General features: G+C 43.4%; 1 protein-coding gene and 1 long non-coding RNA gene across 2 annotated transcripts; both read right to left on the bottom strand.

Moving 5' to 3' along the window:
• Positions 1-7869: 7869 nt before the first annotated feature.
• Positions 7870-16894, bottom strand: LOC129342853 (uncharacterized). The gene is made up of 7 exons (XR_008598261.1): positions 16804-16894; positions 16032-16064; positions 14014-14046; positions 11950-11967; positions 9982-10012; positions 9811-9840; positions 7870-7988 (listed from the first exon to the last, which is right to left on the bottom strand). It is a non-coding gene; the product is annotated as an uncharacterized LOC129342853 (long non-coding RNA).
• A 16576-nt stretch (positions 16895-33470) lies between these two features.
• Positions 33471-49116, bottom strand: LOC129342852 (protein TsetseEP-like). Its single transcript, XM_054998798.1, has 22 exons — positions 49019-49116; positions 48668-48789; positions 44706-44790; positions 44281-44313; positions 43191-43244; positions 42362-42391; positions 41483-41503; positions 38751-38780; positions 36298-36327; positions 36119-36148; positions 35934-35963; positions 35753-35782; positions 35568-35597; positions 35384-35413; positions 35200-35229; positions 35015-35044; positions 34830-34859; positions 34645-34674; positions 34469-34492; positions 34284-34313; positions 34107-34136; positions 33471-33713 (listed from the first exon to the last, which is right to left on the bottom strand). Exons 2-22 carry the CDS (start codon positions 48673-48675, stop codon positions 33705-33707), a joined length of 654 nt encoding a protein of 217 aa, XP_054854773.1. The 5' UTR covers positions 48676-48789; positions 49019-49116; the 3' UTR covers positions 33471-33704.
• Between the last annotated feature and the right edge of the window lie 21992 nt (positions 49117-71108).

Raw genomic sequence — 71108 nt, forward strand, 5'->3', positions numbered from 1 at the left:
ATCCAAAGACGCTGATGGGCAGTAAATTCAGGACAGACAAAAGGAAATACTTATTAACACGACTAGTAGTTAATATGTGCCATTTGTTGGAATATAGGCTGCAAGGTCTGACATCCAGTCGTTATGGGGTTAATGTGTTTACTCAGTGTGCTATTGTTGAATTGATCTGGAAGAGAAACCTGGCAGAGAGCCAATAGCCTTATCTCTCTCAAAGCTGGGAAAACAGAGATGTGTTTGTAAATGACTGTTAGCCAGTTGGTCAGGTGATTTCCTATTTAGGGTCAAGAAGAAGGAGAAGATCTCCATTACCATGTGGTCTAAGTTTGTACTTTGTAGTGTACAGATGTACAGGATAGATTTCTTTGTTTTGTAGCAACCCCGTGCACCTTTTTCCTCTAGAAGTAAACTTTTCTTAAAAGCAAACAAAGTGTCTGGCTCTCTATTAATTCAAGATCCATTGCAACTCGGGATTTAAACTATTTTTAACCCTGTCCCCAACAAAATTGGTAGCAGATCAGTTCTAGGTAAAGTTCATTAACCCTTTACTCAACACAATTCACTGCCAGAGGATGCAGTAGTGGCCTCCAACATAGACAGCTTTAAAAGGTGATAAGACAGAATGATGAAAGATAGGCCTATCAGTGGCTACTAGCCCATGGCTTTGGTAGACTGGCAGGGAACACCTGACCTCTGCAATGCAACAGCAAAAGAGAAAGGAGGCAACCTTGGTGGATTGTGCTATAAAAGTGATGCATGTGCCATAAAGATAACCTGTCCATACCGAAAGCCTAGTCTTGGTCTCTGCCCAGTATGTGTTGCTATATTACATAGAATCTCCTTTGCCTTTATGTTCAAGTATGTGTGTTTCATGATCACTGTATCTGCGAATTGGGCCTCTCTGTTGCTATTGGCCAGTTATTTGGTCTTTCTCTCAATACCTGGCATTATGACATTTAGGGATGTTGCTAGAAAAAGGATATTTATTTTCCCGAATGAAAACTGTGTTTTTTGGATTAGGAAGATGTCCCCAGGTTACGTCCCATCAAGTTTGTGGATTATTGTAATGAGAGGATTATTGTAGCGAGAGACAGCAGTTAATTGTGTTTGCCTCATGGATGGAAAAGTAGGAGAGGGAGAGAGACATCATGAAATAGGTTGTCAAGACATTTGGATGGATAGCAATATTTGGACAATGGCCACAATTGTGCACAACCTTCTTGATGTCTTGTAGAATGGGGCAGTTAGTTCATCCCAATTTGATGGGTTTGCACAAGGCCTTGGGTAGGACTTAAAATAGAAGGTTACATTAGAGTAAGTGTATTTAAGGAAGTTTCTTGCCAGAGCAACTAACTGTCAGTTATCAATTACCTGACAGTTAACTAACTGTCAGTTATCAATTCTAGTTCCTATTGTTTGCCATCTCTAGACCTACTTAAGATTGTTAAGCCTTGACCTGGGTTGCCCAGGACAGCCTGATCTCATCAGATCTCAAAAACTATGCAGGGTTGGCCTTGGTTTGTAATTGGATGGGTGACCTCCAATGAAGACCAAGGTTGCTAAAGCAGGCAATGGCAAACCATCCCTTTTCATCTCTTGCCATGAAAACACCAGCGGAAGGGGGGGGGTCACCGTAAGTCAACTATGACTTGAGGGTGGAATTTCATTTTCAAGTTTGGTATAGATTAATAATTACTTGGTCTTGACCAAGGTTTTGATCCAAAATGAATATGAATGGCCCTCCCTAGCCATTTTTTCCTCTAGTCCAAGACTATTTAGCCTTTCCTCTTAGGAAAAGTTTTCCAGCCCATTATCATCTTGGTTGCGCCATTCTCTTCTATTTTCAGCTCCACACTATGTCCCCCCAAGGTATCCAATGATAGGGAAAGGCAACCCAAACAGCCACTCTTGGCTGAACACTTCCAGAGGAGATCAGGTGAGAGTAAATCCCTCAATATTGCAGGTCATCTCTTGATCCCTTACATGTTACTCAAAGGGAAGATCTCCTTGTGAGTTGGGGGCAATTAGCAGTGAGAAGGCAGCGATGGGGTAACTGAGAGATCCCCTCCAATGTAAATGAGAATTGTCCCAGCTGGAGAACTCTTTCAATGATCAGACAGATGTTTCAGCCAAAAGGCATTTTTATCCTACTATATAATCCCCTTAGTGTCTATCTGACGATGCACTTTTATCCTGGTGCACCTGCACGGGCGCACAAGTATAAAAGAGCACCATGGAACGCTGCCTCTGGAGGGTGCTGCTGGTGGCAGAGGGCCAAGCGAGTCTGCCTGGCCCTAAGCCGCCGGGCTAGGTAGCCCAGCTGGAGGAGGAGGGTGGCGCAGGAAGAGCAACACTCTCAAGCCCTGGTGGAGTCCAGGCGACGGGGTAGAGGTGAAGCGCCTGTCGCTGTCAGAGCTCTGCCATGCTCTCTGTGGGGACAGGGTGGAGGCAAAGCGCCCGTCACCTCAGGGCCCTGCAGAGCCGCATTGTGCCACTCTCTGCAGGGACTGGGCAGAGGCGAAGCGCCTGTTGCCCTCGGGGGCCTGCAAAGCCATGCCATAGTACTCTCAATGGGGACTGGGTGGAGGTGAAGTGTCTGTTGCCCTCAGAGCCCCACTGTGCCATGGTGCACCACAGCACTCTCAGCTGGGACAGGGCGACGGGGCGTGAGTGATGTGCCTGCTGCCCTCTGAGCCCCACTGGATCCTGGCATGCGGCGGGAAGAGCGAAACTGCTCTGCCCTCCCTCCCTGGCTCCAGACCCCGCCTGCCATTCCTCCCTAGACCCCTCCTGCCTCACCACCCTCCCCAACCCCCCTTTCCCTCCCTATCTGCCATCCCTCCCCAGACCCCTCCTGCCTCTTCACCCTCCCCAACCCCCCTTTCCCTTCCTACTTGCCATCCCTCCCCACAACTGTCTTGCCTCTCCACCCTCCCCAAACTCTCTTGCCCTCCCTATCCTCCAGCCCTCCCCAGACCCCTCCTGCCTTGCAGCTCTTCCCAGACCCCTCCTGCCTCTCCACCCCCCAGCCCCCCTTGCCCTCCCTACCTGCCATCCCTTCACGGACCCCCTTGCCTCCATCTGCCATTCCTCACCACACCCCTCCTGTCTCATCACCCTCCCCAAACCTCCCTTGCCTTTCCTACCTGCCAGTTCTCTCCAGACACCTCCTGCCTCTCAGCCCTCCCCAAACCCTCCTTTCCCTCCCTATCATCCAGCCCTCCCCAGACCCCTCCTGCCTTGCAGCTCCACCCAGATCTGCCTCTCAGCCCTCCCCAGACCCCACTTTGCTTCCCTACCTGCCATCCATCCCCAAATCCCTTCTGTCTCTCCGCCCTCCCCAAATCCCCTTGCCCTCCCTACCTGCCATCCCTCACCAGACCCCTCCTGCCTCTCAGCCCTCCTCAGATTCCCCTTGCCCCTCCACATGCCAATCCTCCCCAGACCTCTCTTGCCTCTCAGCTCCCCCCAGACCCCCCTTGCCCATCCACCTGCACCCCAGACAAGGGCTTGAGTGGGTGTTCCCAGTGGTTGATGGGTGGCTGAGTGGCTGATTGGAACAAAGGATTGATAAGTTGTCTTTGGGATGAGACAAAGAGCTGGGGAATTGACTCCCAAGTGGAACAATACACCAGCAAACCATCTCCGGGGTGTGACAATGAACTAGGAAGGTTTGATTGGGTTTTCCCAGGCAGTACTAAAGTTATCACTTATGACTGATGACCCCTGGAGTGGATTGGTTTGATGATCAGCTCTCTGAATAGCCTAAGAATAGGAAAGTGGCTAAGGGGAGATTGATAGGCTGGGTTACATTGATGTGTTCAGGAACTCCAGGAAGGCCCTATTGTATCAGGATCCTTCATGCAGCTCTGGGGCATGGGAGGCGGGGGGTGAGCTGGCTTTGCCTGTCATTCCTCATGTTTGCACGTTCCATCTCCCAGCTGGGATCTGGCTTCCATGTTGTTTCTGCCTGCATTTCTCTTAGCATTACTGCTTTGAAGACACTACAAAACCATTAGTTTTACAATCAAAAAGAGTCCAGTAGCACCTTTAAGACTAACCAACTTTATTGTGGCATAAGCTTTCGAGAATCACAGTTCTCTTCGTCAGATGCATCATCTGCATCTATTAGTTTTACAGAATATCTAACTTCCATTTACAGTTCTATGTGTTTATTAGACAAATAATCAACTCAAAACAGTGCATGACATTGCATGCAAAAAAATGAAGTATAAACTCTATTGATACTCAGCTGAAAGGACTTATGGAATTATTAGAATTTTTTTTACCTGCTTGTACTAGGCAGTGTTCTACCAACCCAGGCATCCTAACAAAGAGAAACCAACGGTTTGATAAAGAGTCTAGAGATGTCAAAGGAACTCTTCAGTGCCACAGACATTTCCCTTTAGTGAGTGATCCTTGTACACTGTCAGAGCTTCTGAACTTAAAAAAATTATGTAAATCAACGATCAAAAGGAAGAAATATGAATCCCAAATAAAAGATTGGAAAAAGCTAATCAAGGTTTCCAAAAAGAATGACACCAGAGCCTTCTGGAATCCAGAGTCAGAAAGTTTTGACAGGCGTGGACCATTGAATTACTGTATATCAGCCAAAACTTAGGAAGTCCACTTCTGTAAGATATTTAACATGCAGCCAGAAGATAATTATGAAATTAATGAAGAAGAATTGTGTCTACTATCATGACCAGCAGTGTCACCTGAGCAAGTGCTGATATTAATAAAACGTTTAAAAGAGAATAAAGCTTCAGGGATCGATCTGATACCAGCTGAAATATCTAAAAGCAATCCAGGGTGGTGGAGTGTTGTGCTAGCACCTGTATTCTCCAATATTAATTTGGTAGATAACATTCCAGTGATGTGGAAACGCTCTTATTATTCCTATTTTAAGAGGGTGATTGAGCGTACCCTTGTAATTACAGGCCAATTAGTTTACTTTCAGTTATCAGTAAACTATGTATATCCTACCTGTACTACAGGATTGGATTTATTCTGAATTAGTAATAGGGCTAGAGCAAACAGGCTTCATCCAGGGTGTGTCAGCTATTGACCATTGTATTGTTCTGCACCATCTAGCAGAAAAATATACCTACTATATCAGTGGAAAGTTATGTGTTGCCTTTATGGACCTGAAATCTGCATTTGATTCAATATCTAGAACCCATTTGTGGCAAAACCTAATGAAAACCACAATTGACCATAGACTGCTCTGGTTAATTCAGATGCTATATGATGATCCATCTGAATAGGTTAGATGTGGGCCAGAAGGACAACTTCCAAGGACATTTATTATGAGATCAGGGATTAAGCAGGGGTTTCTAATGGCTCCACTCCTTTTTAATCTATATCTGAATGATCTGGCACCTTCTCTTAAACAAGATAAATTCCACCCACCAAATTTGGGAACCTTAGAAATGCCATATTATTCTACGCCGACGATGCAGTTTTAATATCACAATCTCCTATTGGGCTTCGAGGCTAATACAATTTTTCTCCAACTATTGTCGGGAACACGGCCTGCCAATTAATTTTGCTTAGTCGAAGATCCTTGTTTTTATAAAACAGAGAAGAGACTGCAAGTATAAATGGAGATTAGAAGATAACGAACTGGAGCAGGTCAGATCTTTCAAGTATCTTGGAGTAACTTTGGATGATCACTTATCCTGGAAGCCCCAGTGTAAGGCGGTGATGCCATCAGAAGCTTCTTCTGGGGCAGCAAGAAAGTGATTCTTCTATAGAAAAGGTGAACAATACCTTCCAGTTGCAATTACAGTTTTTAATGCTAAAGAAATACCTCAAATACCCTATGGCGCAGCAGTGTGAATTCATAAGCTAGATGAAACTATAGATCGGCCACTAATACAGTTTTTACACCATATCTGTGGAATACCAAAGTTTGTGGCAGGTCCCGCCCTCAGACTAGAATTGAGCCAGTATTCTATTGAAGCCAGAGCTTGCATTCTGGCTCTGAACAGGAAACTTAAAATAATGTTCTCGGAGAACAATAGCTTATCGTTTTACTTAAAGCATGATAAGTATTCTAGCACATGGAGATAAGCAACTGAAGGAAAAGTGAAGATTTTACAATGTGCAGAGGATATAATCACTGTTCTAGGATGGTCTTCAGCTCATAAAACCAAAGAATTAATTTTGAAGATAGATATGAACAGCGCCATCTGTAGAGCTAGGAGAGTTTGTTCTTCCCTTTATATGGGGATCCCTCCAAGTTCTACGACTCCAACATATTTGTTTGGCTTAACAGTCCCTAAATATAGACAAGCAATTATTCTTGTAAGACTAAATGTGCTACCTTCTGCAGTTTCTGAAGGCCGAATTCTGGGGATACCTTTTTCAGACAGATATTGTGGCTGTGGTCAAAGCTATAACTTTTGTTTTATTTGAATGTCCATGGTGCAACAAGGCGAGACAGAAATGGATCAAACCCTTGACATTACGCTGGGCAGATTTTGCACCAGATATTTTAGTCCCTAAATTGCTAGCAGAGTGGAAAATTTACTCATTTTAGCTAAATTTTTAGTTCAGGCCATGGGAATTTGGGCAACTTATAAGAAATCACCCCTTTTGTCGGGGACTAACTTTCTCTGGCCTGAATTCTTACTTTCTTCCTCATATTCTCAGTTACTACTCAAGACTTACGGGTCAAAAGAGTAGAGCAAGCAAGCAAGAAAGCCCTGTGAATGACTGGAAGATGATTCTGAAACAAATCAGCTAGAAACCTATACCTCTAGATGTCATGTGAATGGGAGAGAGGGAAGGATATCTGCTCAGCAACAAACAAAAAAGTCACATTGGTAAATCGCAGCAAACAGGTTTCTGACAAATGATGGTGAATAGTTTGGCCAGTAGACACTATCCCTATAAGCTTATAAGTGAAGCACATATTGATCTGTTCAGGGTCACAGTGTGAAATCTTCTATGAACAGAGCTAAAAGTTCCATGACCTTGAGGGGGTTGTTTCAAAGCTAAGCAGGAACATTTAAGGGCCTTCCTTTTTTAGGATGTTTCCACACACCCTTAAAGTGACAGCCCACTCACTGAACGCTGGTAATTTCTTCCCCGGAATCTGTCCACAAAACGATTGCAGGCTGTTTGGCTTCTTGTTTTCAGTGCCTTTTCTGGGAACATACTTTCTACTGTCCCAGAAAAGGTGCTTAAAAAAACAGAAATCAAACAGCCCGCAACAGTTTTGCAAACAGAGATGTCATCAGCATTCCACGAGGAGCTGTCCCTTTAAGAGAGTGTGGAAATGGCTTTAGACCGGTCATTTTTAGCCCCTTCACACTGCAAGTATTGGTGAAGACCAATACACCAAGGCTAAGGCCTAAGGATGTCAAGGATTATTGTGGGGTTAGTGATCTCAGTTGCTTAGATTGATGTGTAGCTTGAGCTATCTATGGATGGTAAGAGAAAGGCAAACAAAACACCATGGCGTGCATCCCAGGGTCAGCAGAGGGAATCCTCGGAGTGATCAGCGTCTGATCCTGCATTTTGGCTGCCACTGGGGGATGGCACTGATAATCAAATTCTCTTGCTGCAGATTTGTGGATGGACTATAAGTATTGAGCAGCCAAGTTACCATTCCAAGCTTCAAGACAGGTTGGAGCTGCCCAAAAGTTGGTGGACACTTTAAGTATCCTCTTACGGTCCCCATTCAAAATAAATGGGAATGACTTAATCAGTTGCAGTCCTTTGGTTAACAGCTGAATAAGGCTTCACTACACCAAATGAGATAACTACCATCTTTCTTTTGAGTGGAGTCTTTTGGAAAGTTTCATGCCTCCCATTCTCAAGGCAGTGCTACCTTTTCATAAAAGTGACAAAATCAATAAATACTATAGAATATGTCTATATTTTATTGTATCAGCTTGGTTGGACAGCACAAATGGCAAAAGAGAAGCCTGTCATCATGAACGTGGTACAACATAGTCAGCAAATCATCTCCGTTAATTTTCCTGCAAAGGAAATGACAGCCATCAACAGAAAAGTTACAACAAAACACTAATCAGTAACTAGATGGTAGCATTTGCATGTTGACTGTAGATTTTGCAGCCTGTAGATTTTGAGGAGGTTTCAAAATCCATTACATGCTACCAAAATGCAATATAATTACTCACTTTATTTAAGCCAAACAACTCAATAGGAACGAGAACTCACAATTAGGAGTGTACGATTTGAATATGATAGTTGGTAAAAAAAAATACCTAATTTTGCCTGATTCGGTAACATTTGGTATTACTGAACTTAAAAGGGAATACCGAACCAGTTTCAGTATTACCAAATTTAAGTTTATCGAAGGCGTAAGGGAGGGGGTGTGAGTAGTCAATCATTGCAGGAGCTCTCCTTCTCTGGCCAATAGGATTCTCTGGAAGGAGAGTGCCTTTTTTAAACTGCTGCAATGAGTTAAATTAGGAGACTTGCCTCAGTCAGTCTCCATTTTTCTCTGGAGACTGAGAGAGACTGCCTGGCTTGCTGCTGGCTGTTGACTCTCTCTGGGGTCTGGCTGCTTTGAACTGCAACTGTATCCTGCTGTCTGGTTAGTGGATTCCTGGCTCCTGCTGCCTGTGCTGAGACCAGCTGCACCTGGAGGTGCTGCCTGGTTTGAGAGTCATAGACTCACTGGGGTTTTTTTTGTCTTGGGGAGGAGGGGGTTGGCTTGCTGTCTGGGAGGGTCAGGGTTGGGTAGGGAATGGAAAAGTTGGGGGGTTTTTACTTGGCATTTTTTAAAAAATGGGTTGCTTTGGTTGGGGTTTTGTGTACGCAAGGGCTTTGGTTTGAATTTGGTTACAGTTCATTTTGCTGCTTGTTCTTCTGAGGGGGGGGGTCTTCTGCTGGTTTTTCTTTGTGGGGCACTATTTTCTCTGGTTGTTGGAGCTTGGGGTGCTGGTAATGGAAGCCTTGGTCCACTTGTTTCTGCTGTGAGAGTCAGCTTGCATTTTTCCCCCACAATAGAAATAAAAGGAGTGGCTGGGGGCACCTTGTTAAGGGGGAAAAAGAATTGGTCCCAGGGTACAATTTCCCTGAAATGGGGGGGGGGGTGTCTTTAAAGGACAGTCAGGAACATGTCTCCTGCAAATGTGGTGGATTTGGCTTGCAAACCCCCCCCCCCCCAGATAGCCTTGATAGTTTTCTCCATAGGGAATAATGGAGATTGAAGGTGGTTGAGAGCATCTTCTTTGGGGGGGGGCATAAAATGGTCTCCAGGAGCCCAAACTTAATGAAACTTGGGGGCTGTTAGAAGACAGTTCAGAGTAAGTCCCATGCAGATTTCATAAAATTTGTTCCAAAAATGACCCCACTCAACCCACCAGATAGTTCCAAATTCAGTTTCCTGTTGGAAACAATGACCAAATTTTACCAAATTTATTTATCTCTTTATTATTACAGCACTTAGCCAGTACGTTAACCATAAAATTTAAGTGCACATTTTACAACACCAAATTTATTTGATAATACCGATTTCGAACTGGAGAATGAATTCAGTATTCAGAAATACCAATTTTTTTCCAGTTCATTGTAACTAAACCCAAATTTACCATACTTTTCCAATGCCCACTCCTATGCAAAATACCAAAACAGTTTCTACCCAGCAAGTACCACCCAACTTGTGAACCTTTCCTTTCACCCCCATATGATGACATACAAAAAACACAGCGACTGACTATGGAGTATACAGTTCTATCATTCTTTAACTCCACTGGCACATTTCCTGGTATCTTCTGCCTTGTAAGGCTACTTTTATTTCTACTTAGCAGCCCCTGGTTTAGAAAGACTTACAGATGCAAGTTGAGGAGCAGGTTGTTCTTCCTAAAAATTGATACAAACAGCACAGATATATGAAATATGTATTAACATCTTTCATCTAGTTCGCTTTCCCTTCTCTTGATATCTTGTGCCCCAAGATGTTACTTATTTGTACTTAGCAGCCCCTGGTTTAGAAATACTTACAGGTGCGCCTTAAAGAGCAGGTTCTTCTATTCTAAAAACAGATACAGAAATATTATGAACATACACAATACTAATTAACAGCTTTGGTCTAGTTGTGTACATGGTAGGCTTTGGTTTTGTGGTTAGCAAGAATATCTATCTGACCACAAGCCAGTCATTCTCTCTCCACCTTACCTAGTTCATGGTTGTTATGAAGACAACATAAAGGAGAGAATTATGTATCATACTCTACTATTTCCCATAACTGATAGTTGTCGTAAGGTTCTCTTTGCTGCAAGATACAGCAATGGCCACTGGCATAGATGGTTCAAAGGCAGATGGATAAATTTTTCAGGATATGTCTAACGCTTTAGATCGATTTTCCGGATTATAAAGAATTTTTCTGCCTTTCTGCATGCTCTCTTCATATATTCAGGATACTGCTCTGCAAGAGTGGATATTTAATTTTCACAAAGTGAATCAGAAATATTACTCTGCAATCTCAGTCATTTTAGCGTTAGGCTTCGATGCCCATTATGTTCTTTATGCCAAAGGACAGAGAGTAACAACAAAACAATGGCACTTCCCGTACTATAACAGTAAATCTAAAGAGAACCCTCACGGGAAGGAACAACAATTACAAATTAATAAACAACTCTATTATAAGTGCCCAAAGGGCCATATGTATTTCTTATATAAATCAATCAGTGAGATGACCAAATACAATTTATACAATGATTCTTCCTTAGATCAGTGAGATGACCAAATACAATTTATACAATGATTCTTCCTTAAACTTGAAAAATACAAAGGTCCAAACAAAATGTGTCCTGTAAAGAAGATACAGGACACATTTTGTTTGGACCTTTGTATTTTTCAAGTTTAAGGAAGAATCATTGTATAAAGAATCATTGTATAAATTGTATTTGGTCATCTCACTGATTGATTTATATAAGAAATACATATGGCCCTTTGGGCACTTATAATAGAGTTGTTTATTAATTTGTAATTGTTGTTCCTTCCCGTGAGGGTTCTCTTTAGATTTACTGTTAAAGGACAGAGAGTGGCAACTTGCAGATGAGAATATATGTTGTACCTGGTGTGCATAATTAATACAATGCTATGTGCTCTGATTCCATCTCTGGAACCCTATCTTCTCCAGCTTGGGTCCCTGCATTGAAGTAGTCATTCCTTCATTGTCTTATTTTTAATTTTATTTATATTCCATTTTTAACCCTAACTGGAACCAAATTTTATCCCCCATGTTATTCAACCTCTATGAAAAGCCTGGAAGAGAAACGTTTTGTAGCTTTGGATTTGGATGTCATCAACATGTGGGTGACACCCATCTCTGTATCTCTCTATCCATGTCCCTGAGTTGTTCAGAAAGAAATTTTGGTAAAAGAATTGGGACTGTAGACTATCCTGCTGTATACTGTCTGTTGCTATAAGTATGCTTCTACTAGGAAATTTCTGCATTGTTTCATTCGTCATGTTTAAATTGCTGATGTTTTATTTTGGCATTATCTCTATATTTTATAATATATCTTGAGATTAAAAATTAAGTAAGTAAATGGAGATACCAATGCACACATACACAAAGCATATGAATTAAGTGTCAGCCTCGTGACCACAACCTGACAGTTGATAATCTCTAGCTATCCTACCAACATCTTAACGAAAATAGATGGACCTGCCTTTTTCCAGAAACCCAGCAAGGCTGAACTTGTGTGCTCCTCCATATATATGGGATGTCATTCCATTTGAAACGCCTGCAGATTCCTTTCATTCTAATCTATAAGACTCTCAAGGAAGAACGTACTTCATTTTGAAGAAGGAGGAGGGCATGGCGAGACCTACTTTCGAATGACTCTCTCGAGCTTCATGGAAGGTCATCTTTAGTCACCAGTTAGTAAAAACTGGGAAGAAAAGGATATCGCTGGTGTGATGGGCCATTTAGGAAAGATGCAGGAAACTTACAATACTTACTTTGAATCTCTTAAAAGCCTTGGCAGAAAAATAGTGGAAAAGAAAGGGGTTACTTTTTCATGCTTTTTGTTAATGTACCTGTGGAAAAAATGGATTATTTTTTCACATTGACATGCAAAGTCTATTCATTGGGGTGAAGGTGCTATTCTTTAATAGATGACTATTTAATGCACTTAAACATCACCTAAGAAAAAAGGATTCTATTGCATTACCAAACATACTGTCAGATAAACCCAATATACAGAACAGGGTGCTTGCTTCCACACCAGAATGCAAGAGGTATGGGCGCTCAAAACCCTCAAGACGGGAGGGGACATGCTTGGGGAAACCAATAGGAGTATCCTACCCTCTCCTGGACCCCCAACTTCAGTCCCTCACCTCAGTCAATTTTATTAGGGAGCAGACAAAAAAGACTAAAATTGGGATGTCCAGAGGGAGCAAAACCCCTTTCTCTACCCTCCATACAGTAAGGTTGGTGGCCGTGGAGAGTGCTTTTAAGTCATAGTTGACTTATGGCAACACCTGGTGGAATTTCTGCTGCAAGAGACTAAAAGAGGTGGTTTGCCATTGACTGTCTCTGCAACGCTAATCTTTGTTGGAGGTGTCCCATCCACAAGGGCAACCCTGCTTAGTTTCTGAGATCTGGCGACAGCAAGCTCACCTCGGCTATCCAGGTCAGGGCACAGCAAGATTAAGATGGAGGAATCTCTCTTTCTCTCTCTTGTTAAGCCAGCAAATAAATTTAATAATAAACAAGGATTACTGCCTAGGTGACATATTTTCAGAGAAGGGTGGCTTTTGACATTCATCATCTATTCCTGGGCATCCAGGGCTTTGGCTGGGGGCGGAGCCAAGAGCCTTTTGCAAGCGGCTCCACTTCCCCAGCGTCAGTTTCCTCGTGCACTCGGCGCACCCACCTCACCCTGTTTTAGTGCAGGATTAGCCAACGGCTGTGTCAGAGCCAGGTAGGAATTTTTTCCCTCTTTGCCCTGATTGGCTTTGGGAGAAGGGGTTTTTCGCCTACCTTGCACTAATGGCAGTGTTCTGAGGTATTGTTTGGGTGGTGCTATTTGATCTGTCATTGGCAGGAAAGTTTTGGGTATAGGGTGTGGGCCAGTGAGCACCCAGTGGTGCTTCCCCATGGGTGGGGAACAGGGTCTGCCATCAGTGTGGTATGCTTGTGGAAGCTACCATTGCACAGGCAGACGCCTGCTGGGGATCCCCAAGTACAAGGCCTTCCTTCATGCTGTATGGCTGGGGCGTTAGGTGCTTGATGGGGGGATCCCTTGCCTGGCTGGCCAGGTTGCAGCCATTCAAGGGATGGCCTACATGCGGGGCTTTGGGGCTTGCCCAGGCAGGTCAAGGCGGAGGTCCGGAGTTGATCCTGTGGCTTGACCTGTACCGCTTAGTTGGCCCTTGCCTTGTTTATGTTAATGGTCATTTTAATAAACGGCCCTTTAATACCAAGCACATGTCTGTCTCTTCATTCCAACTGGGGTTGCAAAGTGGTTCCTGCACTTAGATGTTTGCAACAATGAAAATGTATACACACAGCCTTTGACATTGTCACTGCTGCCTGGGTCTAAGAAAGCCCTGTGGCTCTCAGCACTGCAGGGGGCTGATACACCCCGAGTCAGTGATATTGCAAACATTTGCTTAGATATTGTAAACCTCATATCTAGGATGTGTGTGCTAGGATGCGTGTGCTACTTTTGCCTTAAAGAGGCAAGAAGAACAGGCTAGGAGAAAAAGAGAAGAAGCAACTGGTGTGCAGAAAGAGGAAGGACTTCTGGAACAGCTTATGGAAAAAAAGTGACTATCAGAACAAAGGTCTCAAAAAAGAAAGTCTTTAAATCAAGATGGAGAAATGGAAACACCAAGCAAATGTCATGTTGTATCTAAATTCCCAAAACCCAGTTTCTCTGTGGAGCTCATTGTCCGGGAGGAAAAGGGCTCTTCTGAAAAACATTTGGCAAAATATGTCAAGCAAAGGCATTCTGTAAGCACACTGCAGAGTTGGGAGTGGACACTTATTTTAATATAAAGACATTTTGTCATACTTACGTCTCTAAATCTGCCAAAAACTTTACCAGGAATCTAAATTAAACATATAGAAAAAGTTACACATTTCACATTTCCAGACACTATTGCAACTAGATAAAATCTCTTTTCTCATCTCCATGTATTTTGCCATAGTTTCAGGAGAAAATAGCATAACAGGAAGCAAATGAACCCCATTGTTGTCCAAACTAAAATTCAAATAAGATTAGAGGAAGTAGCACGTCACACAATGATTCATTGGCCGAATCCACACTTCCCTACCTTCCGCTTTTCATGTGCATTAATTGCGCTGGATTCTATGCTGCAATGTCCCAGTCTGTGTTCACATCCCTTCTCTTCCTGCTGCCGCTTTGCGCTATACTTCGTCCACATCCCTGGTAGAATCGCGCAATATGGGGCGGGTTTAGATCCAATGTCGCTGAAGACGACATCACATTCATTTTTTTCCATGTTTTCATCAGATTTCCGCTATAGCGTTTTTTTTGCTAAATTGCTATGGCATGGCCACACCCCTATGATGCCTGTGATTGGTTAATGTTATTCTATGCCTTCTTTGAAATCCATTAGACCATTATTCTGGTGGGCTAATTTGAACTGATATTTAAGGTGGGGGTGATCCAAACTCTCCAAGCGGGCAGACTAATTATTTGACGCTTGAATGTAATGTTAAAATGACGGATTTCCGCTATAACGGTAATTTCAACAGTTAAAAAAAATTAATTTTAATGGCCACCGATATTTCCAAGTGTCCAGCATCCTAAAAATGACACGGAAATGGAAATGACACCACCCCTTGATGTCTCCGTGGGGATTTTGGAGCACCCCGATTAAGATTTATGGCCGGGATTGTGCAACAATGTCTCCTTTAAAAAAGGGCGGGAAGGGCGGGCAGGCTTGCTGCGGAGAGAGTGGAAAAGCTTGATAATTGCACGGCAAAGAGGGATGGTGTTCCGGAAAGACTGCAAACACGGAAGAGGGGTGGTTTGAAGGGGGCGGTCTCCTTGTGAAACGCTTCTATTTGTCCACATCCATGGTGAGAAATGCGCAAGAGAAGCGTTTGAATGCATGACAAATTCATCTGAGGTGCAACGCGAAAGATGTGAGAGAATGGTGGGATTGAGGTAAGAGTATGTGAACAGCCCTCTGAGAAGCGAATAATGGGGTGGGGGAAAAGCAGAAAACTTGAGACGTGTGGATTCGGCCATTGTAATGTGGAACTCATTGCTACTAGCTTAGACAGATTTCAAAGGTGGATGGATAAATTTTTGCAGGATAGGTATAATCAGTGGTGTAGCGTGGGGGGCCAGGGGGCGGCCACCCCAGGTGTAAAATTTTGAGGGGGGGCCACATCCACGGCCCCTCCCTGGGAGCACTCCTGGCCCACCTCCCCACCCTTTCACTGCAGCCACTCACGCCACCACCGCCAGCTTGGCAGCATGGCAGGCAGCCCGCCTCCCTGCCCATCTTTCTGCCCCTTTGCACTCCCGCAGTTTGGGCTGCTTGCCTCCCCACTGCTTGCCTCTTCACCACAGCCACCCATGCCGCCGCCGTCACCCACGCACACACGAGGCCAGGGGTGCCACCTCCTGCCCCAGGAGCCCCTAACCCACACTACGCCACTGGGTCTAATGCTTTATAAATGAGGTTAAAAGATTGCAGGACAAAGTTTTCTGCCTTTCTGATAGCTGTCCTCACATATTCAAGATACTGATCTGTGAGAGTGGATATTTAATTTTAACACAGCAAATCAGAATTCTTACTCTGTATCCTCATGTATTACAGCATTAGGTTTAGATGTCTGTCTTTTCTCCCATTCAAAAGTACAGGTAGCAACAGAACAGCACGGCTGCCTGTGATTTGTGTTTGCAATGGAGACATTGTTCATAAAGGAGCTAGCTATTTAGACATTTATCTATTCCACATGTTCAGTTTCTTCGTGGATAGTGGGAAGTATTTCAAGAAATCTAGCAGTACACTGGAGACTTGAAAGATTTAAAACATGGATAATTTGTAGTACTCACTTTGAAAACATCTCCAAGGAAAGGATCAGGAGCCTAAATAATTAAAAAAATAGTTATTCATACTTCCAGATGCTGGCCGATTCCACACGACTTACCTGAACCCGTCGTGCAAAACTCGCACAAGAAAACGCGATATTTTGTGTTTTCCCTGGCATGATCCGCAACGTAGCTCAACGTCCCGGGTTCAGGTAAGTCGTGTGGAATCGGCTGCTGTAGCAATTTTAATAACAAAACAGTCTTCCGGCGTCATCTTAAGCTTGTCTCTTCAAAATCCTGGTCATATCTATTCAATAAGGTTTACTCTAAAGAAAATGTTTTTAGGATTGCACTGCCAGTCAACACCGCCCATTCTGCCACAAGGAAGAGAGGAATGGGAAGCAAGAGATTCTTTTTGTTGCCCACATGCAAAAAGAAACTAAAGTTGTTACAGTGGGTTTTTTCCGCTAAAAAAAAGAAGCGCCAATAGCTGTACATCAGCCAAATTAGGTGCTGGTACCGTGGAAAGATGTGCCTGTGCTGCATACTTGTGCATACCACTAGAAAAAAGCCCTGCTCTTTAAAGTGCTCCCTAATTCTATGATTTTTATCTCAATGTTATGCCCAGAGAACAGAGTGAAAACATGGAGAGTCCTGAAATTATTAGGTTCTGTCTCTTCTGGAAGCAGAATTTTGAGGTCACAGGAAGCTTGCGATCCTATCAAGAAATCAGAATGTCTCAATCGAAATATTAATGTAGTACAACACACAGCACCCTACCACCAGATAGACTTACCAATTCACTCTCCTGCGGGCAAATGAGAAGGACGAGAAGAACGACAGCTACAGCCTGGAGCTTCATCTTGGCTTCTCTTTAGTGCCTTTCGAGTAGGAGCTCGCGGGTTTGAAGACAGGATGTCTGCAGCTGCTGTATTTATACCATCCATCTTATCCTTGACTTTCAGGGCTGGGTGGTAAAACACAATGCCTCCGTGATCAAGGGTGCCATCAGTTTTGCCAGTCAGGAAAGGTTAACCCTCATTCTGCACAGGGTAAATATTGATTCCAAAATTCAGAGGCCAACTGGATGCCAAAGTGTCAGTGGCGTTATTCTTCCTAAGTATGTGCAAACAGGCATGTGCCAGAGCAAACGGGAGGCAGAAATTGAACTTTCCGATTAGAAAACAGACACCACTCCCACCCCGATGTGGATCAAAATTTATTGCGACTTAACAGTTCTGCTCCATAGGCACGGCAGGATCTAGGGTTGTTGGTGCTCAGGGCAACCCAAGTTCAGCCCCCATGCATGCGCGGGCTCCCAGCACTGCATGATGACATCACTTCTGTGATGTCATCACGCAGGGTGGAGCATGCTGCCAGCGGAGCAGCAGCAGCATGGGTGGCTGGGAAGCCGCCCGTGCCATTAATCTGCCCCACTGAAGGGCAGGCGGCTTGCTGAGCGCTCCCTGTCCTGTGGGGCAGGTGAATGGCACGGGCAGCCACTCAGCCCTCTGTGCCATTCGCCTGCCCCACTGAGGGGGCAGCTAGCTTGCCACGCACTCCCTGTCCTGTGGGGCAGGCAAATGGTGCAGGTGGCTGCTGAGCCGCCTGCACTGCCGCTGGTGTGCTACTGATGCCTGGCAGCTGCACCCGGCACCCCCTCTTTGGCGGCACCAGGGGCAGACTACCCCCCCTGCCCCACCCTGTCAATCTGGCCATAGACAATCTGTCCATAGACAATTTTTTAAATGGATGATTAAATCAATCACTGATGGGAAGAAAGGCTGCATGATATAGCCTAATCTTACCAGATCTCGGAAGCTAAGTAGGGTCAGTCATTGGATGGGAGATGACCAAGGAAGACACTGCAGAGGAAGGCAGAGGTAAGCCACCTCTGATTCTCATTTGCCCTGAAAGCCCAATGCTGTTGTCGCCATGAATCAGTTGTGACTTGACAGCACTTTATACACATAAACAAATAAGTCATTAATCATAGAAATCAAACTTCAATGTATGCTGGGTTTTAATAAAATCCTAGCCTTGGATGTTTATCAAAGTATTCTCAAGTGACACAACTGGCTGCTGATCGATTTGATTCAGCAACATCTTTGTGCATGTGAAGTTTTGTGAAGTTTTGCAAAACTTTTGTGAAGTTTTGCAAAAGCTCAGTGCAAACCTGTGATGCAGATATTTGTGGTTCTTTGGCAAGAACATTAGAGGCTTGGTGATTGGTTCAAATCTGACCAACACCTTTGAATATGTAAGCTGTACTGTTGTACAGGTTCATGGTGAAATCTGCATCATCCCTAGATCTTAGAAGAGATTTCTTTTCCCCACACACCTAACACCCATGCCAGAGGGCCATACTAGAAGGCCAACATCCCCCTCTATAGTCATCTAGTATCTCTCTCAAGCTTTGCAGTTATATGCAGTGGAGACACCATCTTGGAACAAGGGTGGGTAAAGGAATCTGCATATCAGGCCTCTCTATTGTTATTGGCCAATCATTCAGGCTTTTTCTCAATAACTGACATTTTGTGACGTGGTTAGAAAACCTGTGTTTATTTGCCCTGAAAAAAACGTTGCTTTTTAGATTAGGAAAATATCCCTGGATGATGTCTCATCAAGTTTGCGGTGAACAGGATTATTGTAATGAGAGACACCAGTTAATTGAAGCTGGGTGGAGTTATATAAGTAAATAGTTGTCATATGCCAAAATTTGGCTTCAACCAAAAGCCCAAGTAATGAACTTTGGGGTGTTGTGGCTTCCAACTCGTGGGAAGTGAGAATGATCATGTGTTTGCTTCATGGACAGCAAGATGGGAACAGGTACTTGACATCATGAAATAGGCTGTAGTGAAATTGAGGAAGATCTTTGTATTTTGAAGAGTCTAGTTGGTGTATCAAAAGTCCTTCCATCTTGACCTGAAAATGCCTTCTAGTTATACATGAATATGTCTTGCTATGCTATGCTGGGATTTTTTGCTGATGCAAGTTTTAACCTTGCTGTTAGTATGCTTCCGTCCCAGGCACGATGTCTGGAGAGGTTTAGATTGGGCTTTTGGTACATGCAGGGCTTTTTTTCAGCTGGAATGAGGTGGAACGGAGTTTCGGAACCTCTTGAAAATGGTCACAAGGCTGGTGGCCCTGCCCCCTGATCTCCAGACAGAGGAGAGTTTTGATTGCCCCCCGCACCACAGCGTGGAGGGCAATCTAAACTCCCCTCTGTCTGGAGATCAGTGAGTGGGACCACTAGCCATGTGAATATTTTCCCTGAGGGCAACCTACTGAGTTCCACCACCTCTTTTCCCAGAAAAAAAGCCCTGGGTACAAGTGTGCCTAAATTAACTCCAGACAAAGGGCCAAGCTACACATGACGAATGACACTTGAACGGCAAGTGGATTTAGCGGAGGGCAAGTGAACAGGGAGAAATACACTTGCTGTTCAAGTGTCATTCGTCATGTGTAGCTTGGCCCAAAGGGAGGCTTACAGGCAATCATCTCTTGAACCAGTGCCAGGCACCTAGCTTATCAGTTGGCCTCAGGCAATCACTAAAAGCATTTCTAGCCTTGAAACTCCCTTTTCTGACCATTAATCATCTTCCCTTTAATTGGGTTTTTTTTCAGCTGGAACGCGGTGGAACGGAGTTCCAGAACCTCTTGAAAATGGTCACATGGCTGGTGGCCCCACCCCCTGATCTCCAGACAGAGGGGAGTTTAGATTGCCCCTCCCCTCTGTCTGGAGATCAGGGGGCGGGGCCACCAGCCATGTGACCATTTTCTCCAAGGGCAACCCACTGAGTTCCACCACCTCTTCTCTCAGAAAAAAGCCCTGCCTGTAATCATCTCTCTTTTGAAGAGGATTAAGGTGCCAGGTGGACGTATGTAGTTTTAAACTATATAAGTCTCAGAGAGCCCCCTCTGTAACAGAACTTCAGCACAGCCTGATCTGCAGCAGTGCCATGCAAAAAAACCGGGCTGAAGGAGTCCACTTGTTGCTGTCAGACGGGGATCCCAGCGACTGAAAGTGTGCTAAAGAAGTGTTGTTGCATTAGGGGATATCTTTCCTTTGTTATCTTATTTCTTGTATGGTTGGCTTGTTACTTTGTATGTTGAATTTGTGCACTCATTTCTTTTCTGAATGTCACTTGCTGGTTTTTTGTTGAATAAATTCTCTTTTCTAGGCATCTTGTAGGAAGGGGCAGTTAGTGTCAGGTCCAGTATATATCTTAACTATACTGACTCCATTTTCTAATGCTTTTAGTGTTTAAGTATTTTCTCCTCAGGTGCACCAGTTCCCAGGCAGCATTCCCACCAGAGGAGACTGTTTTGTCTAACACCGTTCCACCAGGCATTGGCCTTGAAGGAGAGCAGCTTCCCAGGACTGAAAGATGTTGTTTTGAGAACTGTGGGGGGAGGCTGTTCCAGATGGGTATTGTTACTCTGTATCCTATGCTTGCTCTTCATTGGTAACAATGATCATGTACCATCCTGAGTCTCCTATTCAGGACAGTGGACTATAATGGATCTTTTCTGCAATAAAGCTTCCTTTGCCAGACATTGGACTTATTCTTGCTTCTAAAGGGAATCTTGCAGAGAGTACCTTATCTAGCCACAGTCTGACATTTTGTTACCAATCATGTCTGAGTCGGGCCCAGCGGAATCCAAGGTTGTCCCGGACAGGGATCCTTTGTTTGATCCGTATGCGTCTCCCGACAATCAACCGGTGCAAACCCAAGACTCCCAGGAGCTGGGAGCAACCGGGAACGGAACCGGAGCCTCCACTTCTACCCTGCCTCTCATCGACTTCAGTACTCGTAACGAGACCGAAAGCAACCTCGGGGCAAGGCCGAAAGCAACCGCTCTCCCCTTGATCTCGGTACCCACCCCGTCGGAGTGGGGAGCCAGACCCCGAGAAACCAGAGAGCGCCGGGCAGGTGGACTCCATCCACGAGTCTCGATGGACGGGCGCTGAAGCCTAGAAACCGTCCCGGAACTAGATAGCAGCCAACCATGGCGATATTGGAACAGGACGTTTGAGCAGATGGAGGGGGACACGTCTCGCCGTGGCGCCCTGAGTTGGGATTATTCCGAACTTGCTCCGTGGAAAGAGCCAACGGAAGTCCCTGAACAAAGTTGGGAGCAGATACAAGGTCGCACCTATGCGGTAGATACCAGCATCTCGGCCGTGACGGGTATGGCCAAGGGAATTCTAGCCGCGAGGTCGCGAATAGTCCGAGGAGACCCTCCTCCGTGGGGCCCTTTCTCCCCGGTGAGTACAGCGAATGAAGGTTCCCTGAGCGAACAACCAGGGCCAAGTCGTATGCAACAATTAGAAGCTAAGCTGATGGATATGGAAGAAAGTTTGGCTCACGCCATTCATTTAATTTCCTCAATGGGGGCAGGAGAAAGACTGTCCCCTGAAGAGATGGCGATACAGATAGCTACCCTTCAAAGTGTCATCTCCTATCCGATGGAGGAAGTTCAGCAGCGGTCGTCACCTACCGGCGAGGGGGGCACCTATCCTGGCGAATCGGGAGAACAACCCAAGGAACTTCCCACTCAGCGGGAAATTCCACCGAGAAGGGATCACCCGGTTGTGCCATCCGGTGAGACTCCCATCGAACCTCCTATCACGGGAGGGGATGTGCCGCCAGACGAGACCCCCGTTGAGAGGCCTACGGAAGGGGAGGAAAAGCCAAGTGATACACCGGTGATACCCCCCCATACTTCCCCTATAACGGTCCGGCCGGACCAAGCGGGAGCACCCGTGGCTCCATCCGGGGAGGGAGCCCCTGGTCAACCGCGCGAAACTGTTCCCGTCGGGCAACCTCCGGGAGATGGTCTACCAGCGCCAAAAGGCCAGCCGATGCTTCCCAGAACAACAACGCCTGGAGGGGCAAGCCCGCGCGGCCTTCCACCCATTCGGCCTTCGCCGCTGCGGCCCCTTCCGCTTCGACCACAACTAACCCCGCCGCTGCAGCCGATACGTCTGCCACTGGAACAGCCCGTAAGGCCACCTCCGAACCAACCGATGGGGCCTACACCACTACGACCCCACCAACCCACCCCTCCGCGGCCGATCATTACTCCTCCGCACCGACCTCAACCGCAAGCACCTCAACCGCTACGGCCAGCACCTCCGGCATTGCCACCAGCCCAGCCGAGAGCACCACCACCAGCCCAGCCGAGAGCACCACCGCCAGCCCAGCCGAGGCCGCTACCCCCGGCTCAACCGGTGAGGCCGCCGCCAGCGCAACCAGCACCGCCAGCACAACCGGGTCCCCCCATACCTCAAGTGCCATTGATGCTTCCGGCGGACTTCTACCCAGCACCGGCTCCGAGGCAAGACCTCCCAATGGGTTGGGTGAAACTGGACGCCACTTTTGATGGGGATCCCTCCAAACTGGGCTTTTTTCTAGTGCAAGTCGTGCAATTCTTCAACCGGTGGGGACACCTCTTCGGCAGCGAGGCCAGCCAAATTGAACATCTCGGCTCCCGCTTACAAGGGAAAGCAGCGGACTGGTACGTAGGACTATATAATATCGGGGCCCCAGAACTCGATACTCTCCAGGGGTTGGTAGATGCTATTAGAGCACAATATGAAGACCCCTTAGAGGAAACCAGGGCCCGAACAGAATTGCAGGCCATTAAGCAGGGGAGCATGTCAGCGAGAGACTATATCACGAAATTCCGACAATTGGCTGCCAAGTGCCCCAGGTGTGAGGAGTCCACAAAAATTATTCTGTTCAAACAAGGACTTAATCCGAGACTTTTGGACAGAGCCCTCATGCAAGACAATCCCCCTACGCTGTTAGGTTGGATTCAACTTGTTTGCGAAGTGGAGAATCGCATTTTAGAAGTCCGTTTGGTTGAGCAACAACAACAAACGGGACAAAGAAGACCATTGACCTTACAGAAGGGAGCTCGGGGAGCTGGCTACGCCACCCGTGGAGCGAGAGATGCTAGATGGCAACAGGGGCTGTGTTTGCAATGCGGACAGGCTGGTCACTTTGCAGCACAATGCCCCTACCGGCCTGTGCAAAGACCTCCGCTTCAATTACGGCGTCCAACCCTTGCTCCGTTCCCTACGCTCCAACGCCCGACTCCAGCTCCACGAGCAAACAGAGGCCGCGGCGCTTCCCAAAGGCCAGCCTCAGAAAGAGGGCTGGAAGCGGAAGAAGTTATGGAATATGATCCCGCTTCCCCATCTGCAGAAGTCAATCCAGAAAGTCCCCAGTCGGGAAACGAGATGGATCTGTCGTAAAAGGGCCCAAACGACAGATCCGCCCCAAGCCCGTCCCTGCACGGGACCGGCCACCTGGGTCCATTTTATTCATGCCAGTGACTCTAATCAACCCAGAGAGAAAAATGCACATTCGGGTGCAAGCTCTTATTGACTCGGGTTGCTCAAGAGACATCATAGCCCCAGCTCTAGTCAATGGACTGGTTTTACCAACTCGGGATTTACAAAATCCAGTAATTTTTGAACAAATGGATGGTACCAACATGAATCCGGTCACGACTGAAACCATCCCGGTGATCACAGGCATGGGACAACATTGGGAAAAGAGGTCCTTTGTCATCAGCTCTACTGCCAAGTACCCGTTAATTCTAGGCAGCAAATGGCTATGTGATCACAATCCCTACATAGACTGGGCTCAAGGATGTATTACCTTCAATCATGCCAACTGTAAAATTCATCGTTGGAATCAAAACTGGGGCGAAGACCCAACTTACAAAGAAAAGGCCCTCCTCACTCAAGAAGAAGTCAACCAAATACCCGAACCGTACTGGCCTTTTCTAAATGCTTTCTCGGAGGAGGAAGCTGATACTCTACCCCCGCACCGACGAACGGACTGTGCGGTGGAAATTTTACCCGGAGCCTCATTGCCTAAAGGACGACTCTATCCCATGAGTCTCCATGAACGTGAAGAGCTCCGGAAATTCATCGACACCAACCTCCAACGAGGGTTCATCCGCCCAGCCTCTAGCTCCCACGCCGCTCCAGTTCTCTTCGTGAAAAAGAAGGATGGGGGACTCAGACTGTGCACGGATTTCCGAGGACTAAATGCAGTGTCCACCAACAACGCCTATCCTATACCGCTCATCCGAGACCTTCTCAACGTCGTGGCCCAAGGTAAGATCTTTACGAAATTAGATCTAAAAGATGCTTACTTCCACGTTCGTATCAAGGCAGGGGATGAATGGAAAACCACGTTTAATACGCCCCTCGGACAATATGAATACTTAGTTATGCCTTTTGGATTGACGGGAGCCCCGTCTGTATTCATGTCCATGATAAACGAAGTTTTACATGAATTTCTGTACAAAGGGGTGGTGGTGTACCTTGATGATGTTTTAATTTATTCTGACACCGAGGAAGAACATATTCAAATGGTACAAAAGGTCCTGGCCACCTTGATGAAGAATAAACTGCCCATCAAATTGTCCAAATGTGAATTCCATAAAACCGAACTCACTTACCTTGGGTATTGTATCTCACAAGAGGGGTTGAAAATGGATCCAGCCAAAATACAGGCGATCCAGGATTGGCAAACACCCACCACCCGCAAAGAACTGCAATCCTTCCTGGGTTTTGCCAACTTCTATAGAGACTTCATAGCGAATTTCGCCCAAATCACACTCCCCTTAACAGAATTGCTGAAAACCAAAGATAAAGGGGACCAAGCCAAAAAACCCTCTGCTAAACTACAATGGACCCCCGATTGCCAAACGGCCTTCGAATGCCTTAAAAAGCAATTTGTAACGGAACCCATCCTCTCCCACCCCAACGAACAGTCCCCCTTCATAGTACAGGTCGACGCCAGCGATACGGCGATAGGGGGGGTTTTGCTGCAGAAGGGGGAGGATGGGAAATTGCGGCCTTGTGCATTCTTGTCTAGAAAGTTCTCAGAGGCAGAAAGGAATTGGAATGTGTGGGAGAAGGAGGCCTTTGCAGTGAAAGCAGCTCTCACAAACTGGAGGCATTGGCTGGAGGGGGCGAGATACCCTTTTGAGGTCTGGACAGATCATAAAAATTTGGAGGCCCTCCGAAGCCCACGCAGACTGAATGCCAAGCAATTGCGGTGGGCGGAATTCTTTTCCAAGTTCAACTTCACCCTCAATTATCTCCCGGGCAAAACTAACTTTTTGGCGGACGCCCTGTCGCGCATGCCCCAACATAAGAGCAAACGGGCGGAGACTGTCGACACGGTCTTCTCGCCTAAGCAACTTGGGGGCGTGGTGACTACTCGCAGCCGTGCTAAGCAGCCCCTCCCGGCCGACCAAGAATGGAAATCGAAACTTAAAACTGAAGTGGAGAAGGAGGGGGATAAAGCTCCGCGAAACAAACTAACCCAATCCCCACAGGGGGATTGGCTAGCTGGGAGCAAGTTTTATGTCCCGGACAGCCTTAAGCTGGAAGTCTTACAGCGCTGTCATGATGCTCCCACTGCTGGACATTATGGGTACCTGAAAACTTTACACCTAGTTCAAAGACAATTCTGGTGGCCGGGCATGCGCAAAGACATTTCCCAATACGTTAGTTCCTGCCCTGTTTGCCTCAGCGCAAAGACCAGGAAAGGGAAACCTCCGGGTCTCCTGCAACCATTAGAAACGCCGAACAGGCCCTGGGAAGTAATCTCCATGGACTTTATCACTGATCTACCTCTTTCAAAAGGACATAACTGTATTTTAGTTGTGGTAGATCTGTTCTCCAAACAAGCCCATTTTATCCCTTGTACTGCTATACCCTCCGCCCGAAAACTAGCGGATTTGTTTCTAAAACACATCGTAAAATTACATTCTTTTCCGTCCAAGGTGATTTCGGATCGCGGCGGACAGTTCGTTGCCAACTTCTGGCGGGAGCTTTTGAAAATGTTGAATATTGAACAAGGTATCAGTTCAAGCCACCACCCACAAACCGACGGGCAATCCGAAAAAACAAACCAAATATTAGAACAGTTCCTTCGTTGCTACATCAATTTCCAACAAGATAACTGGGTGGACCTTCTCCCGCTAGCCGAATTCTCCTATAACAACAGTGTACACGCTTCAACGGGAGAAGCCCCCTTCAAAATTGTATATGGGACTCACTTCAATCCCTTCCCTTTAGACGCACCCCCTCTCCATTCCTCTAAACTGCCAGATGTATCCTCATGGTGGGGGGAGGCGGTGCAGCAATGGACTATCATTAAGAGACACCTTGAAAAAGCCAAACTGGATTACAAAAAGTACGCTGATCGCCATCGTGTGGCCGAATGGGAATTACAACCAGGAGACCATGTGTATATTTCCACAAAGAACCTAAAGCTAGCTCAGACAAGCCGCAAACTCGCTCTGAAATTCTTAGGACCTTTTCCTGTGCGCAAGGTAATAAATAAAGTGACTGTTGCTGTAACATTGCCCAAGAACCTTCGCCATGTGCATGATACGTTCCATGTCAGCCTTTTGAAGAAAGCTCCCACCGACAACAAATGGCATATCAAAGCTCCACCCATTCCAACTTTAATTGACGACCAAATACACTATGAGGTACAACAAATTTTGGACTCTAAAATCAAGAGAAACCAGCTTTTTTACCTCATTAGATGGAAGGACTTTGATTCTGGTTACGATGAATGGGTGAACTCTGCACATGTTCATGCTCCTAGATTAACCAAAGCTTTTCATACTCGCTACCCATATAAACCAGGGGGGGATCTATTTTAAGGGGGGCAGAAATGTCAGGTCCAGTATATATCTTAACTATACTGACTCCATTTTCTAATGCTTTTAGTGTTTAAGTATTTTCTCCTCAGGTGCACCAGTTCCCAGGCAGCATTCCCACCAGAGGAGACTGTTTTGTCTAACACCGTTCCACCAGGCATTGGCCTTGAAGGAGAGCAGCTTCCCAGGACTGAAAGATGTTGTTTTGAGAACTGTGGGGGGAGGCTGTTCCAGATGGGTATTGTTACTCTGTATCCTATGCTTGCTCTTCATTGGTAACAATGATCATGTACCATCCTGAGTCTCCTATTCAGGACAGTGGACTATAATGGATCTTTTCTGCAATAAAGCTTCCTTTGCCAGACATTGGACTTATTCTTGCTTCTAAAGGGAATCTTGCAGAGAGTACCTTATCTAGCCACAGTCTGACAGTTAGCCCATCCCAATTAGACAGGATTGGACAAGGCTTTATGTAGTAATCAAAATGGGAAGTCACATTCTAGCAGGTTTAACCATGGATGTGGAGGCTTTATACACCAATATCCCACATGCGGATGGACTACAAGCCATACGGAATATTATCCTGGACAAAACCACAGCACACCTCGCCACTGAACTTTGTCACTTCGCACTCACTCACAATTACTTCGAATTTGGTGACAACTTATATCTACAGATTAATGGCACAGCCATGGGCACACGCATGGCACCACAATATGCTAACATATTCATGGCGGACTTGGAACAACGCTTCCTCAGCTCCCATCCACTGGAACCACTACTATACTTAAGATTCCTGGATGACATCTTCATCATTTGGACCCATGGGAAGGAAGCTCTTGAGAGATTTCATCAAGACTTCAATAACTTTCACCCTACTATCAACCTAAACCTGGACCACTCTACACAACAGGTACACTTCCTGGACACCACTGTACAACTACATAATGGACGAATAAATACCACCTTATACCGGAAACCAACAGACCGATACTCATATCTACATGCCTCCAGCTACCACCCTAAACATACCACTCGGTCTATTGTCTACAGCCATGCCTTACGTTACAACCGTATCTGCTCCAGTGCTCTTGACCGAGACTCACACTTAAGAGATTTACAACAAGCATTTTTGGGACTACAGTACCCACCAAATGAAGTGAAGAAACAAATCAACAGGGCCAGACTAGTACCCAGAAACAGCCTACTCCAGGACAAACCTAAAGGAACTAACAACAGAACACCACTGGTTGTCACCTATAGCTCCCAGCTCAAACCCATCCAACGTATCATCAGTGAGCTACAACCCATCCTGGAAAATGATACCTCTCTCTCAGAAGCCCTGGGTGGAAGACCTTTCCTTGCCTACAGACAGCCCCCCAATCTTAAACGACTTCTCACTTATAATCATGAATCGGCCAGCAGAATCACCAGCACAGGTACCAGGCCCTGCAACAGACCCAGATGCCAGCTCTGCCCCTATATCTACCCAGGGAATACAATTACAGGACCCAATGGCATCAACTACACTGTCTCTGGCTCTTACAGCTGCTCATCCTCCAATCTGATATATGCCCTCATGTGCCAACAATGTCCTTCTGCTCTGTACATGGGACAAACCAGCCAACCTCTACGCAAAAGAATAAATGGACACAAATCTGACATTAGAAATGGAAACGTCCGGAAACCAGTGGGAGAACACTTCAATCTACCAGGACATTCCATCAAAGACTTAAAGGTCACTGTAGTTCAACAGAAACCTTTCAAAAACAAAATCCAACGGGAGGCTGCTGAACTGGAATTCATATGCAAATTTGACTCTGTCAAGCTGGGACTGAATAGGGACTATGAATGGTTATCACATTACCACAGGTAACAGATTTCCTTTACAGAGGTGGGGTCTGGGGGAGCTCAGTGGCACCTGGTGTGGGCTTTCGGGAACCACAGATCTCTTTGTCAGATGCATCTGGCAGGGAGAGCTGTGGTTGTCGAAGGCCCATACTACATTGGAATTGGATGGTCTAGCTGTTTGGCTGCTACAAACTAACAGGGCAAACTCCTTTGAAGCCAACTGATACACACACCAAAAGGAGATGTTTACATATACTAGCAAAGGAATGTTTTGATTGCTCCGTCCCCCTCCCCCCCTAATTGCCGCCTCTCTTCTCTCTCCTGCTCTTCTGTATTTGGCCAGTATCTGTATCAGGCATCTGACGAAGAGAACTTGATTCTCGAAAGCTTATGCTACAATAAAATTGGTTAGTCTTAAAGGTGCTACTGGACTCTTTTTGATTTTGCTACCACAGACTAACACGGCTAACTCCTCTGCATCTCTGTCTGAGCAGTTAGTATGACAGTTTTTCATTATACTTAAGATGGGGAGGGACAGAATGTGGTATGGTATAGCACAGGGATGGATAAACTGTGGCTTGGGAGCCCCATGTGGCTCTTCTAGGCATATTGTGTGGGTCCCAGAGGTCTCTGAGTATCGCCATGGCCATACATTTTAGTTTAGTTTACTTCCTTCCCTTCCCTTCTTTCTTTCCATGTTTTCCCTCCCTCCTTTTCCCTCTTTCTTTCCATGACTTTCATATTTTCAATAAAAGTGTTGGGGTGCTAGGTCTGACTCAGAAAATACCTGGGGACTTTGGTGGTGAAGCCTAGCAAGGATGTGCCCACTTTTGTGATGTCACTTGCAAGTCAAAGTTCAAGTGATGGCTCTTCCCAAGCTCCTCCCCTTCCGATGATGTCACTTCCAGCATACTGCACCAAAACCCCACCCCTTCCTGTGACGTCACTTTCAGGACTCTCCCTCAAATCCACCTCATCATCTGAAGTCACTTCAGTGCATCATGTCTTGTGGCTCTCAAACATCTGACGTTTATTCTGTGTGGCTCTTACATTAAGCTAGTTTGGCCACCCCTGGTATAGCAGTATCTTGTCAGCTCTTGGAAGCTAAGCAGACTTGGTAATTGGATGGGAGATCAGCAAGGAAGACTCTGCAGAGGAAGTGATGACAAACTACTTTTGCTTCTCACTTGCCTTGAAAGCCTCTTGATGGTGTTTTCATGTCAGTTGTGACTTGATGGCACGTATGTGTACACATAAGATTGGTGAAGGTTAATAATTACTTCGTCTCAACCAAGGTTTTGATCCAAAGTGATAGTAATTTAAATGGAAGGTTACATTCTAGCATGCATATTTAAGGTAGTGCCTTGCCTAAACAACTTATTTTACCTGTTCTTTTAATTATACCTGCCAGTGATCAGTTCTGGTCCCAATTGCTTGCAATTTCTTCACCAATTTAATACTGATGAAGATTAATAATTTCTGGTCTGATCCCAAATGAATACAAATTGGCCATCTTGTTAATTTTTTTTTAACTTTGCACCTGGGAATTAGTAAGAGATCTTCTAGTGATATACTATTAAATGAGTATTAGTAACAAAGTTTGCTTCTAAACTTCCCCTCTCAATTGGTAATAAGTGCTGATTGGGTACTTCTCTAAAAGCAGATTCATATGTGAATCAATTTCGCTGGGAAATAATGCATAAAATAATATTTGAGATATGGGGATTGATCCTTAATTTGAAACCAGAAATGTATCAATGAAGTTGTGTTGCTAACATAGCTACTGATCCCAAAGACCTACTCTGACCTCTGCCAAGGATTGCATTTGCACATTATTGGAACTAACTGACATTGCCTCTCAAATTAGAACAGTTCTTAAAGATGTTTGGAATTGTTATCAACAATCAAAGTAACAGTTTGGTGTAGTGGTTAAGAGCTCAGGACTCTAATCTGGAGAACCGGGTTTGATTCCTCACTGCTCCACTTGAAACCAGCTGGGTGAGCTTGGGTCAGTCACAGCTTCTCGGTGCTCTCTCAGCCCCACTTGCCTCACAGGGTGTTTCATTGTGGGGATAATAATGACATACATTGTAAACCACTCTGAGTGGGTGTTAAGTTGTTCTGAAGAGTGGTATATAAATTGAATGTTATTGTTGTTGTTGTTAATAAGAAGAAGAAGAAGAAGAAAGAAAAAAGAAAAAGGAAGAAGGAAGAAGTTCCCCATGGGTTTCAGGTGAAGGTCTTTCTTATCTGCCAGTTTGGTGTAGTGGTTAAGCGCGTGGGACTCTAATCTGGAGAACCGGGTTTGATTCCCCATTCCTCCACTTGAAGCCAGCTGGGTGAGCTTGGGTCAGTCACAGCTTGTAGCTCTCTCAGCCCCACCCACCTCACAGGGTGTTTTATTGTGGGGATAATAATAACAAACTTCGTAAACCACTGAGTGGGTGTTAAGTCATCCTGAAGGGCAGTATATAAATTGAATGTTGTTGTTGTTGTTATTATTAAAATTCTAAGAATATTGTAGGTGGCAAATTGGCCACAATTGCTTGCATTTTTGTAGAAACCCTCAAGCAAAAACTATAACTGAGTACATTCTCGTCTTTAATTTGTTTTTAGTTTGTGAACTGGATGTATTGTTTGCTTTGTATGCTGGTTTTAATTACATATTGTTGTATTTTAAGAACCTATGAAATAAAGTGAAATGTTTCAAAACTAGAAGTCTGCTTCAGCATTTGAATTGTTGGATTTTTATGGATTAGGAAGAGTTAGTGGTTTGTTTCAGTAAATCTTTATGTCTTGAAGCTGAAAGCTATTGTGGTATAGAGGTTAGAGTGTCAGACCAGGATCTGGGAGACCCAGGTTCGAATCCCTCCATGCTGCCATGAAATCATGCTGGGAGACCTTGAGCTGATCACATACTATCAGCCTAATGTACCTCACAGGGTTGTTGTAAGGATAAAATGGAGGGCAGGAGAATGATGTAAGCCACCTTGGAGTTCCCTACTGGACAGAAAGATGATGTATACATGAAGTAAATAAATAAATAAGCTCCATTTATGATTACCACCGATACCAGCTAATTTTTGTGTGTTTTTTTCCTACAGAGTGATCTTCCAAACCTTCCCATTGGAAGATTTAAAAGGAAACAGATATGTGGAATGAGGCAATAATGGCAACTAATTATCTGGCCAATGGGACAGATAGTTAGAGAGGAGGCTATCTATTTAGAATTTGCTTCGCCTTTAGCACACATCCTTTCCCTAGGCAGGCTATCAGGTTAGTGTCTGCAAGCCAAACTTCTCACTACCAGTTACTCAAAAACTACTTGCTGGGATGAGCTGATGCAACTTCCGGCTTTTGTAATCTGTCACTTTCCCACCCTCTCTCCTTATTGTTCACACAGCTTTGTGGGATCCCTGGGGGTTTCACAGCTGAGCAGGAATATTCGGGTGGGGGGTTTGTATATGGGCCATTTTCTTCTCCCTTGATTCTACATGTGTTCGTGGAGGCAATTAAGTCAGCCTTGTCCTAGAAGGAGACTGGAAATGATTAAGCCATAAAGGTTATTGTGGAGTTAGTGATCCCAGTTGTTTAGACTGACGTGTGCCCTGAGCTATCTATGGATGATGAAAGAAAGGCAAATAAGACACCACAGCCAGCACCCAGGGCCATCAGAGGGAACTGTCTCTGGCATCAATGCATGAACTTCCGTGCTGACTGCCATTGGGGGATGGTGCTGATAATCAAGAACAACAACATTTTTGATGTATATACCACCCTTCAACAAAGAACAAAAGCTCTCTCAAATATAAATATACGAACTACACCAATATATTCCATAAACAAAAATGCTGTGTCTTTTATCACAATAATATCAATAAACATCTGTGTCTACATGAATATATAAATAGATCAACATGGTGATCTTTGAAGGGCTGGAAGACAACATTGCGAACAAGCATTGAGGCTCGAAGCCCGGTAAACGTTTAATGAACAGAACCATGACGGGATACCATTTATAGCAACCCTAATTACAGCAGATTAAAGACATTGTGATTGACATGGATTGTAAGACTGTATTTCAAAATCATTACCGGACTGGAAAAGAATGCACATTTTAGAGTGTTTGTATAAACTATCATGACTTTGTGTTCAAGTTGCTAACAGATTCTACTTGTGTATTCATGTAGACGCAGATGTTTATTGATATTACTGTGATAAAATACACAACATTTTTGTTTACTGAATATATTGGTGTAGTTCGTATATTTATATTTGAGAGAACTTTTGTTCTTCGTTGCATTTGACTGCTCTCCCTTTAAGAGCCTCTTCTTTAATTATATCATCCTTCAAGACAATTTAATGTCCATTCAGAGTTGTTTACAAGATGTGATATTATTATCCTCACATCAATCACCCTGTGAGGTGTACGGGGCTGAGAAAGCTCCAAGAAGCTGTGTCTGAACCAAGATCAACCATCTGGCTTCAAGTAGAGGAGTGGGGAATCAAAGCCAGTTCGCCAGATTAGAATCTTACATTCTTGACCACTACACCAACTTCTCTTGACACAGGTTTGTGGATGGGCTATAAGTGTTGAACAGCCAAATTACCATTCGAGACAGGTTGGAGAGGCCCCCAAATTGGTGAATATTTTAAGTATCCTCTTATGGTCCCCATTCAAAAGAAATGGGAATGACTTGATCAGTTGCAGTCCATTGATTAACAGTTGAATAGAGCCTTCACTACACCAAATGTGTTATCTGCCATCTTTCTTTTGCAGTCTGGGGATAAATCCAGGATTTCTCAACAAAACCAGCAGGAGTTAGGTGACATTCTTACAGCAACAATAAAAAAATACAATCTTTCCCCTTAGACTTAAATGAAAAACAATTCTCACACAAGCCATTTTAGTGTGTTTTTATTGTTTTTGGAAAGTTTCTCCCCTCCTCAAGGCAGTGCTCCCTATGTCATAAAAGTGACAAAATTATTAAATACTACAGAATATTTCTATGTTTTACTAGCATGATTGTGATTCCCTGTTTCAGTGGATCAGCTTGAGGCCGGGGGCAGCATCAAAGGCAAAAGAGAAACTGGTCATCATGAACGAGGTTCAGCATAGTCAACAATTCACTTCCATTAATTTTCCTACAAAGGAAATGACAGCCATCAATACAAAACCAACAAGGAAACATTAATCAGGAACTAGACTGTAGCTTTTTCATCTTGACTTTGTAGCCTGTAGATTTTGAGCAGGTTTCAAAATTTATTCCATGCTACCAACCAAGCAACTCAATACGAGCCATACAACTCAAGAGGAATGAGAATTCAAAATACCGCAACACTTTCTAACCTGCTAGGACCCTGAAACTTTGGAAACTTTTCGCTCACCCCCATATTATTACATGTGAAAAACAAAAGGACTGACTACGGAGTATACCATTCTATCATTCTCCCACTCCACCAGGGTATTTCCTGGCATCTTTTGTCCTCTAATGCTGCTTATTTGTACTTAGCAGCCCCTGGTTTAGAAATACTTACAGATGCGGGTTCAGCAGGAGGTTGTTCTTCCTAAAACAGATACAAAGAGCACAGACATATGAAATATGAATGAACATCATTGATCGAGTTCACTTTCCCTCCCCACACATCCCTGACATCTTGTGCCGTCAGAGGATACTTATTTCTACTTTGCAGCCCTGGTTTAGAAATACTTACAGATGCGGGTTCAGGAGCAGGTTTTTCTTCCTAAAAACAGGTAAAAGAACACAGACATATGAAATATGAATTAAGATCTTTCACCTAGTTCACTTTCCCTTCCCACCCACACCTTCTCCTGACATCTTGTGACCTCAGATGATATGTTTTTGTACTTTAGCAGCCCCTGGTTTAGAAATACTTACAGGTTGAGGGGTAGGCTGTTCTTCCTAAAAACAGGTACAAAGAGCACGGACATATGAAATGTGAAGTAATATTTTTCGTCCAGTTTGTTTTCCCTCCCCACCCACTCCTCCTGACGTCTTGTGCCCTTTGATGCTATTTATTTGCGCTTTTCAGCCCCTGGTTTAGAAATACTTACAGATGCAGGTTGAGGCTCAGGTTGTTCTTCCTAAAAACAGACACAAATAGTATGGATATATGAAATATACATGAACATCCTTCATCTAGTTTGCTTTCCCGTCACGCCCACCCTTTCTCCTGACATGTTGGACCTTCTGATGCTATTTATTTGTGCTTTTCAGCCCCTGGTTTAGAAATACTTACAGCTGCAGGTTGAGGCTCAGGTTGTTCTTCCTAAAAACAGACACAAATAGTATGGATATATGAAATATACATGAACATCCTTCATCTAGTTTGCTTTCCCGTCACACCCACCCTTTCTCCTGACATGTTGGACCTTCTGATGCTATTTATTTGTGCTTTTCAGCCCCTGGTTTAGAAATACTTACAGATGCAGGTTGAGGCTCAGGTTGTTCTTCCTAAAAACAGACACAAATAGTATGGATATATGAAATATACGTGAACATCCTTCATCTAGTTTGCTTTCCCGTCACACCCACCCTTTCTCCTGACATGTTGGACCTTCTGATGCTATTTATTTGTGCTTTTCAGCCCCTGGTTTAGGAATACTTACAAGTGCAGGTTGAGGCTCAGGTTGTTCTTCCTAAAAACAGATACAAAGAGAACAGACATATGGAATATAAATTAACATCTTTGGTCGCGTTCACTTTCCCTTCCCATACCCCCTTTCTCCTGACATTTTGTGACCTCAGATGATACTTCTTTTGAGATTGTAGCTCTGGTTTAGAATTACTTACAGGTGCAGGATGAGGCTCAGGTTGTTCTTCCTAAAAACAGATACAAAGAGAACAGACATATGGAATATAAATTAACATCTTTGGTCGCGTTCACTTTCCCTTCCCATACCCCCTTTCTCCTGACATTTTGTGACCTCAGATGATACTTCTTTTGAGATTGTAGCCCTGGTTTAGAATTACTTACAGGTGCAGGATGAGGCTCAGGTTGTTCTTCCTAAAAACAGACACAAATAGTATGGATATATGAAATATACATGAACATCCTTCATCTAGTTTGCTTTCCCTTCACACCCACGCTTTCTCCTGACATGTTGGACCTTCTGAGGCTATTTATTTGTGCTTTTCAGCCCCTGGTTTAGAAATACTTACAGATGCAGGTTGAGGCTCAGGTTGTTCTTCCTGAAAACAGATACAAAGAGCATGGATATATGAAATATGAATTAACATCTTTCCTCTAGTTTGCTTCCCCTTCCCACCCATCCCTTCTGACATCTTGTGCCCTCAGATGCTACTTATTGGTACTTCATAGTCCTGGTTGAGAAATACTTACGGGTGCAGGTTGAGGCTTAGGTTGTTCTTCCTAAAGACAGGTACACAGGGCACAGATATATGAAATAAGAGTTAACATCCTTCATCTAGTTCGCTTTCCCTTCCCACCCACCCCTCCTCCTGTCGTCTTATGCCCTCTGAGGCTACTATTTGTACTTAGCTGCCCCCTGCTTTAGCTTTACTTACAAGTGCGGGTTGAGGAGGGGGTTGTTTTTCCTAAAAGCAGATACAAAAGCACAGACATATAAAGTATGAATTAACATCTTTGGTTGAGTTCGCTTTCCCTTCTCGTGCATCCCTTCTCCTAACATACACTCAGGATAAGATGTATTTGTACTTTGCAACCATGGTTTAGAAATACTTACAGGTGTGGGTTGAGGAGCTGGTTGTTCTTCCTAAAGGCAGGTACAAAAGGCACAGGCATACAAAATATGAATTTGGCCTGGTTCATTTTCCTTTTCCCCTCACCCATTCTTCTGCCTTCTTGATTCCTCCACTGATTTAATGATCAGTTCCTGACTTAAATATTCTTACAGGTATGGATGTGTGTTCTTTTGCCTAAACACAGCTAGGAATATCAGGAACTTATATTAGTAATTATTAACATTGCAGAAATTTGTCTGTTGGTCTCTGAGTTTTGAGAGAAAACCTGGGCTCCCTTTCTAAACTTCAGTCACTAGGGATGAAATCTAGGAAGTTCTTCATACAGAACTGGTCCTCTGATATTCATTGCTGGCCCCTTTCCAAAGCGCCCCCCCCCCCAAAGCTCTCACTGCCTTGAGGAGGCAGGTGATGTATTCCTTTCCTAAAGCCTAATTCTCTTATAGTGAACTCCTGCTGACTGAAACTTGAAAAGTGGTATCATTTTATTTGAGAGCCAGTTTGGGGTAGTGGTTAAGTGCGGCAGGACTCTGATCTGGAGAACTGGGTTTGATTCTCCACTTGTTGCCAGCTGGGTGACCTTGAGTCCATCACAGCTTCTCAGAGCTCTCTCAGCCCCACCCACCTCACAGAGTGTTTTGTTGTGGGGATAATAATATCATAATTTGTAAACCGCTCTGAGTGGGCATTAAGTTGTCCTGAAGGGCAGTATATAAATTGAATGTTGTTATAATCATATTATTATTTGATTGTTTACCGTTTCATTGTACTAATTTCTTGTGATTGTTTTCTCACTCCCATTGGGAACTGTTTTCAGCAGAGGAATATTGGATGTTTGGTCTTAATGGCTACAAAAATACATATTAATTTGGAAATACATTTCTTTTGAAATCTTGGATTGCTTAATTTCCTTTACTCGGTACCTATATGAAAAGAGCTGCAAAATGTATGATCCCTACAGCCTGTGTGAGGTGATGTGGTCTGCCCTCAGAGCGACCAAGCAACTGCTTCTCTAGTTTTTCACCTGAGGCAGGATTGCAATCATTCTCTTCCATGGGAGAAAGTAAAAGACACTGCCGTGGAAGAACCTATATTCTGCTGGATTCAACAAGGAGCAATAGTTCTGCTCTGAAATGGATGCCCCCCCCCTCCAAATGAAGGGGAAACAGGCCATTGTAGCAACGTGTCTATCACTTGCAGTCAAGTGTTTGGCTCTCCCATCTCTGACAGAGAATCCCAAGTAATTGAACGAATGCATGAAATTATGCTTTCGATACGACCTTGTGGTTCCCCCATTCCTCTTGGAATGGCATACTATCTGCCTTTCACTTGTTATGACCTGAGAACTATAAGTGTCCCAGCTGCTGATTGTATTGACTTACGCTGTGTAATCTGCGTTGAGACTCAATCAGAAAGGCATACTATAAATAACATAAATAAATAGGTACAGCTGATATATGAGAGGCTCACCGTGCAATCCTAAGAAGAGTTACTCCAGTCTATGCCCACCGTAATCAATGGGTTTAGAGTGGAGTAACTCTTTGTAGGATTGCACTGTCAGTCCGCTATCCCCTTTAGAAATGGCTGTCCAATGTGTACCAGGTAGAGGTTTTCAGCAGCCATTCTCTGCTGTCAAAATGTAACATAATCACTTCATAAGAGCATAAGTAGAGCCTGCTGGATCAGACCAGTGTTCCAACTAGTCCAGTATCCTACAATGGTATTTCAATGGCTGATTCCGCACACATTGGATAATGCACTTCCAATCCTCTTTATAGATCATTTGGAACTGAATTTTTCGAGTGTGAAACACAAAATTCCACTTCCAAACGATAGCTAAATCGATGTATTGTCGAAGGCTTTCACGGCCGGAGATAGCTAAATCGTTAATTGAAAGTGCATTATCCAACGTGTGCAGAATCAGCCAATGTTTACTGCCTTTGATCATGGAGCTTCCCTTTAGTTGCCACGGCTAATAGCAACTGATGGTCCTGTCCTCCATCAATGTATCTAGTCCCCTTCTTCTGATGCAATTGCTCTTAATTTCTTCTATCATCCTTATTTTTACTTAGCAACCACCTGCTCTCCTAGCTTCTTGCACCCTCTTGTCATCTTTAGTTTTACTTAACATCCCATGATTTAGAAATAATTCAGCATTAGACCATTTTGGCTTATGATGGGCTTCTCCTTATGCTGGCTCTTATTGTGATATTGTTTAAATTGATAATTTCATTATCGCTGTGCGGATTTGTCTATATTTCTCCCAGATGTTTCTCTATCTCTTTGGATGTTCTTTTCCACCATCAGGTAAAGGTGCTGGGTAGGGAAGCACCTTTCTATCCTCTATCCTCTCTACCCTTTCACATTTTTCTGCCATCCATGCACCCTCATACCATGCTTCTTTTTTCTCAAGTTGCCCTGGTTTAGAAATACTCACAGGCCTTGGGTTAGAAGGACATTTTTGTTCCTGAAATCAGAGACATTCACATGTAATTTTTTTGAATTGTTCCTCATGTATTTTCCCCTAGCTTTTGTTCTTCCTTATTACCCAGCCTTGTTTCTGAAGCATCATGTGCACTTTGGAAATTCTCCTTTGTTTTGTTCTGCTCATTTTTGAATTTCATAACAAGCAGTTTATATGTATAGGTTGGAGCAGCATTCTGTTTCTTCCAAATTAAATGTATTCCTTCTACATTAAAGATGCATTTCTAACATCTCTCTTTCTATAGAATAACTAATACACATCATGGGAATCATTGACATTGTATGTCAGCCTGTTCAACAACCCCAGAATTCCCTGTATTTATCTTAGAAGCATATTCATAAAAAAGGAGAAACTCAGGGCATAGATCCTTTCAGTTGTTGATATCATAGATCAACAACACAACAAAAAGAATATTTAGCAATTAAGTGAATCCATTAACATCAGATCACTGTAGCCACTGAAAGGGGGGAAAGGTAGTCCCTGGCCCCAGAGAGGCCCGCCTGGGATCGACCAGGACCAGGGCCTTTTCGGTCCTGGCCTCAGCCTGGTGGAACGTTCTGTCCAACGAGACCAGGGCCTGGCAGGACTTGTTATCCTTCTGCCAGGCCTGCAAGACAGAGCTGTTCTGCCAGGTATATGGGGGGTGCTAGGCAGAGCCCCTTGACCGGTAGATCACAGAATATGCCCTCCCTACTAGCAACGACCTCCATCGAGTAAGTCCACACTATGAAGCTCTGGAGATGGGTGAAGGTCAGTTGGTTGGTCGGTTGCTGTGTCACTACAAATATGTATATATCAGTATTTTTAATTGTGTAATTTGGAATGTTTATGGTTTTAGCTGGTATTAATTATTTAATGTGATTTAATTGTATGCAGTTGTAATCTGCCCTGAGCCTGCTGGTGCAGGGAGGGCAGAATATAAATTGAATTAAAAAAATAAAATAAAATAATAAAGTAAAATAAAATAAAGTTTCCAGGAGTCTCCCCCCCCCCTTCAGAGTCTACTTCAGCAATTTTCAAAAGTTCTATAAAATTCTCTGGTAAATAATATGAATCAAGTGGGAAATTCTAGAAAAAGAGCAGATCTGTGGATGTCTCCTGATGCTACTTTATTCATGTCTTTCTAGAATGAAAAGAATTCAGTGAAGTCCATGAAGATGGACTTCCACCATTTTCAGGATGTATGGGGCAATCTTTGCTGAACTTGTAACGAAGCAACCTTGAGTTCACTGGAACCCTAAAGTCGCTCTCTGCATCTCATTGGGCATTGACGTGGGACTCTTCTAAAAAAGTAGCAGGAAAATTATGACAAGAAAGCATCCCCCTTATTGAAGTCCAGCAGAGTGAGTATTTCAGACTTAAGATACTGCAAGCCAGAAGGCCATGCTTCTAGCCATGGTCAGTCCTCCATGTGCTCTTCATGGAAGGTGAAGAAGAGCCCAGAATGCAGATCTGCATAGCGTGTACCTTATAGAATATATTTCCTCTGCTAGAAAGTGGTGTATGAAATGTGACAAGCAAAGGCCATTCCAACTGAACAGGTAGTAGTGTAAAGTGCCATCAGGTAGTAGCTGGGTTATGGCAACCCAGGGGGGGGTTCAAGGCCAGAGCTGAACAGAAGTCATTTATCATTACTTGATTCTGCATACCAACCTTGGACTTACTTGTTGGCCTCCCATCCAAGTACTATGAACATGTTCTCCTGTACTGCTTATTGTATTGTGGTATTCGCGCTGTTTATCTAGAACCTTTGCTTCAAAATCATAAAGGTCAATCGGATGACAGTCAGACACGTCTTTTACTATCCACATATAACCCTGAGATCATTGGGTCTGTGGCAAAATTTCTTTGTTCTGCAGGGCAGCGGAGGAGGAAGAAAAGGGGCCCTCCTACCCATCAAATGGCAGCCATGGGCAGCGAAGGCCAAAAAAGCCCTTTCTGCCCCTCAAATGGCAGCCATGGCTGCCATTTGAGGGGCGGAAAGTGCATTTTCAGCCTTCTCCTCTGCTGCGCGGGCCTGCAGGGCAGCAAAGGAGGCCTCCACCACCCCAGGATCAGAGGGAAGTGGAGGGGCTGGGGCTTGGGAGGGGGGTGAGGGGCTGGGGGCTGGCCATTTAAAGGGCCCTGCTGCTTGCAAGAGGCATGTCCCTTTAAACTATCAGCTGGCAGTCAGAGAGGAGGAGATCCCCCCTGCAGCCTGCCAGCTGATAGTTTAAAGGGACCTGCCACTTGGAAGTGGCAGGAAAAGTTTAAATGGTCATTTCCCCCCGGGGAAATGGCCATTTAACTAGCCCTTTAATATGAACCAAACGAACCAGTAGTCCAGTTCATGGAAGTTCATGGAAACTAACTTCCACGAACCCTGGTTTGCGAACTCCAAACCGGGCTGGTTCGTGGGGTTTTTTGTTCGTATTTAGTTTCGTGCCCATCTCTAGATAAGATCCAGCTAGCCTGAGCCATCCAGGTCAGGACAGAAAAGACATTACGGATGAAAATTCTGGGAGTCCCGAATCTATTAAAGTCACAGAGCTGTTCTTTGTCATCCTGGGAAATATCCTGTATGTTCTCATCCTGGGGACCCTTAAAGATATGTGCATAAACTGCTGGGCAAAATCAACACTTGGCCATGCTGTGCAGGATATTTTGATTCATTTAGCAAATACAGAGAGAGAGCTGATACTCACAGATCCTTTTTTCAGATGATCCTACATTGTAAAAAAAAAAGGGGGGGAGTCATTAGTTCTTCATGCTTGATGCTTCTTCTCCCCTCCCACCCTCCATTTCCACCTCCCTCCACCTCACCCGGCCGATGGGAGGGAAAGGCAGGGGAACAAGACTTCTGGGCACACTTCTGGGGCAGCATGACATCACTCCTGGGAGTGACTTCATTGCGCTTCACAGTAGGTTGATCTGGGCCCCATGTCGGCCCGAATTGGGCCTGTGAGTGACGTCATCATGCTGCCCCAGGAGCACGATTGCCAAGCCAACGAATAAGGTGAATGCCAGGTCCCCCCTCCCACTATGACGGTAAGGGGAGCTGGCAATCCTACTCTACATAGTTGGGTGCCATTCCTTCAAATGTCCTGTGAATTCCATGTCTTCTGTTCTTTCTAAGCTGCCAGAGCATCTCAAGGAGAAAAGTACTGCATTTTTATTAATAACAACATTCAATCTATATACTGCCCTTCAGGACAACTTAACACCCACTCAGAGCAGTTTACAAAGTATGTTATTATTATCCTCACGATAATCACCCTGTGAGGTAGGTGGGGTTGAGAGGGCTCTGAAAGAGCTGTGAGGTCACCCAGCTGGCTCCAAGCAGAGGAGTGGGGAATCAAACCTGGTTCTCCAGAATAGAGTCCTGCTGCTCTTAACCACTACACCATACTGTATTGTATTGTATGTACAAAAATAAATAGGAAGCCTCAATGACGGGATCTGCTTTCTAATGATTCTCAGACTCTGTGGAAGGCACCTTTAGACCTCAGTTGTTAATGATTGGCCAGGAAAGGATACAGCTGGTGTGAAAGATCATTTAGGCCATATTCAGTGGACTTACTTACTTTTAATGGCTTCAAAAACTGGTTAGTAGCCTAGGTGTAAAAAAAAGTGGTTACTGTTTCATACTTTTTATTAAGATACCTGTGGTGGCACGAGTGGATTTCTTTCACATTGGTATGCTAGGACTGTTGTTGGCCCTCCAGACCAACTGGTTGGCTACCTTGTGAGAGAAGATGCTGGACTAGGTGGACTGTTGGTCTGATCCAGAAGGGCATTTATTTTTTTAATGATGCTCCATTGTTCTGTTTGGGTAATTTCTGCATTGCATAGAGAGCATTGCACATCTGCGATTTGGAGCAGGGTTCAGTTCCTTCCATACATTTGTGTCTCCACCATACCGATACAAGTGTGTGCATTGCTAAAACACTGCACAAGGTAATGTGGATGTAACTGATGTGAATGATTTAAGGCAGGCAGGAAAGCAGGGGTGACACCTCACAATGTAACCAATTTCACGTTGTTGTAAGGACAAAATGGGAGGAGCTATATATAGCATTCTGAGCTCCTTGCAGGAATAGTGGGATAAAAAAATGTCCCTCCCCTCTTCAAACCCTGCCCTCTCCAGGCTCCACCCCTAAAATCTCCAGGAATTTCCCAACCCAGACGTGGCAACCCTACCCAGCCACCCAGTGTGTGGCATTTTCTATTGAGATGGTGATTAAACCATCTTAACTGGACTGGAACTCTAGAATACCTCTGTGGAGCAAACTGAGCCCAGGTAAGGAACTCTTCCAAAAACCAATCAGCAAAATTTGGCAAGACATTTCAGCAGCACATTGTGGAGTTGGGAGCAGACGCTTCTTTTAATATAGAGATATTTATTATACTTACATTTCTAAAATGTTTAACCACCTTCACTGCACTGCCAGCTAGCACATTAGGAAGCTAAATTTTAAAAAGCACACACACAGTTATTCCTCCACACTTCCAGACATTTCCTAGTAGATACAAAATGTCACTTCCATCTAATTTACCATAATTTCAGGAGAAAATAGAAAAATGGGAAAATAGGAAAAAATGAACCCTGTTGTTGTCCGAATTAAAATTCAAGACAAACTATAGGAAGTGGCACATCATGTAATGGTGAGATGACTTGTGTAACTCACTGCCACAAGATGCAACAATGGCTACTTCTTCTGCTGCTGCTACTACCACTACTACTGCTATTGTTATTATTAACTTTTGGCAGTCTGCCTTTCTCACTGAGGCTCAAGGCAGATTACACAATGTAAATCAACGTGATCAATGGCTGTGACATTCAAATAAACAGTACAACAGGGTATAGACTGTAGAAATTTGAAAACTAGCAGAAATTCAATGCAGAACTGATACAATGCTGAAACAAAACAATTGCAATTTAACATGATGTATCAAACAATGTGGAAACTGCTCAGTAGGAGAATATTTAAAGTAACAGACAGTACAGTCCCTATCCCTTCGTCAAAGTATCTCTCTGAACCATTTCCTTACAGCACAGCCTTATTACTAAGATAGATTTCAAAAGTGGCTGGATAAATGTATGTAGGATAGGTCTAATGCCTTAGATAAATTTAAAAGAATGCAAGATAAGTTTTTTCTGCCTTCCTGAATGCCGGCCTCAATATTCAGGATATTGATCTGCAAGAGTGGATATTTAATTTTTGCTAAGCCAATCAGGATTGTTCCTCTGCATCCCCCAAAATAATAGAATTAGGCCAAGATGCTTGTCTGGTTCCCCTTTCTAAAGCAAGTACAGCAATATAATGGTTACGGCTTATTTTTGCAAAGGAGACAAAGATCATAGACATGGTACCTGTTTTCTACATCTCTCTATATCAAATTTGCAGTTTCTGCATTTTTGGTGGGAAGTATTTTCAGAAATCTAGAAGCACACTTCCAAGATTTACCATATAATTTGCAGTATATAATTTGCAGTACTTACATCAAACAGGTAAGAAAAAAAAGGATTGGGAGCCTGTATTTAAAGATAAATAAAAAGATATTCATACTTCCAAATGCTGTTGTGATTCTTAACAAGAATACTGTCTTCAGTGCCATGCTAAACATATCTACTCAAAATCCTACTTGGGTCTGTTCATTACGGCTTACTCCCAGTAATGAGTTCTTAGGATTAAACTGCTAATCACCACCATCCACTTTACCTTAGCGTAGAGATAAATGGGAAAGAAGGGAACTATGTTGCTGCCCCAATGCAAAAATGAACTAAACCAAACCTACTTTTCAAGGTAAGTATAATTACAGGATTCTTATCTCAATGCCAGACAGAGACAACAGAGCAAAAATACTGAAGACAAATATTAATGTAGCACATCAGATGGCATGCTTAAGAGCACAAGGTGAACTTACTGATTCACTCTCATTTGGACAAATGAGAAAGACAAGAAGAACAGCAGCCACAACCTGGAGCTTCATGTTGGCTTCTCGTCGGTGCCTTTAAAGTACAAAGTCACCAATGTGAGGACAGGAGACCTTTAGCTGCTATATTTATACTATGGCTCTGTCCTTAAATTTCAGGCCTGGGTGGTAAAATACAATGCTATCACGACTCAGGGTACCATCACTTTTGCCAATAAGGAAACATTAACCCTCATCCTGTTCCAGACAAATATTGATTCCATAGGCTGGAGGCCAACTTGGTGCCAAAAGAGTTATTCTTCCTAAGAATGTGTAAACAGACATGTGCCGGAGTAAGGAAATGACACTTCCACTTCACAGAACTTTTTGAACAGTATCACTCAAGAAGTGAAGTTGGCGGGGGGTGGGGGGTGGAACCTCAAGCAAATTCTCATTGTTCAGTTCTCAATTTCACCCCTCCCCGGTGTGTGGATCAAAATATCAGAAAACACAAGATGAGGATATATGAGAAGTTTCTGTGAGTTGGCGGGGGGTTAACCTCACCCCCCAAAAGCAACAGTCACATCAATGTCAAGGAGGGGAAAAAATGGAACTTTTGTTGACGTTTGTGGTTTTGAAGTAGGTTGTTGCTTTACGACTAGACATGGGCACAAACCCCAAAAAATTAATGAACCTGTGGTTCGTGGTTTGATGCCACCGCCGAACCTGAACAAATGAACTGTAACGAACATTTCCCGTTACTGAACTGGTTCACGGTTCGTGGCTCGTGGGCATCAGAACAACCCCCCTCCTTGCACTTAGAGTGCCCATATTCACAGGGAGTGTTTAGCAGGCTCTCCTCCAGCCAACATCCAAGTTTGGTCAAGATTGCAGTAGGGATCTTGGAGTTATACCCTCTCCAATCCGAGGCCCCCAGGAAACTCCCACTCAATACAATTAGAGCCACCAGTTGACATTGGCCCAGTGTACAAGGGGATGGCCATCAGAACTGCCTATCAGGGTTTGCAGGGATGAGATTGGAGTGCCCATGGCTACAGAACACCCCCCTTCCCCCTCCCCCGGGTGTCTTCTCCCATGTAACCAATTGTAACCAATTTGCAGCTCCATGGTTGGAAGGAAGACCTGCCAATCAAGGTAAGCTGGGTTTTGATTTGGGTTTCCAGGGTGACAGAAGGAGTGCAGACAGAGTTCAGGCATTCCCCCAGCTCCATTTCCAAGGGAATTGATTGATGGTGCCTGACTGTCTGGCTTCACGAACCGTGGGCGAACGCAATGAACCGGGCTTCCAATGAACGCTGGTTCGTTGGGCATGGACCCTCATGAACTGCCGGATCACGAACAGACGATCAGGCGGTTCATGGGTTTTTTTGGTTCGTAATGCAGTTCGTGCCCATGTCTATTTACGATTCACACACAAAACTTTGAGTTAAATGTCTGTGCAAGTCATTTTCTTTTAAATGTCAAAGTTATTTTAAATCAGAATATCTGGGTCAAAAAGAACCCCTTTTTCCTGATGCTAAGTCAGGAAGTGAGAGTGTAAATGGTAAATATAGGATGTGTTGAAGATATTGAAATTTTGAATGGCACCAGTTCATACTTGAAAGGTCATACTTCAAGAAGAAGAAGAAGAAGAAGAAGAAGAAGAAGAAGAAGAAGAAGAAGAAGAAAAGGACCATGCCTGAATTCAATTAAGAACAATCAACATTAAAAACCTAGATGTATAAAATCTTAATGAGATGGTATCTTACACCAGTTAAAATTCATCATATAAACTATAACCAGCGATCAACCTGCTGAAAACAGTGTGGAGACTGCAGTTCATATTTTCATACTTGGTGGTCTTGTAAGCATGTTCAATAATTCTGGCATCTAATTAAAATCCAAATATCTATTATAACAACCTATCTAATGCCTTTGAAGCCAGAAGTATTGCTGTTGAATTTCTTTCAAAATACTGGCATACCCCTGTTAAGACTTAATTTAATAGCATTTTTATGTTCCACAGCCTGCTTAGTCATTGTGGCAGCTGTAAACTCCCTTTGTTATTTGATTGGTACAGGAAGATATGGGTCATATTTGTAATGGAGAAAATTCTAGACCAACAGGAGCAGATCAATAGATTTCTGATTTTGCTGAAACATTGCAAACTAAAATTGACTTTATAGCAAGTAATGAGGCACTCTTCCACTTCACACACGCAAACAGTTCCTACTTTTATGAGGAAGACACGTTGTTAACTGTAGTTCTATCCATGATTGTAAAGTGAGTGTTGATTTTGAATATATTTTATTGATTTTTTGAGTTGTTGATTGTTAATATGGTGGAGCAAGAGATTTTTTTTATTGATCTTTGCAGTTTGGTTACAAGCAGGAAGCTCTTGAGAAAAGATAGAAATGAGGAAGTGAGCAAGCCAGCCCCTTGTTGGGCTGTACATGAGTACATCTGCAGTAAGTATGCACAAAACCTTCCTGCTAAAGAAAAAAAAGATATTAAAGAGGTTCATTCTACATTCTATGGACCTCCTTTTCTGTCTTCTAGAACCAAGAATAAGAGTGTGGGTTCTTGGATGTTACATTCTTGAGAATAGGTTAATCTTTACAGGTGCACACGCCACTTTATGTAACATTGTAAATCTGTACTATTTAGAAGATAGTATATATTGGGTGTCTTTACTTTGCCCAATTGATCTATATCATATTCTTTTCAGTGATGCATGTGTCACTTTGTGGACTTTTGGAAGGATAATGCTTACACTGACATGAGATTTTTACGTGTGAAATATATTTCAACTTGGCTTTGTTAAAATCATTACATTGATTCGCTTATGTCTTAGTGTGACTCAAAATTCTCATTAGACAGTTACGAGAGGCTTTCTATGTTTTGATCTTGTATTTCATAACTCTCTTTGGCTTTGCATGTACCATTTTGTGACAGCTCTTTATTTTTCCTGCTAAATCAGCCATGAGCTTCAGATAGCTTAGACAAGGGTTCCTGTTTCCCAAATCAAACCGGAAAGCAAAAAGGTGTGTGATATGCTATTTTTAAAACTTTGTGCTCATTTCCACACTCTGCATACTACGTCCTGAATTGCAAACCCACCTCTCATGGCTGGCGGTCTCCTTTTGCCTGCTCCAGGAACTAAATCATCATATTTACCAGTGAGGTGTTGTATACCCTGACATCATGTTCAGGGCATTAAATGGACTGACTTGTATTGTGTAGCACAGAAACACAAACTGTATGTCCTTTCCCCCCCTTTTGCAGAGTCAAGGTATGTCTTTTAAATAACTGATATCCTAGAGATTGCATTACAAGTCCTGATTATGGTATACAAAAGTTCTCATGAGACTCAGGGTACTTCCTCTTGCCAGTACCTGCACGATTCTTCAGTTTGATACCAAAGATTGATTATCACTGTGACTGTACGAGGCCCCTCTTTTTCAGGGTTTTTTATGTACTTTGACAAAATCGGAGGAGGAAGAAGGCCAATGATGGTGGTGGGATACCTGTTCTGCATGAAAGCGGTATAACTGTAAATCACAAGCTTCTAAATTTACTCCCAAGCATCTGAACATCTCCGTGAATGTCTCCCTACATATTCCATTTGATTTTGTTTTGAGGCCCAACGCTCAAAGTTTTTTTTGGCATACCGCCAAAACACACAGGAACCTATGAACATGCAATGTGCAATTTATCAACAGAGTCCAGGTTCTCGGGTAAGGTCATCAAGATGCATGTATAAACTGGCAAGCGGCTATATCCGTGCAATGACCCCATCTCTCTCTTACCATTAATGGGTTCCTTTGTTCAGAAAAAGAGGATAAAAACACATAGAACAGCCTGGAGCAACAGCTTGTCTGGAATCATAAAACCATGCCAAGGTTGCTTCTGATTTCACAATTTAAGATATTATTTCTATTTGCCATTGCCTTTCGACTGAATCTCTGTTTTACCTGCTCATTATATGCTTTTCTCTTCTATCTTTGGCAGTAGTATCTCTTTAAGGGATTATGCTGTCCTTGCCAAGATTTCATTCTTTAAATAAGATGTTAGAAAACTTGTTACACCCATAAACCTGAAAGAAAGACAGAATATATTCTTTCACACCTTTTTACAAAATAGGGCTTTGTTCTAAGAAAGATTGGGGGGGGGGGAGTTCAACCTAAATTACAGTGCCATTCTAAGCAGAGTTACCCCCTTCTACGTTCATTGAAGACAATTGTTTTAGGAGGGGGTAAATCTGCTTCGACAAGAGCCCCGTGGAGCAGAGTGGTAAGCGGCAGTACTGCAGCCCAAGCTCTGACCTGAGTTCGATCCTGGCAGAAGCTGGATTCAGCTAGCCGGCTCAAGTTTGACTCAGACTTCCATCCTTCCGAGGTCAGTAAAATGAGGACCTAGTTTCCTGGGGATAAAGTGTGGATGACTGGGGAAGGCAATAGCAAACCACACCAGAACAAAAAGTCTACCAAGAAAACGTCATGATGCGACATCCCCCCATGGGTCAGTAATGACTCGGTGCTTGCACAGGGGACTACCTTTACCTTTAAATCTGCTTAAGATGGAACTGTTATTTTTTTCTTATGCAATTCCTCTGGTAGATTTTACATACCTCATTATTTCTGTAAACACCACGAAAACCTCCGATCAGACTTACTCAGAGGAGTTTCATGCTTGGAACATAATTCCTGGATATACATGGGCCTAATCTACATGAGGACATGATATTCAGGGCCAAGGGTTTTAAGCCTGCCACGCTGTGCTGTTATCCTGACCTGAAATAGCCCATGGTGGCAAACAGTAGCACATAAGGGAAATGGCATGGGGGAAAGACTTAAGTGTCCTCTTCTTCTGATTCATGGTCTGGTTTAGAACCAAGCTTGTGCAAGCCTAAATTCCAAGGGGAAAACTTCCAGACCACATCTGTCAAAGATCTGTCAAAGATTTCATGTCATGTCTACCAGCCCAAAGACAGTGCCCGAACTTCATGGTCTGCAACTTTCACTATCAAGGTACTGAACAACCTGTCTCAACCATACCATGGTGCTCCTGTTACTGGCTGTTATATGCTAGACACTCTGAAGTAATCACATGAACTGAGTTCATGATTTGGGGTTAATACAGCAGTTCCTGTATGCCTGTATGGAGATTCTCCATCCTATTCATGCCTATTTGCTTCTCATTATAATTTCAGGTGGGTAGCTACATTGGTCTGTAGTAGAAGAGCAAGAATCCAGTCCAGTAGCACCAAATCTAGTTAGTCTTTAAGGTGCTACTGGACTGGCATCTTGTTCTTTGCTTATTAAAAGGCTCCCTATATGATCAGTGTGATATGCCCTTTAGATAAATCTGCCTTTCCCACTTTGCAATGGTTAGTGGCAGCTCTGAACTATCCTCTGCAACAAATATTTCTTTTGAGCCAAGATAGGTTTTTAAATTGATACTGATGAGAAGTCACAATAAAAGAGTTTAACAGTAATGGCTGTGATTGTTCCATCCTCCAAACATCCTCCCACCTGCCAACTTTTCCCCAAGTCCAGTGGATTTGGCCCCTGATGGCTGCCCTGGACCTTTGTCTCCCCAGCGAGCTGCTCCAAAGGGACCCTCGGCCACCTCTCCAGATAATGAGCTCCCGCTGGGCTGCTGTATTCAAGGGCCAGAGCCACCATTAGACAGCGCTTTGCAGAGCCGCTCCGGCTTGCCCAGATCTGCCCGGGGAGGGGGGAGCTCCACAGGCAGCAAAGAAGCCGGGCCTTTGTCTCCCCGGCGGGACGGGAGCCTCGGCCCAGATAACGAGCTCTTGCTGGGCCACTGCATTTAAGGGCCGGAGCTGCAATTAGGCTCTTGGAGCAAATGGTGAGCACACTCAGCTCAAACACAAGCAGATAAGAGTCTATTCATGTTGTGGCTAAATAGATGTAACACAACTGTAATCCTTGTGTTGATTTTAGAACTCTCTCTTCAAATCCAGCTAAGGTTTTAATAAGCAGCTGATTCCATTCCAACCAACACATATCATACCATATATGTCTCCGTACTATATCTTTCTCCATATACACGTACCATATATGTCTCCATATACACATACCATATATGTCTCCAGATACACATACCATGTATGCCTCCGTATACATATACCATATATGCCTCCAGGGTTTTTTTTTCAGCTGGAACGTGGTGGAATGGAGTTCCAGAACCTCTTGAAAATGGTCACATGACTGGTGGCCCCGCCCCCTGATCTCCATACAGAGAGGAGTTTAGATTGCCCTCCGTGCCAAGCTGCGCAGAGGGCAATCTAAACTCCCCTCTGTCTGGAGATCAGGGGGCGGGGCCACCAGCCATGTGACCATTTTCTCCAGGGCAACCCACTGAGTTCCACCACCTCTTTTTCCAGAAAAAAACCCCTGTATGCCACATACACACATATCACATATCACACCATATATGTCTCCATACCATATATGTCTCCATATACACATACCATGTATGCCTCCATATACACATACCATGTATGCCTCCATATACACATACCATATATGTCTCCATATACACATACCATATATGTCTCCATATACACGTGCTCTTTTCTCTAGCTTCTTGCTTCCTCATTTTATTTTTACTTATCAGACTTTGATTTAGAAATACTCACAGGTTCTAAATCAAGAAGCAGCTGCTGTTCCTAAAGAAAAACATTGGCAACATGAACATGAACTTGTGATAACTGGTCTCAGTTTTGTACACAATTCTCACAAAGGTCTGAGACAAAACCTGGCATCGTTTTATAAACTACAGTCAAGGATTGGTGCTCTGAACTTCTGTAGCCCTTCCAGAGAGTGATCACCCCTCATTGCCTTTAGGAGGATGGTTACACCTTCTTTGCAGTATTTTGCTAATTTGGCTTCTGGTAAGCGCTGCTGTTTGTAACCGTAATTGTCATATTACTTTAGTTGATAATTGACAGCTTCAGCATAACAATTGGTCTATGTTTATATTTAACTCTCCTTGAGCATTGTTTTAAGTGGGGTGACGCAGGATAAGTTTTAACTTGAATGCTAGTAAAGATAAATATTGGTTTGGGAATCTATTTGTTATCAAAGCTTTGGTTAATTCTTTTGTTATTCAATGCCTCCATGTATTAAAAGAGCTTGGAAACATAGTGCTCAGATCTGTATAGTCTGTCCAAAGGGAGGAGACAATGAAGGGATCTACTAAAAAACAGTACAGAGGAAGAGCTTAACAGAATCTTTGTCTGATTTAACAATGAGAAGCATTTTACTCCTGCAGCTAATTTCTTGGATGGTGTCCAGAATGAAGGGGAAAGAGGCCCTTGGAGCAAATGATGAACACACTCGGATCAAACACAAGCAGCTAAGAGACTATTCGCATTGTGGCTAAACCAATGTAACACAACTGTAATCCTTGCGTTGATTTTAGAATTATCTCTCTGTGGGTTTCAAATCCAGCTAAGGTTTTAATAAGCAGAATGTCCGTCAAATGCCCTCTTTGTGTACATAATCACTCCTAGTCTAAAGTAACAGATGTGGCACTTAAAAAACGATGATGCAATACTCACACCTTGCTGCGATGGTGGTTGAGAACCAACACCCTGAAACAGAAAGCAAGAAGTCGTTCTCTCAGTCACTTTTCTTTAAAGATATTTCTTTTGTGAATGCTCATTAATATGGACATGATAGTGCAGAAAGGGAGGCATGGATCTCACCATAAAGGACTCTTCCATGGGAGTGTTTGTGGAGTTGATCCAGTGACGAACCATGATATAGTCTCTCTACACAAGGCATCTTACACGAGAATGCTCAAGGGTAGGGAGATGCAATGTTAGCTGGGAAGTGTAATTCTTTAATTCTGTAATTAATTCTGTAATTCTGTAATTCTCTATTTTAAAAGACAGAGCTACTGGAGATTGCTCCTCGGAGAGTTTGTTAATTTTATCTTCACCTCCCTCAAGAGGAGGTGAAATTGACAGAGTCTTCAAGGAGGTGAAAATTAAATTAACAAAGAAGTGATCTCCGCTGGCTCTGTCTTTGAAAACTACCCTCGCATAAAGAGGTGAAATTGACAGAGTCTTTTTAAACTACACTTCCTAGCTAACATTGTGTCTCCCTACACTTGAGCATTCTTGTGTAAGATGTCTCGTGTAAAGAGACTCATCTAGAAGGTTGTACTGGAATAGATCATCTATGTGTTTGTGTGTGTGTTTCAGAATAGAATTAGCTGCTCAGTACTAGGTCTCTGCTCAAAGCACCCTCTGGTTTATCTGTTTCGGCACATTGATTGTTATCTGTATAGCTGAAGCTATATTTTTACTATCTACAACCTGTGCTGAAAATCAGTCTTGGACTAACTCTGTATCCTTCAGAGCAAAGGAAGTCTTACCGATTCACTGTCCTGGAGACAAAGGAGAAAGACAAGAAGAACGGCAGTGAGAATGGGAAGTTTCATCTTGGCTTCTCTTTGGTGCTTTCCAAGTATGAAATCAGTGATATGAAGACCAGCTATCTTCGGCTGCTGTATTTATGCAGTGCATATGCCCTCAAACTTCAAGCTTGGTTGGTAAAATATAATGCCCCCATGATTAAGAGTGCCATAGCTTTTGCAAGTCTGGAAAGGTTAACCAATGAGGGGGAAATATTGATTGCAATGGCCGGCTTGGTGCCAAACCGTCAATGACATTATTCTTCTAAAGTATGTGTAAATATGCATATGCCAGAGCAAAGCGGAGGCCCTTGCCCTTCACAGAATTTTTCAGCAATAACATCCAAGAGCTGAAATGAATGGAGGAAATGTGTGTGTGTGTGACTTTACATACAACCATGTGTTCTATGTTACTCCTTAAATCAACAACCACACTGGCAATGACTCTCTAACATGCTGACTGTGTGAGCACATGTTATGTGCACACATCACTGATTTCAAAGGGAAGCAGGACAGCTTAAAATGAGACACTTGTCACATGAAAAGTCAAAGGAATCTTGTCCATTTCATGCCACCTTTACACTTGGGCAGCTGGGCAAGTGAAGTGAGGAAAAGAAACACAAGCCAAGCATCAAGAGGAGGTGGACCTTAGAAAGGAACAGGCCAGTAGAGACATGTTGAGTGCTACCTCCACACCAACCAAAGCCCTCCCTTTCCTTGTTTCCCCTCTGACCCAGCTGGGCCATTCACCCCCAGAACCAGAAAGCATATGTATGGATCACTGCAGAACCAACTGGGTTTGGGAGGCTGAGCTGTGCTGGATAAGAATCAGGGAGAAAAGAAATAAGGCAGCTTTGTGGGTTGGGAGAAGAAGGGAGGTTCTAACACGGCACCCTGTGTCCTACTGAGCGGCCTTATCTTGCTTTCCTGCCATGTGAGCAAAGAAATGCAGATTACTCAGAGCTAAGCTACAAGTGACGCCTTACACAGGTTGGACACTTGTCAGCTTCCCTCAAGTGTTGATGGGAAATGTAGGCATCCTGGTCTTGCAGCTGTAATGGAGAGCCAAGCTGAAAAACCAGGACTCCTACATTTCCCATCAAAACTTGAGGGAAGCTGACAAGTGTCCAACCTGTGTAAGGCTTCACTTGTAGCTTGGCTCTCAGTGCCCATTCAACAGGTCTGGTTTCGCAATAGCAACAATTCCTTCCAAAAAGGAGCAAAAATGTGGGGTCTTGTGCGGATATGCAGTGCACTTAAAGAGTCTGACCCAGGCACTGAAGACTACCATGTTGCAAGAGATCAGAAATCTCTTTTAACAGCACAGCTCTGCTATGGCAATGGGACTTTGTGATGTTGGGAAACAGCACAAAACTCTTTGCACTATGCCTGAGAGAGCTTTGCAGGAACTACACAGCCACACTTACAAACAGGAGATTATTTGGAGGGGAAAAAAGAGTTTATGATAAAGCAAAAAGATATTAACTTGCTTTCACTTTAATTGGTTAACTTGGGCAACTCAATTTTCTTTAAAAAAATCATTACGCTTTTATCCACTCTTTCTTCATTCATGGAATCTTCAACTCAGCTCCCAGAAGAATTCCCGTTCTGAAGCTGACCAGCCCCACATCTACTTAGCCTGACCTCAAATTCTATTTAACTTGACATTAATCATAAGAGTTGTCAGCAATGTTCTGGGGAAATGTCCCTTGCCCATTGAAGATTTTTATATCTGTCTGCCTACCTGCCTGTCATTTATTGTCTACTTTTCTCACTCAAAGACCAAGTATGCAATTAGTGCAGTCGATAATCAAAGACAATTCAATAAACAATGTGGCATACCCTTTCTGTACCCTTTAAAATGACTCAGCTACTTCTCAGGCACTTTGTTCAAACCACCCTACATATCAGATGCGAACCCCTATTTGCATAACCCCATGTGATTGGATGTTAAATTTCCATTCATTCTCTTATTGGTTAAAGAACCTTTTAACCTGCATCTGAATGAGAGAGCTTGGCGACTTCAAACTGCATTTTCAGAAGCTCTTGTGAAGGAAGGAAATATTTGCTGGTATTTAGTTTCTGCATGCATTGCTGTCTTCTTTATTCCAAGGGAGCAAACTGCAGACTCCAGTGTGGAAAAAGACATGAACAAAAGACTGGAATATAAAAGTAAGCTTTACGCTCAGGAGATCTGGTAACAAGGTGGTTGCATTTATTTTCTGTATTTTCTCAGTTTTAGCAGTGTCCTGATGTGTATCTTTTAAATGTCATGCCTGTTCTGATTCTCTTTTCTATTAAATCTGGGCATCTGTCTGAAGGGTCAAACTGATGGCTAATTTTTTTTGTTTTGTTTTGCTTGTATAGGTTTACATCTTAACTGAATTTAAAAAAAAACAAGGTGGTATAAGACATTGTCGAAGGCTTTCACGGCCGGAGAACAATGGTTGTTGTGGGTTTTCCGGGCTGTATTGCCGTGGTCTTGGCATTGTAGTTCCTGACGTTTCGCCAGCAGCTGTGGCTGGCATCTTCAGAGGTGTAGCACCAAATTGGTGCTACACCTCTGAAGATGCCAGCCACAGCTGCTGGCGAAACGTCAGGAACTACAATGCCAAGACCACGGCAATACAGCCCGGAAAACCCACAACAACCATGGTATAAGACAGTTCAGAAAACTTTTATTTTTGAACTTTTGTGCTTTGCAAAATACCTCTTAGAAGCATGGTCTATCTGTAATCTTTAAATGCATCATAAACACAGATGTCCCGTTGAATAAACTTTTTGTTGTTGAATGAGTATTTTCGTATTAATGTTACCATACTGATATCCAGATAATATTGAGGACCTTTGTACAAGGGAATTTAAAATGTCTCCAGCTACCTTGTGTAAAGAGCAAAGACTGCTGTTACTATCATCTGGTAAGATCCAGATCTTTTCAGGGTAAATGGCTAGGCTGGAAGTTTGTGTCTGTGTGTGTGTCCGAGGTGGGGAGGTGGGGATTATACATAGCATAAGCCCTCTTTCCCATCTGTACTTACGCTGAATTCTCCTGTCCTCAGTCTTCAGTTCCATATTCTAGGGAACAGCAGTAGATGGAATAGTTTGGGAAAGTATTAGTTGAATGTATGTTGAAATATGTAAAAAGTACTTTACAGTAACCCGCTAAGCAGATTTACACCTTTCTAACCCCATTGACTTCAATGATGTAACTCTGTTTAGGACGACACTGTCAATATGTCTGCACAGATTATTATTTGTGTGCTTTATTGTAGACTCTAAGTTTGTACTCAGTCATGATAAAATTATATAAATAAAACAGTATTTTTAAAGGTATAACTTTGCTTGCTCTAGCTACTTCGCCCAGAACTAGGAGGATGGGGTTGGATAATGTCAACATTTTGGATAATGTCAACATTTTGCAAATGCATTGGTTCAATTTTTAAAATTCTACTTTCTGACATGTATAAGCTGCTAGAAACTTCGATTTTAATGTTGTTGCTTAATGTTTACATTTTAGATAAAATGCATTTTAATTTTATTTATGTGCATGTAATTATATCTGTATTCTTGTATTTTTTAAAAAAATGAATGATTTTGGATTGTGAAGGCCTATGGCCACATACAATAAATTTGCACTTTGAATGATTACTTTCTGACATGAGTCTCCCCTCTCTGGACTTTTTTCCTGACCATGCAAATAGGATAGATAGAAATATTACTGAAAATTGATGTTTTTTATGTATAAATTGCATGAAGATGGCGTATAACATGTAAATGCCACAGAAATTGTACCTAATCTATGAAAGGCAGAAAGATACAAAATAGGTAATTAGCAAACAAAACAGATGGGATGTATAATCAAAGTTTATTTGTTTGTTCATTAGCATTATTTATAGTCCATCTTTCTCACTGAAGCTCAAGAGTGTATAGTCAATTTAAAAAATTAAAAATGGAAAATTGGCTTGTTCCTGTTTTGCATTCCATTTTTCAACTCCATTGAGGGATTTTCCTCTAAAGTCATTGTTGAGTATTCTCCATGAACAAATGTCCATAAGATCATAACACCTCATGGGAATATGTTTCACTGTACATTCAGTTAGTATTGAACAAACCTCCAATTCCTTCTGGAATTTCTTGGTGGTCCCCCATCCAAGTATTAAAAAGGGCCAACTCTGCTTAGCTTCTGAGATCTGAAAAGAGGAGATTAGCCTAGACAATCCGGGACGTGGTGTATGTGCATTACCCAACAGAATGCTTAATTATTAACCCAGGCTTTTCTGTGAGTCTTGCCCATCAGTTAACTATAAGATTAACAGCAAATATCTTACAGCTGGAGATGCTAGTGTCTGAAATCGGGGATCTCCTGGATTCAAAGCCACTCGTAGTTCTCTGCTAAGGATTCACTGATTATCTTCTCAACTAGATCCTCTCAGGATAATTAAAACCAGTGTGGTGTAGTGGTCAAAAATTTCAGACTAAGTTCTGGGAGACCCAGGTTCGAGTCCCAGATATACCATGGAAGCTTGCTGAGTGATCTTGGACCAGCCACATACTCTATGCATAGCCTACCTTGCAGGGTTGTTGTGTGGAGGAGAGGAGAAAGACACAAGCTGCTTTAAGTTCCTGTTTTATCCCCTCTTCTTCACATGGGCAGTGTAGGATTAGCGGAAATCTTGGGGACTGAGCATGAATTTTAGGGGCTTTTTCCAGAATTTTTTAGTTCAGACCATTTATTTAAAAAATCACACAGACCATTTTTGTGCAATTGCATTTTTTTTATTTGCAAAGCTTTGCCATCCTCCAAGGCAAGTACCAGGACGGTTGTTATTGCCCTCAGCCCTTTTCTTACAAAGGCAACAAAATCAAGTATTACAAATTCTCCCTACATATTACAGCAATATGATTTTTGGCTTCTTTGATTGGCTTGAGGTGGCAGCAGAGAAGGCGTAAGAGCAGCAAGGCGTCATAAATGAGGTCTGGCCGTTTGGTAAATCACGTCCTTTAATTGCCCTGGAGAGCAAATGAGAGAAGTTAGCACAACCATACCCAAAGAATTATGGCTATAAACCGGGCTTTTTTTCTAGGAAAAGAGGTGGTGGAACTCAGTGGGTTGCCCTTGGAGAAAATGGTCACATGTCTGGAGATCAGAGGGCGAGGCCACCAGCCATGTGACCCTCTGTCTGGAGATCAGGGGGCGGGGCCACCAGCCATGTGACCATTTTCAAGAGGTTCCAGAACTCCGTTCCACTGCGTTCCAGCTGAAAAAAAGCCCTGGCTATAAACATTAATCAGTAAATAGATGGATTAGTAGGGAGTTTGACTCTCGAAAGCTTGAAACCTGGGAATCTTGTGGGTCTTTAAGGTGCTGCTGCTGGTGGAAAGTACAGTTAAGTCATAGCTGACTTACGGCAACTGCTGCTGGAGTTTTCAAGGCAAGAGACTAACAGAGGTGGTTGACCATTGCCTGTCTTTGCAACCCTGGCCTTCTTTGGAATTCTCCCATCCAATTACTACCCCCAGTCAACCCTGCTTAGTTTCTGAGATCTGAGATTTGATGAGATTCCGCTTGCCTTGTAGGGTTTCCAGGTCCTTTTACCCTCTTGGTGGAAGGGGGGTGGACCTGGCACTTACCTTTAGGATGTCCTTCCAGGAGTGGCATCTTCATGCAGGCCCTGGGTGCTCCAATTTGTGATCCGTTCTTTAAGAATCAGCTTGTGCAAAGCCCGAGAGCACTCCCAGGCCCTGTGTGATGACGTCATTCCTGGAAGCAGCGCCATTGCACCGTACCAGGGAGTACACCCTGGGAAGCCCATTTCTGCACTTTCCCCCCTGCCAGTCAGGTGAGTGATAGCAGGGGGACTAGTAGACCTATTGCCTTGGCTATCCAGGTCAGGGCCTTTAAGATGCTATTGGACTAGAATATTGCTCTTCTAAATTAATTAGATTACTGGACCTGTTAATGTTAAGCATGTTTAAATCCCATTTAAATCAGGGTGCATGCTTTCTTCTCCTGATGAAATAAATGGAATTTCAAAGTGCTTATCCATTGGGAATTGGTAGAAATGCAAGCTTACATCAAAAGATTGTGTGACAGCTATGGTACAACCCTCCAGCTGCTCCTTCACTCTGCCTTGCCCACGACAGAAGGGCCTGACTATGGAGTATATCATTCTATTTCTCTCCCTCTCCACCAACAGCTTTTCCAAGCTTTTTGTACCCTCAGTGACTCTTCTCTTTAGACCCTGATTTAGAAGCACGCGCAGATGAACACGAAGTACATTCCACACACTAAAAACAGTTGTAAGTTAAACCCATAAAACTTTAATTATGATAATTGCTCTGTTGCACGGATTATTACCACTAGCTCTCAAACATTTGAGATCATTCCTTTCTGATAGGGAATGGAACTCGGGGAATGTAAAAAAACTGGCCTCCTCAGTGAGTGACTAGTCCTCAGTGCTTTTAGGAGGCAGTTTACTGTTCCTGGTTTGCCTTCCTTAATCATAAAACTAGCTTTCACATGCAGGGAACTTCCGCTGATGATGATATAGATTTTCTTGGTAATTTTCCACTTCATTGTACAGATTTATGTATATTTTTTTCCTAAAGGTTCTTCTAAGACTCTTTTCACACACCTTGGATAATGCACTTTTAATGTTCACACTTTTAATTTCACACAGTAAAATCCAGTTGCAAAGTGGATTGAAAGTATATTATTCAATGTGTGTGCAACTACTACTTTGAACAGACCTGTACAGGATCTGTTTTAGCTGGTGTGCTGTTGAATATAAAATATTGAGTATAATGTTGAGTATAAAGTAAGTAAGGAGATGGAGAAGAGCAATATTTTCTCACTTAAATGTGCTGTTATATATTCTGTTTTGGTTGTTTTTAATGTATTGTTATTGTCTTTTTCATTTCCAATAAACTTTTTGTCTGGGAAAAAAGTTTTTGCTCGAGTGCTATCAAAAATAGAAAATGGATTGGAAATGTTTATGATGGCTTGGGGTTTTTTTTGTTTATGATTGCTTCATAGCCTTATTTTCATTACATTAAATATATTTAAAAGAGCTGCAACAGATGTGATCTTTAATCCCTATGTGATGGGCTTGGGCCTGAATGGCAGAAGTATCAATACAAACAGTGCATGCTTTTTGAACAAGAAGAAAATCTCCGTCACCCTCTTAGATGGTAGATACAGAAAAAGAATATGCTAACAGTCATTGAGGCGGAAGATATTAACCCAGAGATAAGCTACAAGAGATGAAATACACAAGGATGCACATGTGAAGGGAGTCACTGGGAAGTTGAGCTTTAAGAGATCAAAAGGCTTTGTCAATTTCCTCTCTTCAGAGTCAGCAAAGATCACTCCTTAGAGGGTTTGTTAATTTCCTCTTCGCTTCCTGAAGGCTCTGTCAGTTTCACCTCCCCTTCTAGGAGGCAAAGAGGAAATTAACAAACCCTCTGAGGAGCAATCTTCCCTGGCTCTGTAGAGAGGGGTAATTGACAAAGCCTTCCGATCTCTTTTAAAACTCAGCTTCCCGGTTAACATTGCAACTCCCTTCAAGTACGCCTCCTCATGTAATTTGTCTTTTGTAGTTTAGCTCCCAGTCTCTGCTTAATTCAAAGGGGAGCAGAATATTCTTCTTGTAGTTAATTTCTTCTCAATGAAGGTAAAAGAGGGCCTTGGGGTAACTAGCAAACAAATTCCTGTCAATCACTTGTATCCAAATCTCTGGTTCTGTTGTGTCTAAACAAAAGTAATACCATGTATTTATTCCACATTCTCCTCTCAGTGGATCTCCAGTATGACTAACACATAATGTAAAGTTATGTGTCTATAATATAAATAAGTTGTTGCTCTTATATATGTTGTTTATAATATAAACAAAAAAGTTGGTTAGTCTCAGGGCTTTTTTTCAGCTGGAACGCAGTGTAATGGAGTTCTGGAGCCTCTTGAAAATGGTCACATGGGTGGTGGCCCCGCCCCCTGATCTCCAGCCAGAGGGGAGTTTAGATTGCCTTCCATGCTGCTCAGCAGCATGGAGGGCAATCTAAATTCCCCTCTGCCTGGAGATCAGGGGGCGGGGCCACCACCCATGTGACCATTTTCTCCGAGGGCAACCGACTGAGTTCCACCACCTCAGCCCTGGTTAGTCTCAAAGGTACTACTGGACTCTTTGCTATTTTGCAACTAAAGACTAACATGGCTGACACCTCTGGATCTACAATACAGCACTCATTTTTGCTATGGCTTCTTACTACCAGAAGCCTCAAACGGAAAGCAAAATGTAATATTTTTATAGTCAAGTTTTTTTTTAAAAAAAAAGTCCAGTGAACAATCCTTAATCCCTTCCTTGAAGTGTAGGCAGGCAGGCATGGTTTTGACCATAAAGCACCCTTCCATAGGAGGAGATGATCTAACAGAGGGCCATAACCTAGATAAGGTTGTAGTGGAATAGATCACCACCTATACCTTTTTATTATATAACATTAATAAATGAGCTTATATTACATTCTTTTAGGCAGAATAGTGCAGTGAACAAAGTCAGTGTTATTATTATCCCCACTATACAGTTGGGGAGCTGGGGCTGAGAGGAGTGGCTTCCCAAGGCCACCTGCTGAGCTCATGGCAATAGAGGGATTCAATAACTCCATCTGTACAGTAAAGGAACTCAGTCTGTACAGTAACAGATATGACACACAAAATTAATGTGCAATACTCACTCCTCCTTTCTTTGATTTTCCACCACCAAAAAACTAAAACAGAAATCAAGAAGACATTCTCTCATACTCTGTTTCCTTTAAAGGTATTTGTACAGTGATCAATGCTTAATTCCCACATGAAAGTGCAGGAAATAAGAGGGCATGGTTCTGGTTTGAAGGTCTCCTTCATGGGAGGATTGAAAAGTTGCTTCAGTTGGGGGCCAGAATTTAGAGACATCTGTTTAGCACTAGAAGGTCTACATTTTTCAGAAAAGAGTTCTTTGCTTCAAACTGGTCAAAAGCGTTCCGATCCTGGTCAAAACTAGACATGGGCACGAACCGAAAAACCCCGAACCATGAGGTTCGTGGTTTGTGGATTTTCACGAACCAGGAACAATAAACTGGCACAGAACTGGGGCCAGTTACAAACCAGTTCATGATTTGTGGTTCATGGGGTTTAAATACCCCTTTCTGGCAGCTTAGCAGTGGCAGGGAAAAGGGCATGTAACAGTTTAAAGGGTCCTTTCCTGCCTTGCAAGTGGCAGGTCCCTTTAAACTATCAGCTAGCAGGAGGCGGGGGGCCCTTTAAACTGCCCAAACTCCAGCCCACACCACCCCCACCTCCACAACCCCCAGCCCCCAACCCAAGCCCCAGCCCCAGCCCCAGCCCCACACTTACCTTCCCCTGTGGAGCGCAGCGTCCTCCCTCTCCTCATGTGAGTGGCAGGAAGGCTATTTTTTGGCCTTCTTTATCCCTCTACAGGCCCGCAGGGCATCAGAGGAGCCCGAAAATGGCCTTGCTATAGTGGCCATTTGAGGAGTCACGAGGCCATTTTCAGCCTCCTCCATCCCTCTGTGGGCCTGTGCAGGGGAAGAGGAAGCCAAAAACGGCCTTGCCAGACCTCGCAGGAGGAGGGGGAGGAGACCACAGGCTGCAGGAGTCATCAAGGTAAGTGTGGGGCTGGGACTGAGGGGCTGGGCTAAAGTGGGCTGGGAAGGCTGGAGCTGGGGTTTGTGGGCCATCTAAAGGGTCCTGCCACTTCCAAGCAGCAGGTCTCTTTAAACTATCAGCTGGCAGGTGGCAAGGGGGGATCCCCCCCACCGCCTGCCAGCTAATAGTTTAAAGGGCCCTGCCACTTGCAAGCTACAGGAAAAGTTTAAATGGCCATTTAAACTGTCCTTTTCCCAATATGACCCAAATGAACCTGAACCAGTAACCAGTTCATGGAAGTTCGTAGAAAGGAGCTTCCACGAGCTGTGGTTCACAAACCACCAACCGGCCTGGTTCGTGAGTTTTTTGGGGTCATAATTGGATTCCTGCCCATCTCTAGTCAAAACACCTTCCTTAAAGTCTTGTGTTTTTTTAGAATATAAATTGGGTACAGCAGTTCTGGCATACCAATTTTCAACAAAAACGTTCCTGTTAGCTCCTACTTTCCTATTACTCTCCTCAGCCTAAACTGAAAATTATAATCTTAGGGACAAACTAGACACTACATTTTTTTTGGCAAGTTGGATCTATGTTCCCTAGACCCAACTATTCTTCCCTGTAATCACACACCAGGTGCAGGGAAGGTCACTTTAAAGATCAGATGGAGCCCTTTTCATCTTGGGATCATGGTACCTTCTGCCTCCTCCCACAACATTTTCAGAAGCTGAAATGGCCCCAGCAGAGAGTGATTTACCGAACTTTAGAGCAGCACATGTCCCCTCAACTAATCCCAACATTTTTTCAAGACTCTGGTTGTTCATGGTTCTGTTTTATCTGGCAGAAACCCTCAAAAGTTTCTTGAGGGAATTCTTAGGTATCTTGAATGAAAATTTAATCTATTCCAGGAAAGATGTGTGGGACAGGGTGCAGTTTGAGACAATATAACATCATCAACAACAATAACAAAACAACATTCTATTTATACACCGCCCTTCAGGGCAACTTAATGCCCACTCAGAGTGGTTTATAAAGTGTGTTCTTATCAGGGGTCATTTCATAGAAAAAGAGCTGGAGGGACTCATTAGCATAACTCATTAGCACAACTCATTAGCATATGCCATGCCTCTTGACATCACCAGAAGGTGATGACTGATTAGCATGACTGATTTGCATATGCCACACCCCCTGGCATCAACTATCCTGGCTGTTTTGGACCCAATCCTGGCCATTCAGGGCCGAAATTGGGCCCAAAATGGCAAAAAGGGGCTGAAAATGGCTGAAAAGGGGCCCAAAATGGTCAGGATGGGGCCGCTGCTGAGTGGGAGAATGAGCCATCACTTGTCAGAGGCCTGATCTAGGCTGTTTTGGCCCCAATTCAGGCTGAAACGGGCCCCAAAATGGCCGAGGGTCAGGTGGGCAGGGCCACGTGATGTGACCTCTTTCGGGAATGGCCGGAACTGTGTTCCTGTGCATTCCCCATCAAAATGAACCCTGGTTGTTATTATCCTCATGACAATAACCTTGTGAGGTGGGTGGGACTGAGAGAGCTCTGAGAAAGCTGAGACTCACCGAGCTGGCTTCAAGCGGAGGAGTGGGGAATCAAACCCAGTTCTCAGGATTAGAGTCTCTTAACCACTACATCAAATTTGCTCTCTCTTCAAACCACGTCCCTCTTCTACGATGAATGAATTCTAGAGATGCATAAATTCTGGGAACACTTTGGAGATTTGGTACACATCTCTTAACGTACAGGCAGTTTGCAGACTTACCTTTTTCACATTATCAAGAACCTGAATCACAGAGGAGAAAGTTATTACTTTCAGAGACTGTTTTAATGATTGGTAGCTATGATCTCTGTCAAATCTATTCATTTTACTTATAATCTCAAGAGAAAACACAGAAGTTGTAACTTGTAAGCAAATGGTGTGCCGGATAAAAAACAATTTGCTTCCTCCTGTTAGGGAAAATGAAATGGGGGGGGGGGGGCAGGAGAAAGGCACCTTTGAAATGGGAGGCAGAAGAAAGATTGAATGAACACACTGCCAAGTGTTCATTCATTTCAGATATCTCCCTCTGTGGATCTCAAATACCTTTTGTATTATATAACAACAACAACAACAACAACAACAACAACTGAACTTATAGTCCATTCTTCTAGGCAGATTAGTGCCGTGAACAACACCAGTGTTATAATTATCCCCACAATACAGCTGGGGAGCTGGGCCTGAGTGGAGTGGCTTCCCCAAGGCCACCTGCAGAGCTGATGGCAAGTAAAGTAACTCCATCTATAAAGTAACAGATCTGACACATAAAATTAATGTGCAATACTCACTCCTCCTTGCTGTGATCCTCCACCACCAACGAGCTAAAACAGAAATCAAGAAGACGTTCGTTCTCTCATACTCTGTTTCCTTTAAATATACTTTTAGAGTGAAGAATTCTTCAGAAAGTGCAGGAAGTGAGAGGGCCTGGTTCTGGCTTGAAGGTCTCTTTCATGGCGGGGTTGTGTGTGTGTAAAACTGATCCAGTCAGGGACATACTATGGAGATATCTGTATAGCACTAGGATGTCTGTGCATTTTTCAGAAAAGTGTTGTGTACTTCATACTTCAGTTCTTGGTCAAAATGCTTTTCTTAAAATCTTGATGTGTTGGAATATAAGTTTGGCATATCAGTTCTGGCATATCAATTTTCACCCAAACCTTCCCTGTTAGCTCATACTTTCCTATTACTCTCCTCAGCTTACTGAAAATTATAATCTTAGGGACAAACTAGAAACCACAATTTTGGGGGGGCAATTGGGTCTATGTTCCCCAGACCCAACTATTCTGTAATCACACACCAGGTGCAGGGAATATCATTTTAAAGGTCAGTGGAGCCCTTTTCATCTTGAGACTGTGGTGCCTTCTGCCTCCTCCCATGCCATTTTCAGAAGCTGAAATGGCCCCAGCAGAGAGTGATTTACCGAATTTTGAAGCAGCTCATGTCCCCTCAACTAATCCCAAAACTGTTTCAAGACGCTGGACATTCATGGGTCTGTTTTATCTGGCAGAAAACCTCAAAAGTTTTTTGAGGAAATTCTTATGTATCCTGAATGAAAATTTAACATATTCCAGGAAAGATGTGCGGGACAAGGTGCAGTTTAAGACACTATAAGATGGATACTTTTCTTCTATGATGAATGAATTCTGGAGATGCATATATTCTGGGAATGCATTGGAGATTTGGTACATATCTTTTAATATATAGACTTACCTTTTTCAAGTTTTCAAGAGCCTAAATCACAGGGGGGAAAGTTATTAGTACTTTCAGAGACTGTTTCAATGATTAGAAGCTATGATCTCTGTCAAATCTATTCATTTTCACAAGTCTGTGAAGCGCTCCTGTGCTCCTGGCGCTTGCATGATGACATCACTTCCTGGAAGTGATGACATCATTACACCGATGACAGGCATGCACCTTGTATAGGGCTAATTTGGGCCTTGTATAGGGCTATTTTGGGCCAAAATTGGCCCCAGAGAAGCACAGGACCACTGGTGCATGCTTGCTATAATGCTGCAGCAATTTTTTTTAAAGCTGATCAAACCGTGGTCTTTGGATCTCACTGGTTGATGGACAGCTGCACAGACATGTGATCAGCAATTTGACCTACAGAGTGACATCTCAAGAGAACTTCTGGAGATCCCCCGTTTTCAGAATAGAGATGTAGTAAGCCTTTCGAATTGCAGCCACTGTCTAAGGTACCTAGCAGGAATAAGGTTGCCAAATTGATAACTGGTCCCGGTAGCTGTTCTTTAACTACCAATTTGATCTGCAGCAGTTATCAGGTGACATTATTTAGCTTTGCGCCATGAAAACCTTCAGCTGCTCAATTTTGCATATTAAACCACTTTAAAGGACCGGAGCACTTTTTTTCCTGGCCAGTTGGCAACCTTAAGCAGGATGGTTGTGGGGTGGGGACATAGGGAGGCATGTGATGTTGGTACTAGTGTTAATGTCTCTACGTCACTTCAGGTACAACAAAGATGTGATGATAGGTAGCTCTAGAAATTACCAGGAACACATTGATAATTCCCAGAGCTTCCCACTGTCACTTCCTGGTTGTAACCCAAAGTGCCATTCCAGTGCCAGCATTTTGTTTAATTTTTATCCCACTGCCAAGTATTCATTCATTTCAGATATCTCCTTCTGTGGATCTCAAACACGAAGACAATTTTATACTTTTTGTATTATATAATAATAAAAACTGAGCTTATAGTCCATTCTTTTAGGCAGAACAGTGCAGAGAACAAAGTCAGTGTTATTATTATCCCCATAATAATACAGCTGGGGAGCTGAGACTGAGAGGAGTGGCTTCCCCAAGGCCATCTGCTGAGCTCATGGCAATAAGTGGGATTCAATAACTCCATCTGTACAGTAAAGGAACCCCATCTGTAAAGTAACAGATCTGACACACAAAATTAATGTGCAATACTCACTCCTCCTTGCTGTGATCCTCCTCCACCAACAAACTAAAATAGAAATCAAGAAGACATTCTCTCATACTCTGTTTCCGTTAAATATATTTTTACAGTGAACAATCCAGTGAACAGGGCCTGGTTCTGGCTTGAAGATCTCCTTCATGGGGTTGGGGGTGTAAAATTGATCCAGTCGGGGGGCAGAATACGGAGACATCTGTATAGCACTAGGATGTCTGTGCATTTTTCAGAAAAGCGTTGTGTACTTCATACTTCAGTTCCTAGTCAAAATGCTTTCCTTAAAATCTTGATGTGTTGGAATATAAGTTTGGCATATCAGTTCTGGCATATCAGTTTTCACCCAAACCTTCCCTGTTAGCTCATACTTTCCTATTACTCTCCTCAGTTTACTGAAAATTATAATCTTAGGGACAAACTAGATACCACAATTTTGGGGGGGGGGGCAATTGGGGCTATGTTCCCCAGATCCAACTATTCTGTAATCACACACCAGGTGCAGGGAATATCATTTTAAAGGTCAGTGGAGCCCTTTTCATCTTGAGACTGTGGTGCCTTCTGCCTCCTCCCATGCCATTTTCAGAAGCTGAAATGGCCCCAGCAGAGAGTGATTTACCGAATTTTGAAGCAGCTCATGTCCCCTCAACTAATCCCAAAACTGTTTCAAGACGCTGGACATTCATGGGTCTGTTTTATCTGGCAGAAAACCTCAAAAGTTTTTTGAGGAAATTCTTATGTATCCTGAATGAAAATTTAACATATTCCAGGAAAGATGCGTGGGACAAGGTGCAGTTTAAGACACTATAAGATGGATACTTTTCTTCTATGATGAATGAATTCTGGAGATGCATATATTCTGGGAATGCATTGGAGATTTGGTACATATCTTTTAATATATAGACTTACCTTTTTCAAGTTTTCAAGAGCCTAAATCACAGGGGGGAAAGTTATTAGTACTTTCAGAGACTGTTTCAATGATTAGAAGCTATGATCTCTGTCAAATCTATTCATTTTACAATGAGTGTTTGTTTTCACAAGTCTGTGAAGCGCTCCTGTGCTCCTGGCGCTTGCATGATGACATCACTTCCTGGAAGTGATGACATCATTACACCGATGACAGGCATGCACCTTGTATAAGGCTAATTTGGGCCTTGTATAGGGCTATTTTGGGCCAAAATTGGCCCCAGAGAAGCACAGGACCACTGGTGCATGCTTGCTATAATGCTGCAGCAATTTTTTTTAAAGCTGATCAAACCGTGGTCTTTGGATCTCACTGGTTGATGGACAGCTGCACAGACATGTGATCAGCAATTTGACCTACAGAGTGACATCTCAAGAGAACTTCTGGAGATCCCCCGTTTTCAGAATAGAGATGTAGTAAGCCTTTCGAATTGCAGCCACTATCTAAGGTACCTAGCAGGAATAAGGTTGCCAAATTGATAACTGGTCCCGGTAGCTGTTCTTTAACTACCAATTTGATCTGCAGCAGTTATCAGGTGACATTATTTAGCTTTGCGCCATGAAAACCTTCAGCTGCTCAATTTTGCATATTAAACCACTTTAAAGGACCGGAGCACTTTTTTTCCTGGCCAGTTGGCAACCTTAAGCAGGATGGTTGTGGGGTGGGGACATAGGGAGGCATGTGATGTTGGTACTAGTGTTAATGTCTCTACGTCACTTCAGGTACAACAAAGATGTGATGATAGGTAGCTCTAGAAATTACCAGGAACACATTGATAATTCCCAGAGCTTCCCACTGTCACTTCCTGGTTGTAACCCAAAGTGCCATTCCAGTGCCAGCATTTTGTTTAATTTTTATCCCACTGCCAAGTATTCATTCATTTCAGATATCTCCTTCTGTGGATCTCAAACACGAAGACAATTTTATACCTTTTGTATTACATAATAATAAAAACTGAGCTTATAGTCCATTCTTTTAGGCAGAACAGTGCAGAGAACAAAGTCAGTGTTATTATTATCCCCATAATAATACAGCTGGGGAGCTGAGACTGAGAGGAGTGGCTTCCCCAAGGCCATCTGCTGAGCTCATGGCAATAAGTGGGATTCAATAACTCCATCTGTACAGTAAAGGAACCCCATCTGTAAAGTAACAGATCTGACACACAAAATTAATGTGCAATACTCACTCCTCCTTGCTGTGATCCTTCACCACCAACAAACTAAAATAGAAATCAAGAAGACATTCTCTCATACTCTGTTTCCGTTAAATATATTTTTACAGTGAACAATCCAGTGAACAGGGCCTGGTTCTGGCTTGAAGATCTCCTTCATGGGGTTGGGGGTGTAAAATTGATCCAGTCGGGGGGCAGAATACGGAGACATCTGTATAGCACTAGGATGTCTGTGCATTTTTCAGAAAAGTGTTGTGTACTTCATACTTCAGTTCCTGGTCAAAATGCTTTCCTTAAAATCTTGATGTGTTGGAATATAAGTTTGGCATATCACAGGGGGGAAAGTTATTATTAGTACTTTCAGAGACTGTTTCAAAGATTAGAAGCTATGATTGCTGTCAAATCTAGCACTAGGATGTCTGTGCATTTTTCAGAAAAGTATTGTGTACTTCATACTTCAGTTCCTAGTCAAAATGCTTTCCTTAAAATCTTGGTGTGTTGGAATATAAGTCTGGCATATCAGTTCTGGCATATCAGTTTTCACCCAAACCTTCCCTGTTGGCTCATACTTTCCTATTACTCTTCTCAACATTAACAGAAGATTATAATTTTAGGGACAAACTAGACACTATATTTGGGGGGGGGGAGTTGGGTCTATGTTCCCCAGACCCAACTATTCTTCACTGTAATCACACGCCAGGTGCAGGGAATATCATTTTCAAGATCAGATGGAGCCCTTTTCATCTTTGGATTGTGGTGCCTTCTGCCTCTTCCCATGCCATTTTCAGAAGCTGAAATGGCCCCAGCAGAGAGTTATTTACCGAACTTTGAAGCAGCTCATGTCCCCTCAACTAATCCCCAAACTGGGGATAATTCCTGTACTCACACATAAGCTACAAGGAATGTCATTTTAAAGATCAGGTGGAGCCCTTTTCAGCTTGGAACTGTGGTGTGGGGAGGGGAGACACTTCTGCCTCCCCCATACCATTTTCAGAAGCTGAAATTGCTCCAGCAGGGAGTTATTTGCATAACTTTGGAAGTTATTGTTGGAATCTGTGCAAGTGTCCTACACTCAGTCGTGAAAGAGTTAAATTGTTGTTCTGTTTGTTTAGTCAGATAGCTAGTTAGCATAGGACCACTTAGGCCTCGAGAGAAGTTCCCGCCAGAGAAAGTGGGAGTCTTTAGTCTTAATGAGGGAATCCAGGATTGTCTATTGGATGAGCCAGTTTATTGGGGGGCAATTAGCTAGCAACATATACTAAGGTTTTATTGCTCTTTGTTCAGTCTGCTATTACACTTTTACTACTTCACTAGACCACGCAGTCTAAGCTTTTCTCTCTCTAGTACCTAGTTGAGACTATCAAGATGTAGTCAGAAACTCTTTGTTGTTTTTCCTATCAAATGTACCCTTTTTACCCTATTATGTAGTAAAGTATTTTTATAGAGCTAGAATCACAGAAGTCTGTCTACTTATTTCCACTGTGCTATTATCAAACTCTGCTACTCTGCAAACTTATTATCATCATCATCATCATCATCATCATCATCATCATCATCATCATCATCATCATATCTCGTTGCTACTGCAACAATACCAACAGTTATCTACCTAACTTTGGAGCAGCACAAAGCCCCTTGACTAATCCAAAAAACGTTTCAAGACTCCAGGCACTCATGAGTTTTATCCTGCAGAAAACCTCAAAAGCTTCTTGACGCTTAGT

This window comes from Eublepharis macularius, chromosome 15, assembly GCF_028583425.1.
Source record: "Eublepharis macularius isolate TG4126 chromosome 15, MPM_Emac_v1.0, whole genome shotgun sequence".
Taxonomy (NCBI): domain Eukaryota; kingdom Metazoa; phylum Chordata; class Lepidosauria; order Squamata; family Eublepharidae; genus Eublepharis; species Eublepharis macularius.

Bases quoted from the DNA above. Each gene is read 5' to 3' on its own strand.
- LOC129342852 (XM_054998798.1), bottom strand. The intron at 36,328-38,750 runs GTGAGTATTTCT...ACCTGCCTTTAG, and splicing joins GTCCTTCTAACCCAAGGCCT to GAAGAACAACCAGCTCCTCA. The intron at 34,860-35,014 runs GTAAGTATTTCT...GTCTGTTTTTAG, and splicing joins CTGAGCCTCAACCTGCATCT to GAAGAACAACCTGAGCCTCA.